Source organism: Phodopus roborovskii, unplaced genomic scaffold, assembly GCF_943737965.1.
Source record: "Phodopus roborovskii unplaced genomic scaffold, PHOROB, whole genome shotgun sequence".
NCBI lineage: Eukaryota > Metazoa > Chordata > Mammalia > Rodentia > Cricetidae > Phodopus > Phodopus roborovskii.
Window position 1 is genome coordinate 12435383 of NW_026126515.1, and position 72089 is coordinate 12507471.

Here is a 72089-nt window from a genome sequence, read left to right on the forward strand (position 1 = left end):
ATGCAGCCAGTGTCTATCTTCAGATGCAATGGCTTGGTTTGTGCACTGTAAAATATAAAGATAACGATTTCTTTCAACTCCAAAGATAGGTATGCCTGTCTTGTATTGTCACATATTACCTTTTCATGAGATGATTAGTGTTCTCCTGAAATTTAATTTGTTGAGAAAGGAGATATAAACAGGACCCCTGAAAATCCTTGGTGGAGTGTGGATATGGTCAAAGTGACCCTCCCTTCCTACCATAATCACTATGGAAAATAAGGGTCCTATTTTCCAGCCTTAGAGGTCTCCTGATTTCTTTAGCATCAAGCAGATGAGGCTAACTTGTTAGTTATGACTCTCTGCAGACACTTACAACTATTGTTATTCTTTGATAATATTCTTCGGGTAAGTTCTGTAGCTTCATAATATCCAAGTACTCCCTCCAATTCTCTTACCCCACATCCATGTCTCATCTCAAATCCATGTCATCCATTTTTGTTATTTTGATCTTTCTTTTGCTTTTCAATTTTCTTATTTTGTTCCAAAGTTCTTTTTGATCAGGTGTCACTCAGAAGCATAAAAATGGTTAGGTTGATTATTAAAAGACATGCCTGCAGTAGCTAATTTTAAATTTGTTATTTGTAACAAAAGGGTGTAAAGGGAATTAAGTACCACTGGGAAGGAGATGAGAATTATTTTAAAAGTATCTTGGAAGAAACTGGAATTAATTTCAGTATGCCATGGACAAAGAGAAGAGCTGAATTTGGGGTGACATGATGGGGAGAAGTATTTGAGGGGCAGAGAGAGGGTGATGAGGGGTAGAGGGGGAGAAAATAACCAAACACCATATTATAAATGTATACTACTGTTGAACAATGAAAATAAACAAGTGTTTTCTGTTTGAATAAATGGAAACAAAATGAAACAAGAACCCTCTGGTTTTGAATTTTTCTCCATTAGGTTCATCTTTTCTTGTAAAGTTTCATCATTATTATTCATTTTTGTATATATTTACACAAATACTTTATTCTTGTTCCTTGTTGATATGAGTACTTGATGGTTTCAAACCAGTTTATGTGGCTATTCTAGTTTACCCAGACTATCCCGAAGTATACAGGTTTTGACGTTTTATAACTCATCTCCTCTTTCTTACATTCACCAAGTCTTTCACACTATCTCTCATAGTCTCCAGCTATAGCTGAACACATTATCACATAACAATCCAATGCTGAAGGGGCTGGAGAGATGGCTCAGTTGTTAAGATCACATATTGATGTTGCAGAGGATCTGAGTTCAATTCCCAGCACCCACATCAGGCAGCTCACAACTCCAGGGAATCTGACACCTCTATGACCTTATACACAGAAACATAGAAGTGCTCACGCATAAATAACAATACATTGCTGAATTTAGGTTTGATCTGTCCAAGAATTCCATATATCTTATGTAATAGCCTCAAACATCAGAGAAATATTCTGTTCTTTCTCTTTGGTAGTATTTGGGTTAAGAAAGGTTTATAACTTCTTACTCTGGCAGGAGAAACAGTGAATCTATAAATTTGTGGTGTGAAAGCAGTGTATCTTGGCTTTTTCTTACCAGGCAATGTAGTGTTGTTTTTATTTATCAAATGCTACATCTCTTAGCCTTATGATTTTTGAATTTCTATCTTCAGAGTACAAAATTTATAGTGACTATTCTTCAGTATCCACCTAGAAAGAACAAATAAGACTTCCTATTTATATTTCTACTAGGTCAACTCTAGGTGTATATGATGTATAAGGTTCCTATATCCTTTCATTTTTAATATTTAAGTAATTAAAAGTTAGATATACTTAAATATTTAATTTTATGATTCATTTTATAGTTAATAGATTACAATGATTTTGATGATATTAAGGTAGTAGAAATTAATTTTATTTATATTTGTAATATATGTTTAATTATAAGATTTTGAAAGCATGGGAATCTTTTACCTTTTGTTTTACTCTACACAGTTTAACTTGTATATAAATATAAAGATTATTTTATGTGATTTTGCTTATCATTGCTGTTATCAAATTCCATATAAATCAGGAAATATAAACACTTTACTATTCACAGAGGGACTCATTGAGTAGATGGGCTCTATGTATGCTGTCAAGGCTATATAGGGTTTGAAATAATAACTACAGAGAAGATAAACATTGATGAACAATGGCAGGCTTAAAAATTTTACAGCTTAAAAAATTCAATAATGAAAAATTGTGTATTTTATAATCAGTGTACTTGAGTATTTGTTTACTTAATTATTTATTTTTAGAGCTTGTATATAGGGGAATCATGTATCAAGAAGGGGATAAATAATAAGCAAGCTAAAATACAAGTGTTGTGTTTTTATAGGAACAACCTTCATATGCACTCCTTAAAGTATATTTTTAGCTTTATTAAAATATGATTAACAAGTTTAAAGTGTATACATTTAAGGTGTACTTCTTGATGATTTTTACTCTGTGAAATTATCATCATCATCAAGGTAGTTCATATTTCTATCATTCCAAATCTTTGCTAATTACCATTTTATTTGTAATAAGAACACAATGTTTATCCTTATGAAAAATGTCAAGTATTGGTTATAGTTTTCATGTTGTACATTTAGCCATGATAACTTTCACCTTTTATAAAAAGAAGCTTGCACAGTTTGATTGAGGTCTCTCCATCTCTCTCACTTTCTATCGCCTAGAAGCTATCTATGAGTTCTGCTACATAATCACACTTTTGTTTTTCTTATCTGAATTGTTTCATTTAGCATCCTAAGTTTTGGTTAATATGTTCCTCCTCTACTCTCTTCTTCCTTTCCTCTATCACTTTCTTCCTGACTAGAATCTTTTACCCACAAGTCTCTCTTCATCTACTTTCATATCTAATGTGTTCTACTCTTTCTAATCCATTAACTCCCACTCCATTTATGGTCTGTCTTTCTATCCTTTACTGGTACACAGAGTTAAACATACTACTCTAAAAATTCATAGTCAGGATCTACATATAAGGAAGAACACTTGGCATTTGTCTTTCTAATCCTGGATTACCCTACTGAGCATAATATTTTCTAGTTCTATTTATTTCTATGAACATTTGTTAATTTCATTTTTACAGCTAAATACAACTCCATGGTATATTCCACATTTTCACTATTCATTCATCTGTTGATGGGCATGTATCTGGTTCTACTTCCTCACTAATGCAAATAGAGCCAAAATGTACATAGATGTGCTGGTGTCTCAGATTACACATCTGTTTGTTACTAGTTAATTAATTAATTAACTAGATACACTGTCACTAAAACTTAAATTGGTTTATTTATTTAGATGGGATGGATAGCATACCCCAGGTATTTTATTGTTGTGGCTTCCATATTGCAAGGACTACAGGTATGCACTGTGGCAGTGTCTGACACTTTTGTATGTGGATGTAGGTGACTGAGGTGAGGTATTCATTTTTATGCATCAATAATTTTACTGACAACCCTCTTAATAACTCTCTACATGCTTTTACATGACTAATTGTCTTGTTCACATTAATAATCTGTAGATGGACTTCTATATATTCAGTTGGCATTTATGCCTTTTTATTTTATAATAATCATATGTAGTTTTACTAATTCTAAACACTCATAATAGTAACTTGGAAGATTAAGCACTTCAAAGGAGGCTCTTAAAAATTCTAGCTCCAGATCTATAGAGATAACTCAGTGATTAAATGCACTTGCTGCTATTTCATATGATCTTAGTTTGTTTCCTACCACTCATGTTTGGTAATTCACAAGTGCCTGTAACTCTAGTTTCAGGGCATTTCATTTTTAAGGTATCAATACACACTCTGCAAACATGTGTCCCCTCCCCCCCAAATACATAAACACCTTAAAAATTATAGTTACAACCTTAGTTTTTAAAAGACCCTTGGAGCTACGTCTCCAAGGTCACACACATGTCAAAACAGTAGAGCAGAATCTCACTGTGTGTCCCTTCACTCACCCTTCAAAAGCCCATGTTCTCCCTCTGAGGCAAAACTGCCTTTGCAACCAGATGAAATATGAAATATAATGAGTGGGTTAGGCACTTGGAAACACATAATGCTCTAAACACAGTATGACAACAATGTTGTCCTCAAGAAATTAGAAGGCAATTTAGAAAAATGAAATGGGTCAAAAGAGCTGTCACTGGAAACAAAGCCTGTGGATCAGCCTGTAAATCAGTAACTGCTTCTTGTGCTGGAGAGTTTCAACCCCTTAGGGTGGGCAGTAAACCACCAAATAAATTTAAAAGGATTACTACTGAGTGTTTCTTGTGAAATGCTGAAGACATTTATATTGCACTCCCTGTACCTTTAATTTCCTGTGCAAAAACAGAATGACTTTCACTGTTCTCATGTCTTAAGAGGATTCTTTTCCATCATTTTTTTTTTTTTGAAATCCCATAAAGCTGTTTTTAGAAAGAGGAGTTGATCACTTTTTTTTTTGCAGAATTCAGTCTCAGATATGTTTTGAATGAACACTAAATTCTCCTGTTCTGTCTCATTTTATTGATGACTGACATCTCTTTCCTGCCTCTCAGGAATCTAGGGCAGAAAATTAGCCAAGGAGATACAGTAGCTGCATTCTAACCTATACTTCATATGCAATTTTAATGACAGTTCTACATATACTACTCAGCCCTTGGTACACTCAGAGGTCAATTCAGCATTTAAACACATTCTAAATGGAAATGAGTGTCCAGTCATTTATTCATGATCAGTGTGATAGAATAGCAATTCTCCAAATCATCTTGATGTAGCAGAAGGCTGGAAAATCAACAGCAGCCATTGATTTCTTCGCCCACTTGATTTTAACAATTGCACTTCAATTGCATGGAAACTCAGGAAAGAGAGACCTTTCATGCTATTTTAGTTGGTCTTGTCTGTACTGATCAATGTGAATTGTGCACTGGCTATGAATATTATTTTGACTTTGGTTGACTACATCTCCAATTAACTTGTGGGTTTAAAAAAGTCATTTTGAATTTTCACCAAGCCTAGTTAAGTGCTTTGAACCTTGTATTTAAAGACAGCAAGCCTTGAATTCCTAACAGCTGACAGACATAACCATTGACTGAGTACTCCAGTTTCTAGAGTTCTTTTGTGTAATAGCTAAATTAATGAACATTTCACAAATAACCACTGCTTTGTTGCCACTTAATTTCATGAAACAAATCAGAGTGGCACCAGACATCTATTGAACTTCCATTGTATTAAGACTGATAATGTGATCCCTTGAAAAATATTATGGCAATATGTGAGTGGTACTAATGTAATATTAATGATTCTTGAAAGGTAAAATTGGCAGAAAGGTTTCCAGAGAGTTGTAAGATCGGAAAGATTTGACCAGGAAAGGTAGAATTTAAAGTAGGAAGGGACCTAAGTCAAAGAACATAGGTGGTGCAGCAGCCACAAAAGGCAAGACAACTATTACTTGAAATTTCCAGAGAGCCTTGCCACATTGCCACTACCTGTATTTTTGCATCTATCTGTCTGTCTGTCTGTCTGTCTGTCTATCTGGAAACTTATGGTATCATGTAATTTCTTATGTTTCATTTTTACCATAATTTCAATTTTCTTTTGCATGTTATTGAGCAAAGTCAAGGCTTCACATATACTAAGCAAGTGCTCTGTCACTTAGATACACTCACATTTCTGTATAGTACTTCAAAATATACTATGAGGAATTTTTTATTTCTCCCTCTCTTTATAAAGAAGTCACTGCTTCTAAAAGCCTGCTATGGGAACATTCTGCACACACTCCTTGAGATTCCATGTGGGTGGTTGCCCTTAGCCTTGAAATGGAATTATTATGGTATATTAAATGATCAGTCTTCAAACAGATATTGAAAAATTGCTACTTAAAGTAATGTGTTCAATGTATATTCCTACCAGCATTACAGTCTTGTGCTTTCTTAAGATCTGTGCATGATTTAGATGCCATAAAACTTTCACTTTCTAAAGTTGATATCTGGGGTTTTGTATTTTGAATTACTGCATTACATTGATGGTGTGCAAATTTTAGATAACTTCTTGCATGCATTAATTCTTTTGAATGTTCACTTAGAACTCAAAAGTAACCTTATTGGTGTAGCAGGGCCTAAGATGGCACAAACGGGTCCATGTTTTTAGTCTCATCTCTCTCTCTCCATACAGTCTGATTTTTAGTGATGTAGTTATTTTGACTTGTGCTTTTGTGCAGTAGAATACTGTTTTATAATTTTACCATCACCTTTCATCTCTATAATCTATTTGGAACTCTAAGGCTTATTTTGGACTCATGCCTTCTCTTTCAGTAAAACTTAATACAAGGCCAATTCATAAAAAATCAATCAACCAACCAACCACCCAGCCAGCCACTAACCAACCACCAATCAAAGAAGCAATAAAAATGAACGGCAAAGTCATTAGCAATATAACAGAGACCCACTTCTCTTTCTTTGGGGATTTACTCATGGTGTTATAGATCATTATGTTAAAACATTTTTTAAATCCATAGTACACATATATGGTTTAAATATCTGAAGTTTAAAAGGCTGTAAACAGTATGGTTCTATTCCTGTTATCATGTCTCCTGTGCTTACATTCATTTCTCTGTAAAGGTAACATTCCTAAACATTCCAAAATTTTATGTACATGCACATACTTTTATTCAGTTCTCAAACATTCAGTGCTAGTTTTCTGAATTATTTGTAGTGTAAGATGATTTGATGTCTATAATCTTTTTTTAGTTAAATTTAGATGTTGTTAGATATTTGTCATTACCCTCCCTTCATCGTTTTTTTGCCAACACCTTTTTCAAGTTTCACTATATATACATACATACATATATATATATATACATATATGTATACATTTATATGTATGTATATATGTATGTATGTATATATAGTTTCCTATATGGATATGGAGGATAAGATGCAATATTTGTCTTTCTGAGTCTGGCTTATATCACTTAATACAATAATATCTAGATCCACCTATTTTTCTGTATATAACATGACTTATTTGTTTTCATGGCTCAATAAAACCCCTTTGTATATATGTATGTATACCACAGCTTTGTCATCTATTTATGTTAGTTGGTTGGTACTTTATCTTAACTATTGTGAATAGTGCCATAACAAATATAGACTGTACATAAGTCTGTAATGTATGGCATAATCTTTATGATTTGATTTTAGTCTCTAGATTTATAGGAATGTTCATGAATACAAAATGTAGATTATTTGGAATATGTGTATAGGCAGAATTCTGATACTCTCAAGACACTAGCTTGCACTTACATCTATCCACAATTTTATATCCATTCATGCTTAATTTTTCTGTATATTGTCATGCTCTTTAACTGAATTTTAGAATTTACCACAGGTTCTTTACCTCCCCCAACAGTAATTCTTATTCTTTTGATAGTTCAATTCAATCATTTAATAGAAAAGTCCCGTATATATAGTTAATTATTACTACAATTGACTATAAAATTGGTTTTATTAGATATATGATAGTTCACACTGGTTCTCATCTTGATGATTACACATTTTATTATTCCCCTCTTCTTCATTCTTCTCAATAATGATTTTTATTTACCAGTTGCTTACCATTCGTCTTTTAGCCATACCAAACACTTTGAGTGAAACGCCATGCTTAAATGTTGAAATAGCAATGTAGCAGAAAATATGGCCCATGGTTATATTATGAAAATTGAGAAACAGAAAGTGTACTAGTTATTTCGCTTCATAGTTATTATTTGGGCTAGCATTTACTCGATGCAGTCTGCTGATAGGTTTCCATAGGAAACAATACTCCATCTTCTTTTATTTATTAATTTTATTACCCTGGCCTTAGTTCCTAATGTCCATGGGAATTCATTCCTGTTTTCTGACATCAGGAGATTGAAATAGATTATTACCTTCAAGTCCAAACACTCCTAATATTTTAGGATTCTGGAAATGATGGCTATTTACTTTTTCTTTGCCTTATTTTAAAAATGTATCTGGTTTTTGTAACGCCTGGAATTGATTTTCAGTGCAATGTTTGGAAAGATGTCACATCTCCCACTTCTCAAGGGACTATCTGAGGTGGCCATTGATACAGTAATAGGGAAGAATCCAATTTGTGATAAATAGACCCTCCCCCAACAAAAGTTTCCATCTCAAGTGGATTAACATATCAAAAATATCCTTCAGAACATATGCCATTGGGACAGCCTCATGGGAGAGAGAATTTATCTCAGTAGAGAATTTGCTATCCTTCTCATCAGTTTTCCTTCAAATCTTCATGCTTGTCTGTGCTAACTTAAGGGGTAAATCCATCCAGCTGAAATCAGGTTCAGGGACATTTGTAATCCAAGTCAGTCTTCCTACAACAAATAGCCTACGAGTCATAAATAACAATCTGAAATGAGTCCTATTGAGGCTGGCTCTCTGTTGCAAATTCCTATGCCTCTAGCCTCTTGCTCAGCCGTAGCAGGTTGCTAACAAGGCAGACACCTCCTTGGTGTGTCATTGTCAGATCTGCTTCAAATCAAACATGCAAAGCAGTTGGTCTCATTTAACCCAGCTATTTTCCCCAAAGAGCAACTCAAAGATTTCTTTTTTCTCTTCTGTGGAGGGAAAGTCTTTGCCTGGTCTCTCTGCTTTGTGGTAGCTACAATTCTTAGAAATTTACAAGAAGGTAGGAAATCACTGAAACCAAATTTATATTATTTTTAGTATTTTAAGTTCTTAGATGGTGCTCTGTAGCCTACATTTTCTGCCTTTTTTCTTTATGCCATCTTTACACCTGTCAGTTTCTTCAGGGTAATGAATGGCATGGTAACATTTATAGATTCAACAATGTGTTCTAGAGACCTGGCAGGTTCTCTGTACACATAAGAATCAGGAGCGTCTCCTCATTACATAGCCTAAGACACTTAAAGAATCTCATTCCTTAACTTTATTTTTTTGCTGCCAAAATGTATTAGTTTTATCTTAAGTTTTTCAAGAAAAGGCAAAATCACAGAACCAGTTCTGTGTAGTAAGACAATAGTGCATATGAAAAAAATTAGAAAATAAAAGAAGGGGAAAAGAGATAAAGTGTCAGTATATGCAAAATAATATCTGTCAAAGACCATCAGGAGCTGCTTATCAGATATTGTATCTGTGATCTTAAGTTGTCATCATTTATAATGTACTGATTCTGATCCTCTGGATAAAGTATAGTTCTCTTTTTTGTTACTGAAAGCATACCCAAGTATCTTATTTTCAGTTTCAATTGAGAAGAGCCTTTCTGAGAGTCCCTTTCAAGTATCATCCTAGCTGAAACCATAGAAGCATAGAGCAGAGAAGGTAACTGCTCCTAGTGACAGTTTTAAAACTACTTCTAAACCATACTCACTCCATCTTGCCCCACCCATTTCACATCTTTCCCAGTGTTGAGGGACCATACACGACACTTCCCTGGTCCTTCCATTTGGAGGCATATTAAATCAGCCATTTCCCACTTTCTTGATGAAGCTCCTTTTAGGTTCCTCATGATAAATACCTAAGCAGAGGTACACAAATCCTAGAGACAGCTCAGTCTTCATCACCATGCTCCATCAGGGACATTTAAAATATTAAAGAACAGAAAATACCAACCAGCTTTCCCATCTGCTATGTTTGTATTATTTAATTACCAGCCTGTTCACTTGATTTGTAACTTTAAAACATTAGTTATGAGGTATATGGGTCACCACTTATTCTCTTGATCTGAATCTCACAAACATTAATGTCAGGACTATCTTTCAATGCTGTTTTTGCCATGTAATGTGAGAAAGGCTAAAAGAGAAGCTACTTACAAGATCATTCAAAGTCTATCAGAGTTAAGCCTACTTGGGAGAAATGATCAAGCTCCCATTTCATATCCGGCCTTGAATTAAGGTCATTTGAGATGGAATTGGTCCAGTCCTGGAGAATTGTGAACCCTAGAGCTTCAGGGGCTACAAAATCTCTCTCAGCATTTTTAGTTAACTACAGTTTACTCATTTAATATGATAAGGAGTAGTTGAATATGTTTAACTTTTATCAGAGCATAATAAACAAATTGTTTCCTAGATATATTATATACTTAATCTCACTTCCCCAGCCGCTTCAACTCTACAAGGTAGACATTATCTCTTTTGGACAGAGGGGGGAAGTAAAACCAAGAGAGAGAGAGATGAAGAAGAAATGGGAGAAGGATCATGACAATTGAAGTCATAGAAGTGATTCTACTAAGACTGTAATTTTTTAGGTGTTTTTCAGCCTAAAATTCTATACCTCCTTTTACATTTCAAAAACAGCTCCACCACTGGTTATGTTGCTCTGGAAGGTAACATTACTGTATGGTGGCTTATACCTGGTAGCAGTGACTGTAAGTACTTCACCATGGTTGGAGTAGGCATGCATAAATAATAGGAGGACAATAAACCTTGGCATGGAAACAATTTCATTTTAGATTTCAGCAAAGGTGGTATTGGCAACTGCTGAGTCTAATCGCAAGCTTTGCCAGATATACTCAGCAATGTTATAAAGCCTTTCCTAATGCCATGCAAGAAGAGTAAGATACTCTGGGGACATAAGGCAGCAGAGGATTTGTAAGTAACTTTCATGAAGATTCAGTGTACAAATGAGCCTCCTTTTTGGAAAGCACTCTGATGTTATGAGTGATGCTAATCAGAGTCTGTCCACTCACTTCAGGGAATGGCTTTGTAAGAACCCTGTTTCTGGATGAGGAGGGCAATATATTAAAATAGTTTACTTTCTGTTAGAAAGGGGTTGGTGGATCATAAAAGACAAATTGTTGCTATGTATTAGAAAGACATTATGATTTATTTAATATCTACTATGGTAGTATCCTTTTCTCAAAATATCTCTTGCCTTCCAAGACACCGAGCTTTGATCAGACCTTGAGGGCAAGATAATAACAATATGTCTTAAGATCATTTAGGATCTGACATCTTACTTTGTACACTGACCTTTTAAATTTAACATGCCTTTAAGAAAAAAAAAACAATTTTATATACTTTTGTCTTAGTTACTGTTCTGTGGCAATGAAGAAGTGCTACAACCAAGACAAGTTTTATAAAAGAAAGCTTTTAATTGCTGGAGTGCTTACAGTTTTAGAGGGTTAGTCTATGCTCATCATCATGGAAGTATATAGGCATAGTGTTTGAGCAGTAGCTGATCTATAGGCAGCAGGCATAATGAGACTGGGCCTGGTGTGGGTTTTGAAACCTCAAAGTCCATGGACAATGATACTTTTCTTTCATCTAAGCCACAAATTCCAATACTTTCCAAAGATTTCCACCAACTGGGGTCCATAGATTCAATATATGAGCCTATGGGGGGCATTCTTATTTAAGCCATACACTTTGGATTTCATATATATATAATTTTTTCTTATTTTACATATTGATCTCAGTTCCCTCTCCCTCCCTCCCATGTCCCCTGGCCCCGGCCCATCCCATTCTCCCCTACTCACTCCACAGGAAGGGTGATGCGTTCTAGGAGGAATCATCAAGTCATTTGAAATAGGGACTAGGCCATGCCTCCGGCCTCTAGGCTAAGGGAGTATCCTTACATGGGCAATGTGCTCCCAAAATCCTGGTTCCACTGTCAAAGGTCCCTTAGACTGTCCAGGCCTTCTAACTGAGAACCATGTTCAGGTGATCTGAGTTGGTACAATGCTGGTTTCCAAGCTATCAGTCTGGGGGTCCATGAGATCCCCCCTAGTTCATGTCAACAGTGTCTATGGGTTTCTGTAGCCTGGTCTTGACCACTTTTCCTATCACTACTCCCTTTGGCTCAGTGTTTAGCTGTGGTGTTGCTTCTGTTTACATCATCTACTAGATAAGGGCTCTATGATAGCATATAAGTTAGTTGTCAATCTCACTATCAGGGAAGGGTATTTAAGATAGTCTTTCCACTGTTGCTCAGATTGTTAGTTGGAGTCATCCTTGTGAGTCAGTTTTCTCTTCAAACCAATAATGACTCCCTCTATTATGATATCTATTATGGTATCTCTCTCTTCTCTCTCTCTCTCTCTCTCTCTCTGTCTGTCTCTCTCTCTCTCTCTCTCTTGCTCTCTCTTTCTCTGTCTTTCTCTCTACTCTATTTGTTCCCCAACTCAATCTTCCTAGTCATACATGTTCTCCTCTTCTTCCCTTTCTCCTAACTCCCTCCTTCTACTCCTCTCAATTCCTTTCCATATACCCTCCCCTTGGATCCACTACCTTACTGCCTCACATTGGGAAAGAACAGGCTTGGAGCAATAAAAATTTCATAAATTAAAATATAATAAGATGAGGAAAAACTATTATATAGAAGTTGAACTTGGCAACCCAACAGAAAGAAAAGGATCCCAAGAGCAGGCACAAGATTCAGAGATTCACTTGGTCTCACAGTCAGGAGTTCCATAAAAATACTAAGGTAATGGGTATAAAATATATGCAGAGGACCTGGTATAGACCCATATAGGCTCTGTGCTTAGTGTCTCAGTCTCAGTGAGCTCACATATACTTTTCTTAGTTGATTAAGAAGTTGTTGTAATCCTGCTATTCTCCATCCCCTCCAGCTCTTCTACTTCCTCTATTGCAGGATTCCCTAAATTCTAAGATGAGGGATTTGATAGAGATCTATTAGACACTCTGCAAGTAATGTCTGGCTGAGGTTCTCTGAATCTGTTACCATTTGCTGATGGAAGAAACCTCTCTGATGATGACAGGATAAGGCACTTATCTGTAAAATGGGTATAGATCTAAACAGAGAATTCTCAAATGGCTCAGAAACACTTAAAGAGATGTCAACATCCTAAGCCATCAGGGAAATGCAAACCACAACTACTTTAGGATTACCTCTTATACCTGGATTTCTTGGGTTTGTTTTTGTTTTTGTTTTTTTTTTTCTTCTGTTTTTCAAGACAGGGTTTCTCTGTGTAGCTTTGGAGCCTGTCCTGGCACTCACTGTGTAGACCAGGCTGGCCTAGAACTCACATAGATCCACCAGCTTCTGCCTCCCGAGTGAAGGGATTAAAGGAGTATGCCACCACCACCCAGCCTGGATTTCTTATGGTACTGGCTCTTACAACCAAAGATAATTGCATAGATTTAATATTAAGATATATACCCTTCCATACACCTGACCATGAGTGTCATTGTATGTGTTTGTGGTAATCTTTCAGTTTTGAGTTCCATTCTAGGTTGCTAGGGTCAGTAAGATAACTTATTCCCTTGTAAAATTGTGTTAAATATTTCTGTTAAAAACTATTCCTCATTCCTTTCTCATACCATGTTTTCTATGCTATTTGATCAACATAGAGCAGAGCCATTTGTTAGAGACAACAACAAAGACAGATGTCAGAAGCAAGCAAACCAAACAGACAGGCAACACAAAAATAACCAAAAGTTCTTCCTAAGCAATAAAGAAAAAAGACCATAGTGGAGAATTCAAAATTTGGCTTGTTTTGGTCTAACCTATTCCAAGAGGAAGTCTCTATCTTTTTCATTCTTGTTTTAAATTAATTAATTAATTAATTTTTTTATTTTTCATGTTGATCCCAGTTCCCTCTCCCGCTTACCCTCCCTCCCTCTTACTCACTCTGCCCCTTCACATGCACCCTGACCACCATCCTCTCCCATCCCCCAACCCAATTTCCACATGTAGGGTAATGTCATCCAGGTGGGGTCATGTAGATTTGTCAAGTCATTTGAAGTAGGGACCAGGACTTCTCTCCAGTCTCTAGGTTAAGGCAGTATCCCTCCATGGGGGATGTGTCCACAAGGTCTTTTTGTGCACCAGGAATACATCCTGGCTCCACTGTCTGAGGTCCCTTAGACTGCTCAGTCCTTCTGGCTGAGACCCATATTCAGGGGGGCCTGAGTCAGTCCCATGCTGGATTCCCAGATAGTTCCTCCTTGTTAGTTCCTCCTTGTTCAGGTCAGCTGTCTCTATGTGTTTCTGCCACATTGTCTTGTCTTCTCCCTCTGCATCTGGATTCTAGTTCCACTCAGTGTTTATGGGTGTTTGCTTCTGTTTCCAACAGGTACTAGATGAGGGCTCCATGATGGTGAATAAGTTAGTTGTTGATCTCACTATCCAGGAAGGACATTTATGGTAGCCTTTCCATGGTTGCTCAAATTGTTAGTTGGCGGCAGTCTTGTAGGTCTCTAGACCTGTCTTTAGGTTCAGTTTTATCTTCAAACCAATAATGGCTCCCTCTTTTATGTTCTCTCTCTCTCTCTCTCTCTCTCTCTCTCTCTCTTTCTCTCTCTCTCTCCAGTCTTCTATTCTGACCCTGACTCAATCTCCCTAGTCACATGTGCTTTCCTTTCCTCTCCTTCTCTTTCTCCTACTTCTCTCTCCATTCACTGCCCCCCCCACACACACTTACCATGTGCTCTGGGGGACTTGTCTGGTGTAATTGTGATAGGCTGCCTTTATATGTTACCTGTCCTTTTTCCTTCGCTGCTCTTAATATTCTTTCTTTATTCTGTATGTTAGGTGTTTTGATTATTATAGGTCGAGGGGTCTTTTTTCTTTGGTCCAGCCTATTTGGTGTCCGGTATGCTTCTTGTACTTTCATGGGCATGTCTTTCTTCAGATTGGGAAAGTTTTCCTTGATGATTTTGTTGAATATGTTTTCAGCACCTTTGAGCTGGGCTTCCTCACCTTCCTCTAAGCCTATTATTCCTAGGTTTGGCCTTTTCACAGTGTTCCACATTTCCTTCTTTAATGGGACATAAACACAATCTACTTCCTGTTCCATTGTCATGAAGGACAATGTTAAATAAGGTATAATGGAAAGCTTTCTAGGCAATCAATACTTTTAAACAAATGAGTGATGCACAGATGTAACTTGTAGAAATTATCATGGTATGACAAGTGCTGCAATTGATGTACGTACTGCAGTTACAGAAAATGGAGGGAGGGAAGGATGAAGAGTACTACTAGGTTTGTTACTAATTTGTTAATCTCACTCATGCACATACTGTGTGTTTTCTCTTTGGGGATTACACCTACTGAACTGTATAGAAGGAGCATATTAATTATGTATCCAATCTTTATATACAGAGAAGTAACCAATTATAGCTTAATTTTTCCTTGTGTAAATCAATCTAACATCCCCCTCATGAGGGCAAAAGAACCAATTTGTACTTCTCTTTCTTCCTCTTTATTTTTTGACAGGTAATTTTAACTATGAGTTGATGGTTTCCTAGCCTAAGGAGTCCTACTCTAACATTATAAACCCAATTATGAATTCTATTAACCTTCGTAATTTTATTTTCTAATTCCAGGATGAGACAGACAGACTCGCAGACAATGAGATACCTTGTAAATTGTTACATTGACATAGATAAAATTTTTGGATCAGAGAATATACTTTAAAGTAAATTAACAGAAATGTAAAGTGACACGTGGAAAATTATGTATTTTTTTTTCTGCAACATCAACTTTCTGAAGTTTCTACAGTAAACTGTCTTGAAAGCAGTTTATTAAGAAATGATATGGTGACTGTCATTTGTAAGCTCCTTACATCGATCAGGTAAAATGATTAAACCTGCATTCATCATCAGCATAATTAATCAGAAGTCACAGCAGCTCATGCTCAGAGGCTGATTAATCTGTACCTCAGGTACATGCATCTCAGGCTTCAAGTCATATGACACATGCATCTATCAGTGTTGCCATGGGTATCTTTATGCCTTACTGCAATTATGGAGTATGTAGGCATGTAGGCATTCTTTAAAAAACAGTGATAAACAGGATTGGGGTGACTAGGCAGCAAAAAAAATTGTAATAAGAGTAGATTTTTTTTAGTTTTTGCAATTTTGTTCCTTTAAATCATGAGGAAAGATTTTCCATTTTATAAAAATTACTTCTGATATTAAATGACTTAGGTTTTCTTAGTCCTTTAAAGAAATACTCACTGAGTACTTAACGTGCTTTTAGAGACATAACAATTATTCAGCAAGTCCTTTGTTCCAAACAATTAATACAACCTCTGTTGAAAAAGGAGACACATTTAATCTAGAACCACATAAGCAAAAGGCAAATTAATTTTAAATATGAAGACCAAGTTGATTATTACATTAACTTAGTGGTTTCAAAACTTGAAACAACCTTAAATGTCCATGAAAAACATTTATTTTCATTTATATAAACTCAGTGTATTCCCTCTTTTAGAGCATGACTTAAATACAATCAGAGTAGCTGGTTACCACCACAACAGTCATGACAGTATTGCATTGGTGTGTTGGCATTGTAGTTTATGGGGTTCACAGCTACATACTGCCATTTATGAATTTACTTCCCCAGCAACATCAGGGGAAAATTTCCTCTCTGGTTCAGCTTGAGTTTTCTGTATTTCAGAATTGAGGTGATTGGTGTCTTTAACAACAGTGACTTAGACAACCAAGAGAAATGTCGGGACCTTGTATAATTTTAGGGTCATCCCTGAATAAAGCTCATAAGAAAATTTTGTTTTAGGAGTAGCATTATCCATACAAATATTTCCTTTCTGTCTCCTTTTATTTCTGCTAGGTTTATTATAATTGGCTTACAAAATTGTAAGCTTCCACATGATTTTTCTATACACTCTTTGTTTTGGTTATGAGGCTGTAGTCCACAGATGAAAGAAAACATGGAGTATTTACCTTTCTGGGCCTGGGCTACATTGCTTCTTTTCTTTGTCACTAACTAAAGTTTTAGAGTTCAAGTGAATCACACTTTCTTTATCTTTTAATCCATTGATGAAATTTCATTAAAATATTTGATTATTTATATAACTATTTTTCCTTGTTAGTATTTATATCTGACACTTTTTGAATGGAATTGATTTTATTATTTCTCTTACACTTGTTTAATTTTTGAGTAAGATGTGCTTCTAAATTTTGCATGTTGTTTTTATTTCCTAAAAATTTATTTGTCTTTCAATAAATCACTTGGCCATACATTTTATCTTTTTCCATAAATAGAATTAGTAATTAATGAATAAAGATGAACTTATACCTTCCCTTTCTATTTATGTGGTTTTTTTTTTCTTTCTTTGGCCTAACTGTTAGGCTAGAACTTGCAGTCCAGTATTGAACAGAAAGGTCTACAATGAAACAGAACTGTTCCTACTTTTTTCCTTACTCAATACAGTACAGTACCATTTGTAATTGTAAGCCAGTGACATGTCTCTCTGCATAAAGGTGTTTGCTACCAACACTGATGATTTGAATTCCTGAAACCCTGATGGTAGCTTTAGGAATAGAATTGTTATGTATCTATAGACCAATTTAGGGATAATTAATATATCAGTGTCTTACTAATATTTATTCATTTTGTCCAAAAACAAGTTAGTTTTCTGTCAATTAGATTTTCTTTTCCTTTCTTTGGCAATGCTTTATCATTGTTACAGTTCAATACTTGCACATGTTATATTAGTCCTGAAGTGTTTTAGTTTTCAATCTATTGCAAATTTTATATTATTTTTAAATATAATTTTTATTCAATAAATATTTGCCACCTGTGCATAAATACACAGTTAATTTTGGGTGCCCATAACTTTCAATCATTTTAATTTCCTGATTATTTCTGATAACTTCTTTGTAAATTGTACACTTCATACAAAAGTATGAAATATAATCACCTACATTTTTGTAATCATAAATATTTTTACTTTTTTGTATTACTGTGCTGGTCATAGTCATTCATGAAGCTGAAGAAGAGAAAGTGTAAATGTTAAGCCTATTCTCCATCTTCTTTCAAATGGACATATATTTAAGTATGATTTTAGTAATATTTATATACATCAGAAACTTTAGTGTGGTAAGAGTCATCTTAAGCCTTTATTTATCTGTATGTGAGTGCATGTTTGTGCATTTGCAAATGCTCACATAGGCCACAGAGAGTATGGATTCTCTGGTTGTGGAGTTACAGGTGATTGTGAGACACCTGAAGTGGATGCTGGAGGACTAAATTCTGGTCCTATTTAAAAAGAGTATGTGTCCTTAAAAACTGATCTATAGGATGCCATTATAAGTGGAAAGGCCCAATAGTGTTTATGGCTGTGATTTATTTTCACCTATATTTGACTGAAAAAAATACATACTATATATGATAATCTATTCATCAGGTTTTATATGTTCATAGTTGTAGGTTTTTATGGTTGAGCTTAATTTGATTGTTATAAATTTACCACTGTATTGTATACATTTGGCTGTGCCATTTAATTAATATATATGTGACTCTTGTTGTTCCAGTACATATAAATATACTTCTTCATAGGTATGTTGACTTTATTTTTTCCCTAAGGAACTAGCCTGTATGGATGGACATTGGTAAGGTAGCCATTCAGCTACAGATAACTTTGTAATAGTTTCTATTACTAGTTCCAAAATAATTTCAAATCTATAGCATCAGAATCCTCATTTTCTCTCTTCAGATTCCAAGAAACTAGTTGCATATGACTCACACAAGGAGATATGGATGTTTTGGTTTTGTTTTATGACCTCAGAAATGATTATAGTCTAAAGGCCAGTCACACTAAACGTATTTGCAATACACAAGCAAATAAATACATTCTTCACTGTCTGAGAGAAGCCACTTTAATATATTTTCATAGAATAGTTATTAAATTACTAACATAGATCTAAAATTACATGTGGCTTAAAGGAGTGAAAACCATCTATTAATCTTTAAATAGATGGGAAATATTATAGTTGAGAAATTATTAGAGGACTACATAAATGCTAAACTGAAGGGATAATCATAGTAATAAATCACTTTACCTTAGAGGAAGGTACAGGATACAGGAGAAAGTAATGGCGGTCTTGGGGAAAGGTTTTGAGAAGTTCATGCTCATGCAATTACTAGACAGCATGCTTTAATAGAACAAAGTGACTTTATTTCTCATTTCATGTCATGGTTTATACTATGTAGTGATTGTGGATGCCCATGCAGTGTACATAATTTTGATCTTGAAATCTGTCCTGGTTTATTGACTTTGAACTGAGTGAATCCTGAAAAGGTTCTTAAGTATCTACAAACTCAAGTCCCTAGTAAACTAGTCTCCAAAACAAACTTGTGTCTTAATGTAGAAACACACTGTGTTGGTTGTACTAAGGTTTCTTTTTTGTAATTTTATTTTATTATTTCTTTTATGTGTTTATTCATAGTAATTACACAACCCCACTTTAGCTTACAGTTCAATTGTTTAAAACGTTAGAATAAACAGTTTTTGAAACATTGAATGTAGAGAGAAAATTTGAAAGAGTAACTTGGATATAGGTGATGAGATGAGAATATTTTCTTAAGGTTTCTGTTGTTGTGATAAAACACCATGGCTAAAATCAACTTAGGGAAGAAAGGGTTTATTTCATCTTACAACTTGGAAGTTCATCACTCAGGGAAATCAATGCCAGAAGTCAAAACAGTAATTGATGCTGAGGCCATGCAAGAACACTATTTATTCTCTTTCTCTAAATGGCATGCCCAGGCTGTTTATATTAGTGCTATCAAGCAGGCAGAACCACCATTCCAGGGATGCTACTACCCACAGTGAGATGAGTTCTTCTGCACCAATCATCAATTAGGAAGATGCATAATGGGCTTCCCCTAGGCCAGTCTGGTGAGAGTACTTTCTGAACTGAGGTTCCCTCTTCCAAAATGACTCTAGTTTGTATCTGGTTGACATAATTCTATCCAGCACAGAGATACAATAATTTACTCTATCATATAAAGGATAAGGAAAAAAAGTAAAGTCATGGTACTGCAAAATTAAAAATTAATCACCTTTCCAAATAGTGTAAACAGAAAAGTTTAAGTGAACTGCTATTAGTTTTTAATAGTAAGTAATTCTTTTGGAATTTTATTAATTTGGAATCTAAGCTTAATGTTAGAAACAAAGAAGATCATGTCTAGTACTAGAAATAGGAAGTTCAGAATTCTTCAAAGATATGTTCCATGATTCCAAGGAATTCTTAAGGTGAGAAAGGCAGGAATCACACATCTTAGTGAGGGTATACTCTGTGTGGGCTTTCAATAGGAATTAAGTTCATATGCTTAGGAAATTCTGTTACTAAGCAGGTTGCATGTCTATGTTTCTTGTGGGGACATATTACTGTATTTTCTATAAAAACACATTTAATTTTTTTGGTATTGTATATATTGCATTTCAACTGCGGTTATTAGTGTTATTTCATAAGATAAAGATTTTCCCCACATTTAAAGAACTGTTTTTGGGGAAGAGGAACATAATAATTTCAAGTCATGCATAAATGTATTGATGTTGATCAATTCTTAAAAGACCAAATTGATTGTGACATTTCTTTACCAACAGAATTTCTATCTGAAAAGCAAAGAGCCAAAGAAGAGAAGGTTTGGAAATGGGAGATCAGAGACAAGTACTGTCTTACTCGCAGTCAAAGTGATGGTGATAAGATACTGTATTTGAATTCTGAATCTCTTCTGTAAAACTATCATAGTGGGGCCACCATAGAAACACTGGAGAGAGTCTATTACAGGATTGAACTTTGAGAGGTGGGCTCCTCCTATGAGTGACTGGTCCCAGAGTTCTAGAACATTAAAATAAAAAGTGTCACCTCTAAAAACACATTCATGGTGACTAGAACACTGATGTGAAAGAGGCAGAAGCTGAGTTTAGTGATAATGGAGCTATTGATTGAAAGGTACTTAATGTTGAGGATTAAATTTTTTAAGTATTAATATTTTTTAGTATTATTGCTATTATTATTATTATGTCACACACAGAAGAAGGGGAGAGAGAGAGATACACTCAAGAATAGAAGGAGAGTGATAGGGATAAAAAGAGTAAAACACACAGAGATGGGGAAAGAAAGAGAAACAGCGAATCACACACACAGGGATAGAAAGAGTTAAACACACAGAGAGAGAGAGAGAGAGAGAGAGAAAGAGAGAGAGAGAGAGAGAGAGGGAGAGATGAGAGAAGGAGAGAGGGAGAGGGAGAAGGAGAGAGAGAGAGAGGGAGGGAGAGAGGGAGAAAGAGAGTTATATGTGGGAAGGCCCAAGAACAACTTTTGAGAGTGAGTTCCCTCGCTTGACCATGGGTTTCAGGTTAAGTTTTATAGCTTGTACAGCAAAGGCCTCTTATGCACTGAGACATTTTGCCCATCCATAGTGTTAAATTGTTGATTGGTCTGTACTTTATATCTGAATTACAGTAAATTGGAGCAGGGCTAGAAGTTCTAGCTACAGAATTATAGACAGAAGCAAAGTAAAAAAAATAGAGTTGTCAGGTAGATTTGAGAAAAAAAAGATGACTTATGTAGTATCTATGAATGTAATTTAATGATTCTACGGTAGACAAAATACTAAAGATAGCAGAAATATCTTTAGCCATTTTTAAGGTTCATATTTCCTTTCCTCTATGAGCAGGACTTCCTATAGTGATGGCACTCATTTGATTATGTTGCATTCCTTATTTGACAAAAAGAAAAGAAGTAAATATAATCTTCCTTAAAATTGTAAGACATTTTATCTTCTTGGGTCACTGGAAGAGAGGGAACACAGGGAGAATCAATCACAGGAAAGATTTGAGGGACAACAGTTGACTTGGGGCTAAAAAGTTCCATATGATACAAAACATGCCTCTCACAGGGGGCTCAACATAACTCCTGAATGACCAACAAAGATGGGTTACTCCTACAAATGCAAAAGTCTAAATGTTAACACCAACCTGAATGAATATAGAAGTAGATTTATTCACAATTCCTGAGTATACAAGGTTGAAATCATTTTTTTAAATTTATTTTTCTTATTTTACATATTGATTCCAGTTTCCTCATCTTCCCTCTTTCCCACCCTCCCATGCCCCCACGACTACCCTCCCATCCTATTACCCCAACTCCACAAATAGGGTGATACCTTCCAGGAGGGGTCATCTAAATCTGTCAAGTCATTTGGAGTAGGGTCTAGGCCCTCCCTCCTGCCTCTAGATTAAGGGAATACCTTAATCTAATCCATTTGTGTTCCCAGTCTTTTGTGCACCAGAGATACATTCTAGTCCCACTGTCAGAGGCACCTTAGACAGCCCAGGCCTTCTGAGACCCATGATCAGGGGGTCTTATTCGGCTCAATGCTGGATTCCCAGCTGTCAGAACAAGGAGGGCCTATTATCTCCTCCTTGTTCAGGTTAGCTGTCTCTGTGGTTTCTGTAGCCTATTCTTGTCCTCCCTCTCTGAATATGGATTCCAGTTCAGCTCAGTGTTTAGTTGTGGGTGTCTGCTTCTGTTTCCATCAGGTACTAGATAAGGGCTCTATGATGGTGGATAAGTTAGTCATCAATCTCATGATCAGGGAAGGCCATTTATGGTAGCCTTTCCACTGTTGCTCAAATTGTTAGTTGGGGTCAGTCTTGTAGGTCTCTGGACATTTCTCTAGAGTCAGTTTTCTCTTGAAATCTATAATGGCTCCCCTTTATGCTCTCTCTCTCTCTCTCTCTCTCTCTCTCTCTCTCTCTCACACACACACACACACACACACACACACACACATTTTTTTTTCTCCCACCTATTCTTCCCTTGACTCAATCTTCCTAGTCTCATGTGTTTTCCTCTCCCCCCCCCTTCTCTTTTTCCTAGCTGGCTTTCCACTCACTGCCCCCTCACTCCCAATATGCTCAAGAGATCTTAACTCTTTCCCCTTCTATGAGGGACCTTGTATACTACTAAAACTTAACTTGTAGTAATTCTAACTATAGTGCTAATTTAGGATGCTAACAGTAATTACCAAGCACACTACTGGAAAAAAAATTCAAAAATATAATGGGAAAAATAATGAAAATCATATGATAGAAAATATCTACTAAACTCAAAAGAAAGCAATGATGAAAAATAAAGTTTAAAAAGTCATTCCAGGTAATAAAAAATAGTTTACAGCAGATTTATGTCCTACAGCATATGTAATATTGGATGCAGATGGATTGAATACTCATAGCAAAGAATAACAAATGGGTTAAAATAAACATAACTTAAAAATGAGCTCTCTATAAAAGAAATCCATTGTGGTCAGTGATAATGAGATAGGAAGTAAAAGAGGGGAAGATATGCTATACAGTATTAAATAAAGAGAAACAGAAGCAACTTTTATACTTGTATCAGTCAGGATTCTCTAAAACAAAAGAACTTACAAAATGAAAAATGAGCCCCTTTCTCTCTTCCTCTCTGTCTGTCTGTCTGTCTGTCTCTCTCTCTCTCTCTCTCTCACACACACACACACACACACACACACACACACACGCACACACACACACTTGTCTCTTGACATACACACATGCATGGATGCATGCACATATAAAGGAAATTTATTAGAATGACTTACAGGCTGTTGTCCAGCAAATCCAACAATGAATCAGGTAGCTGTTCAGTCCATGAGGCTATGTGTCTCTGCTTGTTTTCAGTACTTTCTGGAATCCTAAAGAAGTAGGCTCTATTTCCCTTGAAGGAATGGATTTATTAATGAGAGCAAGTCCAAGTAGTCAAAGAGCAAGGTTTCCTTTTTCCATGCCCTGTATATAGACTTCCAGCAGAAGGTGTGGCCAAGATTAGAGATGGGCATTCCCACCTCAAAATATCTGTATGAAAGTTGTGTCTTCCTGCCTCAAAGATCTGGATTAGAAATGTATTGTCCCATTTTTAAATAATTTAATTAAGCAAAAATCCCTTACAGGTATGGCCAGATATTTTGGGTTTTAGATAGTTCCAGATGTAGCCAAAATAGCCACCATGGAAATATTAAGTAAAGCGAAAACAAACATTTGAGATAAAAATATCCTAAATAAAAATGAATGTACTTTGTTTACAGTTTTACAAGCTCCGCTTTCTCTGTTGTTGCTGTGCCTGTGGTTAGCTGCACAATTTGGCAGTGGTATGCAGCAAAGCACTGTTAGCCTGCTTTCCTCATAGCTAGGGTGGAAAAAAGTGGATGAGGTTGCACCATTCTCCCGGAGGGTGCCCCCACCAACCTCACCTCTTAGAGATTCTATCATATTCCATGTGCCAGCCTGGGTGCCATATCATCAACATAACTCTTGCAGGACATTTCAGATCCAAGTACAGCAATAATCACATGCAAAAATTACTTTATTCTCACTATATTAGTTATAAACATCTTGAAAATGAAAATCTGAGATAATTTATAATTGAGTCTAGTACAATAAACTGTATGATTGAATTGAACAGAAGGCATAAAGATTTTACATTAGAATTTATAAATACATCGGTGATAACCTATGAAGAACATTACATCTTTGTATCTTCACTCAAGTAAAAAGAAGGTAGACATGCTGGCTGCTGTCATTCCAGAACTCTAGATGCAGCAACTGGATCCCCTGGGCTAGCTGGTTAGCTAGAATATCCAGGATTAAGGAGCTATAGGTTCACCAAGGGGTCTTGAATTTATAAAATATAATGGAGAGTGATTGAGGGAGGCATGCTATGTTAACCACTGGATTCCACACACATGTTCACACATGCATACTTGAACACATGTATGTCCATCCACATGTTAACATGCATATGCATATGTATATTCATGCTATGCACATACACACATATACAAAATGTTTCTGAATGAAACTGAAACTTAAATGAAGACATTCCATGCTGATAAATATATAACATCTATAGCATCTATATTAGGGGTTCTTATCCTGTTGGTTACAAATCCTTTGGGGATCAAATGAACCTTTCACAGGGGTTGCATATCAGATATCCTACATATCAGCTATTTACATTAAGATTCACAACAGTAGCAAAATTAAAGTTCTGAGGTAGCAATGAAAAAAATTATCACTGGAGTCACCACAACATAAAGAACTGTAATAAAGGGTCATAGCATTAGGAAGGTTGAGAATCACTGATCTATATAATGGTATTTCAACTCAAATTGAGTTTCCAGATTCAATATTTTATACGTGTTCCTCAATTGGGGCAGACATTGAAAAGCTGAATCTGAAACTCATATAGAAATGTAAGGAATTCAAATTATCTTGCTGAATGGCATAACAATAATTGGTAAAACAATCATATTTTAGATATGTCATTTCTGCTCTGACCCTGTTCCAACCTTTGGCAATTTTAGTATTGAGACTGATTACAATTCAGGAAAAAATAAATGAAAAGTGGTCATATTTTCCCCATATCCATATGAAATATGAATTTTTTTCAAAGACAAAAATAAAGTACCTGTTACAAAACAGAACAGGGATGTTTTAGATTGGGAAACAGGGAACACTGGGTTGTGTTTACAAGACCTCTACCCCATGAGGTCTCCCTGAGATGAATTGGCATGCCCTTCTCAATATGGTCAAATTGACTACAGTATTTTGACTTTTAAAATCTCTCCTAAGCCTCTTTCTGTAGTTCCTTTCAGCCCTGAGAAAGGGTGCAGGCTGCTGCTTCATAATTTACCCACCAGAAATGAGTAATGCTCCTTCAGAGAAAGGCTTTGTATTTTGTCAGATGCCATGCTCCGCACAGGCTTTTCTCAATGGGATAGTCAGGGAGCATGCAGAGCCATGGTACACACACACAGTTATCAGATGGCAATGAAACCATGTTAAGCTATGTGTTTCCAACTAGTGAGAAGTGGATATGAGGACTCACAATCCTACGGAATAAAATGCTCCAATAGACACAGAGTAGGTCCTGTCCTTTATGGCTCAGATTCTGATAAGTGTGTGCCATTATCCCTGTTCACCTTGCTGTTATATGAGGGGACAAATACCTTTGTGGCTGACATAACATATTTTGAAGCGGAAACACCGGGACTTTGGTCTGTCTCTGGAACTAAAAGTCACAAAGTTATTTGGCAAGCATCCCATGGCTAATGTAATTAATATTGATTATCCACTTGGAATGATACATAGTCACCAAGGAAACAAGCATGAGGGCATGGTAAGTGAGGGGTTATCTAATAAAGTTGATAAGTTGTGAAGACTCACTATAAATGTGGGCTACAACATTCTATGGACTGATGTCCTAGAATATATATATATATATATATATATATATATATATATATATATATATATATATTCTTATTCTTATTCATTCTAGCAGTCAACAGTCAGCTTTTTCGGCTTCCCAACTGTGGGAGCTGACCCATGCTTCTGCCTCCATTCCTTCCTCATTGTGATGGACCACATCCTGGAAATGTGAGCCAAAGCGAATAATTTTCTTGAACTGTTTTGGTCCTGTATTTTATTGGATTTGGCACAAAAGATACCTAAGATGTAGTTTAGTTTGTTAACTTCAAAATGCAATTTTCTAATAGAGCTGCTAGAAAGATTAGGTTATCTAAAGTATGTGAGGTATTTTCTTGCCATAGTGACATTTCTTAACATTACTCTTTATTAAGTGAGAAGCTGATGTTGGATTTCTATCAGTACTCTAACCAGCCCTTAGAGGGCTTCAGACTCTTGAGCCCTATTCTCTTAATTAGATAAAAGACTTATTTGCCAGAACTATAAAAACTTATCCCCAGAAGTTATCCCAGACTTCACTTGGGAATAGTACTCTGAGCTTACTACTTTCACAAAATAAGAATAGATGGTAATGTATTTGATGGGAGGCAATAGCTGCCAAATTTGATTCATAAACTCTCTTTGAACTACAAAGGAACTTGACAATGATATTTGAAACTAGAGCAGAGTAACTATCAATCTTGTAAAAAGTCAGAACACTTTCTGTGTGTTGGGGTGACTAGGAACTCTCAAACATTTTGCAAGGGGTTATTTCATAGTGTTACTTTTTTGTTACAGACAATGGAAGTAATGACAAGAAGATTAAGCTATGTTCCAAACAGCAAATACTGTTTAACGGTCTACCCTGAAGCAAAGTCTGCTGATTCTCAGGTTATTGCATTTTACCACAGAAGCATGATAGTCAGACTTAAACATTGACTGTGTGAGCTTCCAAAAGGAAGTGGAGTCTTAAATATCACTGCAATAATTGGGGAAGAATCTGCAGGTTCTGCAGGTTTTCATCTACACTACACAGGCCAGTTTTTTTTCTTTGATTTTTTTTTTTTTTTTTTATTTTGTCAGTCATTGCTCAAGTCACATAGCTGGACAAAGTTATCCTGGAAGAAAAGAAAAAATAAATTCTCTTAATTTATTTCAATGAAAATTGCATATTGAGACACTCCTAAGGAAATGCAGCTATGAGATTTTCTATACTAAGCTAGCAGGTTACCGTGCTGAGTCAAACCTGAGAAGTGAACAATCAATTGGAAGAGGGGCAGAGCAGGAGCTTGGTGCTGGCAGCAGGTCAGCAGACAATGTGGAAGGAGGTAAATTATGCATCTTATTTATTAAAAGAACATTTCCCGGCAAATATCCCAATACAAATGCCACTATCAGTTAAGCACCCCACTGCTCTGAGCAGCTTTAGAACATCAAATTTTTCTCATAATGTTTTTTCTTGGTGTTTGCTGACTTTACAGCCTTTTATGAATTGTCATTCCAGGAGATTTTAAATAGGATGAAGTTGTACTTCATTGTGGCTGTTCAGCAAAGTCACCAGTGGGTTATTGTAAAACTGCACAGGGAAGCAGAAGAACATGTTTGTTCAAATGACATCTTGCTTTTTTTTAGTTGGCATTTATCAAGATATCAAATCATGGCTCGTCTCTGTTGTTCACTAATTTATTGAGCAACTCTTTTATTCTATAGTTTGAACTTTAGATCCTGTGACTTAGAGATACATAAAAAATGCTCCTGACACCAGTAAGTACAGTATTAAAAAGTAATTAGTAGCATGTCAAAGAGGAAGGCTGACCTAGACACACACACAAGTCCAAGTAATGCAGGGTAGACAGATAACTCTTTTTATTCTACCCATAGATACAAGACAATAGAAAAAAAGTCATCATTGATAGAAGGATAGAGTGAGCAGGGCTCCAAATTATCCTGACTGAAAAAGAATGTTGTATAGCCCACCATTTGGGAAGAATAAAGTTCAAGATCATCCATTGGTCCAGGCCAGGCTAAGGTAAGAGTCTCATGACAATAGATTCACTGTGGAAAGACATGAGAGAGAAAATGATCATTATCTTAAGTTTGAAAGGGGTCAAGATTTCTGGGGTCATGATTACTCATTTGGAAACAACTTTCTCTTGTGCGAGCTTACCAGGGTCTTGAGAAAACTGCCTTGATGCCTTCTACAGTTGGCATCCCTAACTACTGAACCACAGTCAGGGTTGTGGTTGCTATGATGGAACACCATGACCAAACATGAATTGGGGAAGAAAGGATTCATTTTGCTTATACTTCCACATCATAGTCCATCACTGAAGAAAGTCAGGGTAGGAACTCAAGCAGGACTGTAACCTGAAGAAAGAAATAGATGCAGAGTCCAGAGAGGAGTACTGTTTACTCGCTAATTTATCATGGCTTGCTCAACCTGCTTTCTTATGGACCCTAGGACAACTCCTGGGGTGGCAACACAGTCACAATGGGATGGGCCATCACCTGTCAATCTCTAATTAAGAAACAGCCTTACAGCTAGAGAAATTGAGAAAATGGAGGCATTTTTTCTTCATCTCAGATAGCTCTAGCTTGTGTCAAATTGACACCAAACTAGTCAGCACACCATCTATCCCCTTCTAAAGGTTCCATCACTTCTTAACATTGCCACAGGAAGACTAAGTTGTCACACCACAAACTGTTATAAAGGGTCACACTCAAATCTTATCAAAACTATGGCATGTTGCTAACTACACAAAACATAGGTACATCACAAGGTAGACAATGTTCAACAGCCAGTGCTCTAGAGATAATGACGATATGAACAATGGTGAGAAGCTACATTTAGCACAGGGACATGCAGAATGCGTTGAATCTGGAACTTCAATTGGCTGAAATGCCATCATGTAGACAGTACACGTTATTAACATGGAACATTGACCTTGAGAGCTTGTTTGGAGGTTCAGGAAGGGGAGCACAGCTTCTCATGTACCCTTAACCAAAGACCAGTTGTTCCCCTTCTATTCCAGGAAGGTCATCCTCTTTGACCAATGGAGCATGTAGCTTTTTGGAGGGAGCAGTGAGGGAGGAAGGGGACAACTGCCTAGACAGCCAGATAAGGTGAATCAACCCTGGCAACCAATGGGGTGTCAGATGTCACAGCCAGATCACCCTAAGCAGACACCTACAGGTAAACACTGAGCTGAACTCCTGGAATCCAGTTGCAGAAAGGGAGGAGTAATGAGCAAAGGGGTCAAGATCAGTCTGGAGAAACCCACACAGACAGCTGACCCAAATAAAGGGGAGGTCATGGACCCCAGTCTGATAGCTGGAAAATCAGCATAGGACTGACCCAGATTCCCTGAATGTGGGAGTTAGTTAGGAGGATTGGGCAGTCTATGGTGCTTCTGGTAGTGGATCATTATTTGTCCCTAGTATATGAATGGACTTTGGGAGCCCATTCCACATAGATGAATACTCTCTCAGCCTAAACACATGACAGAAGGCATAGGCCCTGCTCCAAATGATATGATAGACTTTGAAGACTCTACATGGAAGGCATCACTCTCCCTGGGAAGAAGAAAAGGAATGGGTTGTGGGGGAGGGAAAGGGGAGGTGGGAAGGGTGAAGAAACTGGGATTGATATATAAAACAAGCTTGTTTCAAATTTAAATAAATAAAAAATCATGGAATATGGAATGTTTTCATAATTGTTAATAACTCAGTACACCCTCACAGTAGAATCTAGTTGTACCCACTCCAGTCATGTGGATTCAGAACATGGAAATTCAAATTTCTCTTTGAATTTGCTGAGGAAGGACTAGCTGGAACAGCAAATGCAAAACCTCAGCAGAAGTAAAACTAGCTTCCTAGGGTTCCATTGTGTATAATGATTAATATTTCATTGTTTCTAGTGTTTGTACATGTTGTTCCAGTAAACTATAGTTAGAAAGAAAATAGCATAATAGGGAAAAAAACCCTGAAATTTACTATATTCAAAAGTCTAAAATGAGAAATCAATTCTCTCAGGAACTTGGGGAAGGAAGTATCTCTGTTGGGCTCAGAGGGAAGCACTCTCACCAGGGAGACACCACCCACTGCCTTCATTCAGCATGAACAAGTGAAACCCCAACAAGCCACAAACTGGAAGGCCTATAAGCCTTCTTGCTTTCTTCGTGCAGATGCACTGACTTATTGGTTAACTTCAGAGTTCTCCAAAAAGTGCTCTAAGAGATAGAAGGCCATGTCTGCAAAGGAGAAGTTAACATTTGAAGATTTGGCCAAGAGAGACAAAGCTCGTTATGACAGGGAGATGAAGAATTTTGTTCCTTCCAAAGGTGATAACAAAGGAAAGATCAAAGATTCCAATGCTCCCAAAAGATCACCGTCTGCCTTCTTCCTGTTTTGCTCTGAACATTGCCCAAAGATCAACAGTGGACACCCAGGCCTGTCTATTGGATATATTACAAAAAATTGGGTGAGATGTGATATGAACAGTCTGCCAAAGATGAACAAGCCTATGAGCAGGAAGCAGCTACACTAAAGGAGAAGTATGAAAAAGATATTGCTGCATACCATGCCAACTGCCAAAGTGAATCAGAAATGGGCCTGGTAGGCCAAAAGGGTCAAAGAAGAATGAACTGGAAGTTGAGGAAGAGGATGAGGAAGAAGAAGATGGGGAGGAAGAAGATGAGGAGGAAGAATAAATGGCTGTCCTAAAATGTGTGGAGTGTATGTTCTCAGACTATTTTGCAAAGAATGTGAAATTCAAATGCAGATCAACATTAGCTTCAGTATAAAAAATATACAGATTTTTGTATAGCTGATAAAATTCTTTGTAGAGAAAATACATTTTTCAAAAAAGAGTTTGTAGTTTTTTCAGGGGCTACCACATACAGTTAGATTTAAAGCTTTTGTTATTGAATATTCCTAAATATTTAATGGTTTCTTTAATTTCTTATGGTAGCTCAGCAAACGTCATAGGAATTTATATTACCAGTAAATTTTTTAGGATGTTGCATTTCTCTTGTTTTTGTTTTTTGGTTTTGTTTTTGTAACTGTAATAATATTTATATATTTTTAAAGTTTATAATGAGGGACTCTATAGTAGTGAAAGACTTTGCTAATTTTTGTTTATTTTCTCAAATAATGAGAACAATTGAAAAACTTTGGCACTAGAGACTGTAGAGCATTTAACATGCTAAAAGGAACCATTAGACAATAATGAAAAACAACAAATGACTTTAATGTGCTTTGTTTCAAAGGATCTATTAGACTATTCTTACTGCTGTGTATACATAAGGCTGTACTTTCAGCATATAGTTTCAACATTTGGTTAGAAATTGACCTTACATTTCTGCTTTTCTATTGTCTAAAGAAATGCTGGGTCTCAGTTGGAAGGCATTGACAGTCTAAGGAACTTCTGACAGTGGAACCAGGATGTATCCCTGGTGCACAAAAGGAATTTGGGAGCACATTTCCCATGGAGGGATACTCCCTTAACATAGGAGCAGGAGGGAGGGCCAAGTTCCTACTCCAAATGACTTGGCAGATTTTCTTGACCCTTCCTGGAAGGCATCACCATCCCTGTGGAATGGGGGATGGGATGGGATGGGAGGGTGGTGGTGGGGTATGGGTGGGAGGGAGAAAGGGAGGAGTGGAGGAAGGGAGGGAAGGAGAGCGAACGGGGATCGATACGTAAAATAAGAAAAAAATAGACAATTTTAAAAAGCACAGCAAAAAAAAAAAAAAAAAAAAGAATTTGGATTTATCCACAAATAAAATATTTTATTCTTGTGAGACTGTTACAAGTTCAAAATACTGAAAGTTTGAAACTAGACCTGGACTTAGACAATGGTGAATATATTATCCTCCATATTTATGTTTTTGTATGCTTAATGTTGGTAAATATCCTTAATTGCTAAAAGAATAAACTATCCTTGGACTTTTATTATTTCTAGAATGAAGTGGAAAGAAAACTGATGTACATAAACTCTAACTGGAGTGAGGAAGGCTTTATATTCTAGGCATGGTTCCATATGCTTGCAATCTCAGTGTCTAGAAGGAAAAGCAAGATTGTTTCAAGTTCCAGCCCCCCCCCACCAGTTCATCTTTACAGTGAGTTTAATGCTAGACAATAACTACATAGCAACATTCTGCTGCAAAAGAAAAAAAAATCAAAGAATTCCTACACTGATGTCTATATTCCTACACTAGTTTCTACTGTCAACAATGAATAAGGTTTCCTTTTTCCTTATACCCTCAACAGCCTTTTTATCATTTTATTTCTTTTCTTTATTTTTAAGATTTATTTTTATGTGTGTGTGTGTGTTTGTGTGTGTGTGTGTGTGTGCACATGAGTGTGGCTATATGATTTCTTTGCAATATACTCCTTACTCTCTTTTCTATGAGCTTCAGAGTTTGGGATTTTACTTCTGCAATGTGTGAAATGAGGATTTAATTTTTTTTCTTCTGTATGTAGACATCCAGTTTTTCTAATACCATTTTTAAAGATCCTGACTTTTATTCAATATATATTTTGGGTATCTTTTTAAAAACTTTATTGGTTTTGATTGCATGGATTTAAAATTCTGATTCATATTTTCTTTCAATTAATTTGTATGCGTATTTTTTGTGCTATTACCATGCTGCTTTTAGTTTTGTTACTTTAAAGTATAACTTGAGACTCTGTATGATAATGCCTCCATCTTGCTTCTTTCAGCTAAAAATATCTTTGTCTAGTTGAAGTCTTTTGTATTTCCAGATGAATTTTAAGGTTTTTTTCCTATTCCTGTGAAGAATGCTAGAGAGGTTGTTCACATCCTTGATTAGATACATACCAAGCAATTTTCTGAGGCTACTGTGAGTGGAAATTTTGCTCTGATTTCCTTCTTGGTGTTTGTGATTGGTATATGGAAAGCCTACCTATTTTGTATGCTAATAGTGTGTCCTTCCACTTTGTTGAAAGTCTTAAGAAGTTCCAGGAGTTTTCTAGTGGATATTCAAAATAATTTTGTATATAACATCATTTCATCTGTGAATAAGGATTCTTTGACTTTTCTTTCTATATCAATTACCCCCCCCCCCTTTTTTTTTCTTATCTCGTCTTATGGTTGTAGTTAATGCTTGGAACACTATATTGAATAGGAATGTGGAGAGTATACAACCCCATATATTATTGATTTCAATGGGTTTGAAATGGGTATTATGGGCATGTCACAACTATTGTAATCATGGTTTCCTAGAAGCTAAAATTGCCTCCACTAGGCCTGTCATCAGTTATAGATTTGAGTAGGGAACACAATGTTCTATCTCTTCTCAAACAACTGTCTTCCAATAGTAGATCCTGGGAAAGCTGTTGTCTTTAGCTTTATACATGTGAATGAGCTCACCAATTTCCAGTGGTTAGTTAAAAAATACCATGGTCATACAGAAAGTCCTGGTTAAATTCTTGCTCTATAAAACAAAAGACATGACTATGAAAAGGGGACATATATGGATATTTATTGACAAAGTTAGGAGAAAGGTAGAAAAATATTGGGGGGGGGTGGGGAATAAGAGTAACAAAAACAGAATTTGTATACAAGTATGAAATTGCCAAAGGACAGATTTAATGATTTTTAAAATAAAAGTTCAATGTAAATAAAATAATTATGTTCCTTGTATCCTAATGGGAACCCTTCTTATCTGTCTTCTCCTTGCAATTAAGTTACTTTTCTGTGGCAGTTTGGTAAAAGTCTCTTATAGTGTTGATATTCCTGGGTTCACCTGAGACTCAGAGATCACAATATACTGTCATACTCTAGTGACCAATGGACAGATAAAACTACCTACTCACACATTTGATGGAAAGAATGAGAAGGGAAGATGCAGTTTAAGAATTAATTTTACACAGAGGAGTCATAATGACAAGTGAAGTTAATAGCAGATGACTAATGGATGAGCCATCTATCTTTGTAGAAGATATTTAAGTTTGGTGAAGTCAGTAGCTAAAAGACCAGTTGAACTTTTGAAACATTGGACAGTGTTCATTTGGCGCTCTTATTTTGTTATATCCCTATATGTCAAAAGTGTAGCATTATAATATTTTATTTCAAAGAACAGATTTAGACTTAGGTGAAAAATATTTATTTTGAGTTTTGAAAATTGATGGAGAGAAAAGATGAAACGGTAGCATTTCACGTCTTACATTTCCCTCTTAAACCACTCATCCTTTTAGTCATTGCAAATTCAGGATGTTCTTTCTTTCCTCTAACTCTGCTGGACTTGTGTCTGCCTTGAAGACTACTGAGATATGAAAATCAGGAAGGTATTCATTTCTGAATAAGGGAAAATAAAGTACATTTAGAAATTAGAGGTCTGAAATGAGCTTTGAATTTTTTTCTCTGCCTTTTTCTGGCTAATGGCCCTAGCAAACTTACTAATCTGAAATGGCATTACATATTAGAGATAAAATAAGGATAGGAGATTTGTAGAATATCAACATTTCTTTTTATCCACTTAGTGGTATAGTTTTTTTCCTTTTTATTATTATTTTTCTTATTTTACATATCAATACCAGTTCCCTATCCCTCCTTCCCTCCCATGCCCCTGACCACACTTCCATCCCATCCCCCCCTACTATATTTCTAAAGGTGTGTTACAGTTGGATTTGTTGTAAATTGAGAATGAAGACATGGTTCAGATAAACTGAATTACCACATTTTTCAACACGGCTGTAATTATAATGCCATTGGAAAACATAATGGTTCTCTCTAACATCAACCAATCTGAGGGTGTGTTTTCAATTTCCTCGATGATAACATGTTTTGATATTTTAAAAGAAGCTTAACTCAACCTTTCCAAACCCTCATGTTTTTACCCCTCTTCCTGTTCTCACCTCCCTACTATCCTGCTACACATCCCATGCTCCCAATTTACTCAGATCTTAGGGTCTTCCTTGTTTCCTGGCTTCTCTGGGGTTGTGGATTGTAGGATAGTGACCCTTTGTTCTATGCCTATTACACACTTATGAGTGAGTACATACCATGTTTGTATTTCTGGACCTGGATTACTTCATTCAGGATGGTTTATTCTAGTTTTCAGGAATTCACAAGGATGACCCCAATGAAGAATCTAAGCGACAGTGAAAAGGGTACTTTAACTGACCTTCCTCTATAAACAGACTGATAACTACCTTAATTGTCATCATAGAACCTTCACCCAGTAACTGGTGGAAGCAGATGCAGAGATCCAGAGCTAAACACTGAGCTGAACTCCTGGAGTCCAGTTGTAGACAGGAAGGAATGAACAAAGGGGTCAAGACCATTTTGAGGAAACCCGTAGAAACAGCTGATCCAAACAAGTGGGAGCTCACTGACTCCAGACTGACAGCTGGGAGCTGGGGAACCTGCATGAAACCAAACTGTGCCCGCTGAATATGGGGAACATTTGGGGAACTTGGGCAATTTATGGGGCCACTGACAGTGGAACCAGTAATTATCCCTGGTGCAAAAACTGGCTTTTTTTTTTTTTTTTTTTTTTTTGCTTTTTGATATAGGGTGTCTCTGTGTAGCTTTGAAACTATTTCTGTAGACGACCAGGGTGATCTTGAACTCACAGAGATCTGATCTGCCTGCCTCAGGCTCCTGAGGGCTACAATTAAAGGTGTGTGCCACCAATGCCAGGATATGAACTGGGAATCCATTCCCTATGGATGAATGACTTGGTCAGCCTATATACATGTGCCATATAAATGAATATTCCTTAAAACTTCTCCATACAGAATTGGTTTTAATTAAGACTTGGAAGCAACAAATTAAAGAATATTCAGCTCTCCTATTGAGCATGGTGGCCAGAGGTGAAAGAACACATGTTTTCTTGCTAACCTGGCTGCATTACACTGAGTCTTGGGAGGAAGGAGGTGGAAAATGGATAGAGAAAACATCTGGTTCAACGTAAACTTTAGGGATTGTGCAATAAAGATATAATTACAAACATGTCAAAGAATCTAGTATGAGCTGCTGAATTTGCAGAGCCAGACATAAAATTGGCACTCTAGGGGACAGTGGACTTAGTCATCATTTTTATAGCATTTCCTTTACTTCTTGGTGATTTACTACGGTGACTCCCTCATTCTTTTCTATTTGGCTCTACTAAACTGCCTTTCTCACACATTCCAACTTGTTCCTCTTTAGGCAGTACTTGGTAAGCCTTCACCTTCTGGCCGCAACCTTTCTAGAGATAACTGCTGTGAGGATTCTTTAAGGGACCTCGCTGTGTAGTGAGTGACATACAATTTCTATTAAGTACTCTTAGAATATTGTGGATTGGTTTATACATAATCCTACATTAATTCATTCAATACACATTTGTAGTGGCATCCCTCTATTACCTTCCCCCACCGTCCCATTTCAAAAATCAACACAGGATATAGACACCATTCCAGCAATAGGAAAAATGAATGACCCAGAATGTTCTTTGTGGGTTACACACAGTACATCTATACTCAGGAAGTCTTATCTGGTATTTAATAGCTATTATGACTTTAGTTCTCAATTTACAACTTCATAAAAGTGGTCTGTCAATCCCCTACAAGTCTTTTATTTATTTTTTTAATTTTCTGGTGGCAGCTATTTATTTTGACTTTTTTTTTCAGTGAAAAATACTTCTTGAGGGTTTGTCAGGCAGTCATGGTCTAGGCTGAAACAGATGCATACAACTCAATTTTTATACTGAAGGGAACACTTATAATTGTGTGGACAGAATATAGAGATGATAACCAAGACAGGGTGATGCTTGTGAGAAAGTCTAAATACTTCCTAATGGGGGAAAGACACTGTCCTATATCACTTATGGGGAATCTAACTGAATGTTGTTGACAGTGGAGCTAAAGGAACAAATTGAGCAGATTCTCCGATAAGGACAGTATATATCACATGGGCCATTGTTATTATATTCTTTTTTTTTTCTTTCTGTTTTTGCATCAAGGTTCCTGAGCAAAGCAACTTAGCAACTCAGGGAAGGGAGGAGTAATTTTTGTTCGCAGTTGTTTAAAAGGAGGCAGCTGCACACAATGCATCTGCAGTCAGGCAGCAGAGAAAGATTAATATTGCTCAGCTTGCTTTCTCCTTTTGATGAAGTCTAGGACCTCAGTCCATGCAGTGGTGCACCCACATTTAAGGAGGGTCTTCTCAACTAAGTTAACCTAACCTAGATAATCTTTCACAGACATGTCTATAGGTGTGTTTCTCTTGTGATACTAATATTATCAAATTCAGTATCAACTATCATAACTACCAATGTGGCAGCATTGTCATTGTCTCTGTTATGGGACTGAGGTGGTCTCTGTTTAAGAGCTCATTACAAACATGTAGAGTTGTCAAAACCTGAAAGCTTGGACAAACTAATCCTTTGAGCCAAAATGTATTCAAATAGAGCCCTTTAGCCATAGACTAGGCACTGTTTTGAGGTGGTATGCTGGTTATTCTTGGATACCCTATCTCTCCAGATACATTATTTAGACATCATTGGCCAACTTGATGTTCTGGGTGATTGACTACATTAGTTATATAACAGGATCCACATGGCCACTAGATTATGGTTAAAGTTTGATAACAGCAAAATTACCAGTGACCAAACATGTAGACTTTTATGTTTCCTTGAAAACAATATTTATATTAAAAAAAATGAGTAAGTACCAAATTATTGATTAGCTGGAGATTCATAAATATATCTATGCTTTCACTAAAACGCAAATTCCAAATTCAATATTGAATGACCTCTCAAAAGATTTAGTTTCCAACATTAATATCCATGGCCATTTCTTGAGGCCAACTGCTTTTGGGAGGGACTGGCAAGATTATAGAATTTTCAAAAGAGTGGTTTTTTATTATAAAATTGATAGAGTGATATCTTACAAAGACTTTTAGAGAATTAAAGGAAATGAGTCAAACGGGTCACTGTGAAAGTGCTTGGTGCGGAACAAGAGGGCGATATATTAACTGCAGTGATTATTACAGAGAGTAGCCTAGATAGAAGATTAAACATGGATGCACGATGAATGATCTCTATAGTGACCTCAGCCTAAAAAGTTTCAAGTATTTGATACCAATATGCAATAGAACTTATACAAATAAAAGGAGCATCCCCCCCCCAAGTAAACCAACCCTCAGCACCTTTATCTGAGGAGCTATTAGCATTTGATGGCTGCTGAGAGAAGAAGCCATTTTCCTTTGGGGGATATGGCATTTAGGAAGTTGTCAGTAACCCATTGTATGGCCCCACACCTATTTGCATATGGCCAACACTAACTGAAATCAGTGGGCTGTTAATAAATATAAAATTATCTTAAAAAGAAATTCAGTTTTAAGGTATTGGGTAATATTGAGTTTGTCAAGGAATGCATGATTTTCCAGTAATGGCTTTTGTAGTCCAATAATAATGAAAGGTAATTTTGAGATTAAAATAACTCTTTATATTTATTACCTAGAATGGTGGCACACCACTTTAATTCCAGAAGTCAGGAGGAAGAGGCAGGCAGATCTCTATGAGTTCAAGGACAGCCTGGTCTACAAAGCAAGTTCTTGGATGGACAGAGTTACACATAGAAACCCTGTCCTGAAAAACAATTAAAAATTATTTACAGTATTAATGGTAGGTAGTGATTCATAGTGCATAGTGACATTGGTTTCTGGCAGTGGAGTACCATTATGAAGTATTCTTTTTCTTTACATTCTACTATCATTTTTCTCTTACTGTAGGATAACATGGAGTTAACACCTGCTAGGGTTTCAATTTTTTCATCACTTTTGAAACTCATGTTGAAAATTTAACACTCATTATGAGACATTAAGAGTAAATAGCTCATAAGAGTTAATATTAAGAAACCGTGTCATGATTAAGGTACCCCTGCCATAAACAAACCTATCTATTTATGTAACTAATGAAGTAATGCATTGATGGGGATTGTGTAAAAACTTCTTTCCCTATTACTGTTCCAAAACATTCTTCATAAATGTTATGATTGGCCTATTAATTGATTAAACCAATGACTTATACTGCTCGTCAATTGTTGTCATCTATCTGGGCTCATTTTTTTTTTTTTTTCTTTTGGGATACTTGAAGGACATTTTCTATTCACAACTTCTCATTTTTATAATTAATTCATCCTATTGTTTTTCTTTTTATTGCATTATAGATCAGAACTGTGCAGTGATACACTGATACATTTCGATTTAGGTATTGTTGTGAAATGCTGGTGTTTCCTAAACTAGTATATATGTCCTTTATAACAAACTGTTCAATATATTGCCATACCACATTTTCTCTCAACCCTGTTTTCTTCCATAATCACATAGCTATCTTTGCTTTTCTTTTAGTGTTAGATGTTCAATTAGTATTTGTTATAAAATAAAAATATAAAGCTCTTGATTTTCTATATTTTCCAATGTGCTCAAATTTTTGGTTTATTTTGAGTGTAGAGCAACCTAGGAATCTTTGAGTTTTTTGCTCTAAAGTTCCAAAAAAGGTTCAGTAGTAACTATACAATATATTTCAACTATTATTTCCTTATTGCTATTGTCCAAATTTGGAAATTTCATTATATTTGGCAGTTCCTGAAAGTAATTATCTTTTAATACAGACACATAACCCTCTTTCAGAAAGCATTATGAACTCTTCATTACATTCAGATTAATATCTTAACTTTTTATGTAATAATATTTAGGATTTCCCACCAAATTTTCAACACAATTCTTCTCAACTTCCTGTGTAGAAACAAAAATCCCAGGATAATTAAAACAATCCTGAATAGTAAAAGAATTGCTGGACTTATTACCATCCCTGATTTCAAGCAGTACTACAAAGCAATAGTAATGAAAACCGTAAGACATAAAAATAGACATGTTGATCAATGGAAGCAGAATTAACAAACAGACATAAATCCACGCACATATGGACACATGAATTTTGATAAAGGAGTCAGAAATACACACTGGAAAAAAAGTTCTTCTACAAATAGTGCTGATAAAACTGTACTGCTGAATGTTGAAGATTGCAAGCAGATTCATACTTTTCAACCTGCACAAAACTCAAGTCCAAGTGGATCAAAGACATTAACATGAATACATTTACACTGACTCTGATAGAAGAGAAAGTGGGCAATAGCTTTTAACACATTGGCACAGGAGACAACATTCTGAACAGAATATCAATCAAGCTGTCACTAGATCAACAAGTAATAAACAGGACCTCATGAAACAGAAAAGCTTCTTTTGTAAGGCAAAGGGCACCATCAATTGGACAAAGTAGCAGGGTAGAGAAAGCAAAACAAGTTTAACCAACTTCACATCCAATAGAGAACAAATATCCAAAACATATAACTCCAGAAGCTAGGTTAAAAAAAAATCCAATTAAATATATGGAACAGTGTTCTCCTTGTTTTCTGGTTTCTCTGACAGTGTGGATTATAGGATGGTGATCCTTTGCTTCATGTTTAGAATCCATATATGAGTGAGTAGATACCTTGTTTGTCTTTTTGTGACTGGGTTACCTCACTCAGGATGGTTTCTTCCAGTTCTATCCATTTGGCTGTGAATATCAAGATTCTGCACTTATTTTTTCCTGCTGAGCAGTTTTCCATTGTGAAAATATACCACATTTTCTTTATCAGTTCTTCAGTTGAAGGACATCTAGGCTGCTTCCAGGTTTTGGATGTTACAAATAATACTGCTATGAACATAGTTGAACAGATTCCGTTGTTGCATGGATATGGATTATTTTAGCTATTGTGAAAGGTGTTAAGATGGCATCTTAGTGTTGTTTTGATTAGTATTTCCCTGAGGGCTAAGGATGTTGAGCCCTTTAAGAGAGATCTACATGGTCCCCCACAGAAGAAAGGGACAAGATTTCCTGAGCAAATTGGGAGCAGAGCAGGGTGGGGGGAGTTAAGGGGGGGAGGAAGTTAGGAGAAACAGAAAAGGAAAAGAGGAGGAGACAGGAGAACATGAGGGACCAGGAAGATTGAGTCTTGGAAAGAATAGAGGAGCCAGTATAGGTTTAAAGAGAAATCTGGCACTAGGGAAATGTTCAGAGATCTACAAGGATGACCCTTAATAACAACTGAAGCAATAGTGGAGAGGTGGCCTTAAATACCCTTCCCCAATAATGACATTGAGGACTACCTTTTATGCCATCCTAGAGCCTTCATGCAGTAGCCAAGGGAAGCAGAGGAAGATACCCACAGCTGAACACTGAGCCAAATTTCTGGAATCCAGGTGCAGAGAGGGAGGAGTGATGAGCAAGAGCAGTCTGGAGAAACCCACAAAAACTGCTGATCTGAACGAAGGGAGCTCATGGACCCCAAACTGATAGCTGGGAAATCAGAATATGACTGACTCAGCCACCCTGAATGTGGGTCTCAGTTAGGAGGCCTGGGCAGTCTATGGGATCTCTGGCTTTGGAACCAGGATATATCCCTAATACACGGACAGACTTCAGTAGCCCATTCCCCATGGATGGATACAGCATTAGCCTAAGACACACAGGGTAGGGCCTAGGTCCTACCCCAAATTACTTGACAGATTTTTTGATCACTCATGAATGGCCTCATCTTCCCTGGGGAGTAGATGGGAGGGATGAGGGAATCTGATGGGGCACATGGGAGGATGTGAGGGAGAGGGAACTGGAATTAGTATGTAAATACAGATAGATATATTAATTTTTATATTTTTAAAAAGTACAAAAAGCAAAAAATAATATGGAACAGAACTAAACAAAGAATTCTCAACAAAGGACACTCAAATGGTTGAGAATTGCTTAAAGAAATTTTCAACATCTTTAGCCATCAGGAAAATGCAAGTGAAAACCACTTTGCGGTCCCAACTTACTGTAGTCAAAATGTCACACAATTGACACCTCATGCTGATGAGGATGTGGAGCAATTGCAATACTGTTCCATTTCTGGTTGGAGTGCAAGCTTGTATAGCCACTATGAAAATCAATATGGTAGTCCTTCAGAAAAGTGGAAGTCCATCTAACTCAGGATCCAGTTATATCACTCTTTGGCATATACCCAAATGATGCTTCATCCCACCACAGAGATACTTGCTCAGCCATGTTCATTGTGGCTTTATTCACAATAGTCAGAAACTGAAAGTAACCTAGATGTCCCTCATCCAAAGACTGAATAAAGAAATCATGGTACATTTACACAATGGAGTATTACTCAGCTGTTTAAAAAAATGCCATCATGAAATTTTTAGTAAATGTAGTAAAGATCATCTGGAATGAGGTAACCCTGAACCATAAAGATAAATATGGTTGGTATTCACTTGTAAGTAGATATTGTCTATTAAGTAAATTATAACCCAGCTGCAATCCATAGATCTAGAGAGGTTCAGTAAAGAGGAGGGGTTAGGGGGGATATATTGATCACCCTGGGAGGGTAAATTAGAAAGATTTTATGAACAGACTGGGGCCAGGTGGGAAAAGGAGCAGTGGATTGGTTGGCAGAGAGACTGGGGTAGAGAGAGTGTGTGTAGAGGGAGATGGCTAGAATTGAGGGGACCCTTGGTGTGTGTGTGGAAACCGAGTGCATTGGAAACTTCCTGGCATGTATCAAGGTGATCTTACAGAGAACTCCCAGTAGTGGGAGATACTGACTCTCAACTAGCCATCTCTTGTTGCCAGGAAGGCCTTCCAATGTCAGTATCAGGTTGCATCCAATTGAGTTGTTGGCCAAGGGGGTACCATGGAAATCTCCAAACAACCCAGGCTATTGATAAGACAATGGGTTACCCTCTGCAAACTGACAGCAGAGCCCCATTGCCAAAGATAATATCCACACAACTCATTGAATTTGGAGAAGTTGAGCTGGTGCCTATGTGGAGAATTTACCCCAATTCTACTTTTTTTCATGGGGAAGGTAAGATGCAGGCTATCAAAAGAGAAACATGGACACAAACCTAGCCACAAAACCTTTGTCCTACAGTCTGTTCTGCCTCTAAAATAGGTTAGGACAAGTAAAGAACAGAGTTTGTGGGAGTAATCAACTGATATCTGATTTGAATTAAGGCTCACTCCACAAGAAACCCATATTCAGCACTGCTTGTCTAACCAAGAATCAGATACTAGATAACCCAAAGAACTAGGTTCAAACCAACACTACTGCATAAAGAAAAATAATAAAGGATCAAGACATAATCTGCTCTATTCATGGATCAGTGCCTTATCCAGTCATCATTAGAGAAGCTTCCTCTGGCACCAGATGGGAACAGATGCAGAGACCCACAGCCAGAAATTATTGGAGAGAGTCTAAATGGGAGATTTCCATCAAATCCCTCCCTTAGAGCTCAGGCAATTTTGCTGTAGAAAAGAGTGTAAGAGCCAGAGGGGATGGAGGACACCAAGAACATAAGACCATCTGAGTCAACTAAATAAGGGTAAATGTGAGCTCAAAGATGGGAAGCAGCAAGGACATGGGCCTATCTTGGTCTGCAACACATTCTCTCTGTATATTTTATAGCTTTCAGCTTAGTATTTTTATGGGACTCCTGACTGTGAGAATAAGTAGGTCTCTGACTCATCTTGAGACTCTTATAGGGTTGATGTGTCCAACTTCTATGTGATAGTTTTTACTTCATCTTATATTTTCTTTTGTCATGTTTGGTTGTTATCTCTCAGAAGTCTGTTCAATTCTAGTGGGTGACATAGAGTGGATCTGGAGGGGTGAGAAGGTGAGGAGGAGCTGGGAGGGGTACAGGGAGGGAAATATGATCAGTATATAATGCATGAGATAAGAATCTATTTTCAATACAATAAAAAATTAAAAAAAATTCCCAAACAAGAATATTTGGGCATCTTTGGGTTATTTCCCTTAAGTATTGCATACTTATAACTTTCTGTAAATAATAGTTTGCTTATTGGTCAACAGATAAATCAATAAGCAAGTTGTAATATCTTGAAAGCATTTCCAACTACCCTGAGAATTATTATGTTTCTTTTTCCTCACTCTCTCAGATATTTCTCTTAAAAACATAACCTTAAAATTCTGGTAAGTATCCTTTAGGTATGTGCCTAAGAGTATGACAAGACACCAGGACACTTGCTCAACTATGTTCATAGCAGTGTTTTTTAAATAATAGCCATAAACTAGAAATGATCTAGATGTTCCTCAATGGAAGATTGGATACAAAAATGTGGTATGTTTACACAATGGAGGACTACTCAATTGTTAAAAACAGTGTCATCTGAAATTTGCTGTCAAATGAATGGAACCAGAAAAGGTCATCTGAGTGAGATAACCCAGATGCAGAAAGGCAAACATGGTGCACTCCACTTATAGATGAATATTAGTCATACAGTAAAGGCTAACCATGGTACAATTCACAGACCAAAAGAAGCAAAATAACAAGGATGTTAATAGTGCGGGGCAACAGTGAATCTCAATGTAAATGGGAAATGGAACAGACATCATGGGTGTACTGGGAGAAAGGTCTAGATGAGGCATGGCCATTGGACAGAAAGTGTGAGGTAGGGGGAAAACAAAAGGAAAAATACTGGGAAAGACAAATTGAATTGATACATTACTGGAATGAGCTAAAAACTTAGTACAATGAAATTTATGAGGGGTGACCCTAACTAAGACTCCTAGAAATGGGCAATAAGGAGTCTGGCCTTCCCTTATAACCAGGTAAGACTTTCAGTGGAGTGATTGGGATTCAACCCTGCCACTTAACTGCTGGTCTACAAATGCCCTGACTACAAAATATGGTGGGACTAATGTGGCACCGATATTATGCCAGTGACTAAATAATGGCTAAACCAGATTGAGATTCATACTACAAGATGGAGCCCACCACTGCCCCTGCCATGAGGGACAGGACCCAGAGTCATGGAAGCCCAGAGACCTAGGATAGAACCAAACATGACTTGCAAAAAAGAAAAAGAAAAAGACAATGAAATGATTCCTAATGGTAATCTGCTACATTCATAAATCCTTGCCTAGCCAGTTGTCATCAGAGACAGGTACAAAGACCCACAGAAAAATACTAAGGGGACCTTGGAAGATCCTGTGGAATTTGGGGAAGAAGGATTATAGGAGTCAGAGGGGCTGAAGACAAAATGAGATAACACACAGAGTCAATTGAACTGGGCTCATGGATAAGAGAACCAAAAAAAAAAAAAATGCCATGACAAATGCCTAATAGCATTGTCAGAGACAAGGCCTCAGTTTCAGTTTACCAGAACTGAACAAGCAGTTCTTTGAAGAAATAAAACAAAACAAATATACAAACAAAAACAAAAACACCACCGCTCAGGGGCAACAAATCAGCAAGCACCTCAAAGTTTTATGAAAGCTTAAGGTAGCTAAAGATAGCTTTCCTGTTGCTGCTGGAAAGTCCCTAAACACTAGGGCCACCAACCAATCCTACAGCAACTTATAAACTTTTTGTTTAAACCCACCAATGAGTCCCCAAACTAACCTCCCCTTCCCTGAAATTCCCCCAATCTTGCTTTCCCATTATTCCACTTTGTCAGATACTTTGAACCCTGCATGCTGGCATTTTTGTTCTCTAGAATTAAACACTCTTGTTGATTATGTAATTATCTGGTGGTTTTTGTTTTTGGTTTTGGTGACTCATAAATCCTTACAATGGGGACTCATGGAGCCTGAACCTCCAGCCCAAAAACTTGCATGGGACTGACTGTGGGCTTCTGTGCACAGGTTGCAGTTTTATGGCTCGGTCTTCTTGTAGAACTCCTGCCAGAGAGAGAGCAAGAGTTGTTTCTGACTCTGTTGCCTGTTCTTGGGACCCTTTCCTCCTGCTGTCTTGTATAGTCCAGCCTTAAATAGTAGAGGATGTGCCTAATCGTGCTGCAACTTGATATGCTATGGCTGGGTAATATACATGGGAGGCCTGCAGTTTTCTGAAGAGATGTGAAGGGAATGATAGTGGATAGGGGAGGGGAAGATTGGGGCGAGGAACTGGGAGGAGAAAAGAAATTGTGATTGAGCTGAGGATAATCGATTATTATTTAAAAATAAAGTTTATTCCCTAAGTTAAAAATTCCAGAGCACAGTTTGTTATAACTTTCTTCATTTTTGTTATCCCTTGTATCCTTGAACCTAGTGCCATGCCTGTTACATTAAAGTGGCATTGAGAGCAGACAAATAAGTAGTAGGATGAGTGAATGGAATAGTAAAAATGTGACACTAATATTTTGTTTTCCCCATGCCAATTTTATGGTAAAATTAGCTCTGTGTGAAACATCCATAACTTCAGGTTCCATTGACAGAAAATGCTGGAAATAAGGATTTATAAGGAAACACAACTCTTGTTTGCAGTGACAAGGGATAGATGAAGGTAAAGAATGTATCTGTGAATCAGATTGGTGTAAAAAAATTCATGTAACAAGGGTCATGTGCCCAGGCAGTTAGTCAATAATGGCTTAGTCACTCACCTCAGAATCAAGGGTCAGATCTTTAATCAGAAGGATCCTTCTACTTTACATGTCATTTCTGATTTGATTAAATTATAAAAAATATTAATTTGTGTAATTCCTTTATAAGCCTCTTATATAACAAACTAACTCATCTCTTCATTTTCTACTTTGTTTTCCAAAGAAAATACACAGCTAAAACAAAAGCATTCCTGTGTACATACAGGCTTTCTAGCCCTAATGTGCTTTTGTAGATGGATGGCAAATAGTTGTAAACAAGGACAGGTTATCCCATTGTAAACTTGACCCAATAAGGCCAAGGCATGTATTGTTCATTAAATGAAATTCATTTTGCTGTCTTATTAGTTATGCTTGCAAGTTTTATATCCAGCAGAGTTTTTCAGGGACATACTTTTCCTGGAACACTGAGCATACTAATACAGATGGATATTAGGGCTGTAGAACAAATTTCAGTCAGCATAGAAAACAGCAATAAAGAGAAAGGAGGAAATTAAAGGGAGAAGGAATGAGAGAAAGAGGGTGTCATAGTGAAAGAGATGGATAGGTGGGTGAAGAGGGGTAAGAAGGATATATATATATATATATATATATATATATATACATATATATATATATATATAGAGAGAGAGAGAGAGACAGAGAGAGAGACAGAGAGAGACAGAGAGATGGGGAGGGAGACAGAGAGAGAAGATTTCCTCATTAATTTTTATTTCATTTTTTATAGTGCTAGGATTGAATGCACGACCTTGCACATTTGAAGTAAATAGTATATACCCTAATAACACAAACAACTTTGATTACTATTATTTTTGCATTAAAATAGCTTTGAAAAGTCAACTATTTTGACAATTTATATTGTTTTCACAATTTTGGTCAGATGTCAACTGTTCCTTTTGCATATACATTATGTCATGGTCTGGGAATATTCTAAGCTATTTAAACAATTACAAGCTAACAAGTTAATTTATCAACATGTACTAAATGATAGAAGAAGACATAATGTTTTCAGTACACAGAGGACTTGATCACCCGGTACTTCAGACAATGGAAACTTCATGTTTATATTATCTTGGATTCTACTCTACCTTAGTTTTATAGATATAACATAGATTTTGACCTCAGTCATTATTGCACACATGGAGGTTTAATATCTAGGCCAATGTACATGCAGTTTAGTAAAGCCTCAATGGTACAAGGAAATATTGGCAGATCTTCCAAGACTATTCTCTGAATGAAACCATTATTTCTATTAACCTCAGAAAAATCTGTTGTCCATTCCAGAAAAAGATACTATGTTCATGTTCATGTACATTTACCATGTAGTTATCCTTAAAATGGTATTACCTATAGGAGAGTTTTTATAATTGTTCTTTAAAGCTTGATATTTTACAATTGCAAAATTGTAAATTTGCTCAAGGTATAAAGAACATTAGTTAATGATAATAGTAATGTTCCAGTTCACACAATACTCTTTATATATAAATGTTCTCAATTATGTGTAAGGTCAGTTGGAATAAATCCATTGATTTTAGACAATGGATGATGTCAATAGGAAGGGGAATGTCTGTAGTTACTACAACTAGCACATATTTGGAAATGGAGGTTGTAAGAGTTGTGTGTCAGTGCATAAATGTACTAGTTATTCTTTATCAGACTTTTGTAAAGAAAGTATTATATCTAGCCACATATTGTCTTCATTAGATGTTCCTTAATCAGCATTACTGAAATTGTAGTGCAACATGCTGAGGATATGAACATTAGTTTGACATTAAAAGTTGTGGAACTTTATTTAGAAGTAATACTCTCCAAGATGTAAAAGACTGAATAGAAATTACTAAAATCCTTTCTGCAGACTAAATACCAGACAGTTCTGTTGCAGAATGAAGGTATTTCACATGGGGACTCTGAGCATTGTTATCTTTGTGAGTTTTCTTTCCAGGTCTTGCAATTCACAAAAATCAATCACGAATCAAACATGGGTAGAGTGTTCATGATATAAGGACCCAAGAGAACCTTGAAGTGCACTGAATTTCATGTTATCATATTCTCATTGAAATGCATCACAGATCATTAGAATTCATGAAAATTGAAGGACATGGCTGCTTTCTTTAGGTAGAGTAGGTAAGTACTAACAATTTTATAGGTGAAGAAAAGCATTGATCATCCAATTTTTTAAAATATTCCCTCACATTTTGATTACTACCACTCAAGAATGAAACACTTAGTGCTATAGTATTTAGCCCCATGCATTATAGTATGCATAGACTGAAAACATTAAAATTAAATATTATTACTGGTTTACTTTTTGAATCAAATTCTGATAGCCAGCCTTTTTATTACCAACCTTTGCTTTTCTGCTGATTAACCCTGCTTAAAAAGAAGAACAATATTGAATAAGGAGGATTATTAACCTGTTTGTTTAACATATGAGAAAGCTGAACAAACATTTACTTCTCAGAATATGGTAAAAGAGATGATGGGTGAATCTAAGAAAGACAACAATAATATAGACATATTTATGGAACTTTGTAAAATTTAGATATCACAATTATTTTATATTAAGGGAAATATGGCAAGGAATAAATGGGAAAAAAAGAGGTAATGAAGGAGCAGAAATACTGGTTTAACATGTGGAGGCTAGTGATAGACTCATGAGTCCAAGCTATAGATGACTTCTTAGATGTATAACTTTTATATATTTCTTAAAATGACCCTCAAATTATCACATTTTTCTTATCATTAAAATAAGGGTGATTTTCTTTTGGAATTGTTATTATGGTAATGCAAAGATTAAGTATAAAATCCTGTAGGTCACTTGGCAAATAATAAAGCCAATAACTTATACTTGCTGTTAACTGTAATTTTATCACCATCATTGACATGAGGATAATTATAGTAAATCATCAGGCCAGCATCTATCAAGCTTAGTGTCAAAAGTATGATACTACTGTTGGATAAATAAGAGTAGAAGCTATCATTGGGGATTTTAAATTAATCCATGTAAAGGAAAATGAGTAGTAGTCTGGTATGTAAGAAAAAAAATAGGAACAAGTTCAAGTTATCTGATGTAAATTATAGGATTCCTATGTTTGACTGTCTTTCATAAATCCATGCATTTCAATGTGTTCATTTTAACTGTATGTAATTATAATCCTTTGTATATACAGATTATGAGAGTATTTTATTTGGAAATGAGAATACATCTTCTTTCATGTGACCCCAACTGCATTCTCTATGGTATAGAATTGAAGACAGTGAAGAAAGTGTTGTGTTAATAAGAACTTTATTGGTTTTTACCTTGTGATGACTTGAATATTTCCATTTGTCACTGAGAACCATTCATTTGACAAAATTAACAAGTTTGGAAATATTAGAAGAACTGTTTTTTTTCCTTTCTCTCTCTTTTTTTTGTACACTTGTTTCATAGGGTAGTAAATAGGTTTTGTCACTGTATATTTTGTATACACAAATGTAGAGTAGCCTTACCTCACCAGCTATGAGTAGGCCGATATATTTTTCACCCTCATTAAAAAGTTTTCACTTTTTTAAAAAAGATATCAGTTATTTTAAGAGTTTAGAATGATGAGTGATAAGTTGTGTACTAGGAGGTCTTTATATATTAGTCAGAATTCTACCCAATTCAACTTGAAGCAATGTAGAGTAAACCATAAGTTTCCTTATGTCTCTTTATATGATTGTCCATTGAGGTGATTATGAATATATTATTGATTTTAGCTTTTGGAATCACTGCTGAGGAGAAAGATTCTAGTTCCTTAAATCTAGGAGTATTATGCATTTAGTACTATAGTTATGCAATCATAACATTGGGCTTTGTCATATAAAGACCAGTGAGCCCATTTTCTTCAGGAATTTATATATATATATATATATATATACATATATATATATATATATATATATCTGTGTTTTTAAATGTAGTGTAGATTACTATGTTGTTAAGTGCAGTCGACAGTCTAGATTCTAAGGTTTAAAAGTCATTAATCTTAGATGATGTCACCGCACGAGTGAAACTAGTCAACTGACATGAACAGATGATTCCCAACTTGAGACAAAGTTAAAATTCCTGTCCCACGTCTCCACTGGAAATGAAGCAATTGAAATTAAGTCATAGAACTGTATAAAAATGACAAATTAAAGGAAGAATAACTTATGAATGTTACATAGCACAAGAAAATTCAAGGCAGCTGTTTAAATCAAAAGGATCCACATTGAGGAATAGCAAGCAGTCTTCCTAAATTAGTAAGATTGTTTTTTCACCCACTGCAGTACTGAACTATTGAGACAGATTTTATGAGTTTCTTCTTCTTGGGAAATTTGTCTTCCTTTTAAAAAGTAGCTATGGAGAGAGTTTTCCCTTGCCTGAAACTCATCTCATTGCTTTCTTTTCATTATAACTTTTTTCTTTTTCTGTGTTGTGCCAGAATGTAGACAGTTGAGTGTATCGCTCTGCTTAGTAGAGCTAATTTTTCAATTTACATAAATAAATAACCTGCCAAAACTAATTACTTCTCTTCAAATTCTAAATACATTATTTCTCCTCTTTTTCCAGCCTGTCTTAGTTTAATTATTTTCACATCAGTTGTCATTTTATGAGCTGGTTTAGACTAAAAAGGCATAATCGGATGTGTCTTACTGTTTTAATTTGACTAATTAAGATTGTTGCTTTTGTCTGGTTGTCTGGAGATATCTATTTATAGTTGGGGGTAGGAGGGAATATAAACACTAAAAGAATTAAAGGGAAGCATATGCATTTACTTACAATTACATGTTAAATGACCATTATCTCCATTTTTCTCGCCTTTGCAAAATATTGTTTTACTTTTGCATCAAAACCTAGAAGCAGGTCTAGGAAAGCAGGTCACATCTTCTTCAATCTTATGGTGCATTTTAAAGATAAAGAACATCTAAAATCTGAGTTTTCTGCATCATCTTCATGGCTTGAATTGAGAAAATTGTGAACACAGAACATGATTGCTCTTAGAAAACAGATGGTTAGTTGAATAACCATGCATTTCACAGGGTGTAATTGCCTGGATGTGAGAAAGATTATACAACAGCACCTGGGAAATATAGAGGAAGAAAGAGCAGGTGGGAGAGCTCAGTAATCTCTGCATAAATACTGTGTTTTTTTTCCAGATGAAGTACTTAATCTTGTGTCCTCCTAAATGGCTCCTGCTTACATTTACTAACATGGTGACTTCCAAACTGGTCTCAGAAATTATATATGTATATAATTTCATTTATCTTTACTACATGATTGTGTAAAACAAATAAGACCTCAGATTCATATTACCAATGGGAAACTAAAATAAAGTGGATTCGTTATTAATCCCAAACAAGTCAGGTTAGGTGCCATCTGCTCATAACATTAACCTATGTATTTCTTGTACTTTGTAATCATCCAAAAATTGTAGTCATTCTGTTTTCAAATGTGACACTGTATATCACACACACACACACACATACACACACAATGCTAGACATTTCATTACAAGCAGAAAATACATTCAATCTAATTTCTAAAGTCAGTAGAATAATGTTATTGTTTAGGTGATATCTTTAAAATTATAATAATAGTTAATATAGAAGTCCATCAGAATGAACAATTACATGGTTATCTTAAATTCAATTTGTGAAACAATATCTTAATTAATCATATGTATGTGTATTACATGCATCTTGAATTGTACATTTTCAAATTAAGTCTTCCTTCTACTCTTGTGGGTATATCAGAGAACATTCATTATGTTAATTCTTTTAGAATAAAGCATAGAGTATACCTTTCGAGATATAGAAATAGGAAAGCACTTCTTCAATATAATCATAACCATCGATAAGTAACCCAAGTATTAATAGATGGGGCTACATGAAAACAAAAAGTGTAGTTGCGTATTTTTCTCTTTGCTCTTTTGGGTCTGCATCCAAGCTTCCAAATAAATACACAGAGACTTATTTTTACTTCCGAATGCCTGACCTTAACTAGTTTTCTTCTACCCAGATTTTTAAAATTATACTGTTTTACGTTTGCCTCTTGATTTTTTCTTTTCTCTATTCCATGTACCTATCTTTCCTTCTTACTACATTTCTGGCATTGTGACTGGGTGGCTGGCTCCTTGCATCCTCCTCTCCTCCTTTCCTGGCTTGTCCTTCTTCTTCTCTTCTTCATTGTCTGCCTTGAAGCTCCATCTATTTCTCTTTCCTGCCTAGCTATTGGATGTCTAGTTCTTTATTAAAACAATGAAGTGTTTAGTTTTATAGAGATAAACAAATGCAACACTTCTATGCATCATTAAACAAATATTTCACAGCATAAAATAATACAACACATTTTTAACTAATTTCTGTTCAGCAAAGGAAAAGCATCAGCAGTGTTTACTGACAGCCCATAGAATGAGAGAAAAACCTTCAGCTGATACATTTTAGAAAGTGTTCTACTATCCAGAATTTACAAATAATTGCAGACTAAATATCAAGAAACATATTGTCAATTAATATATGGAAAAATGAGTTGAAAATAGTGTTCAATAAATGGTAAGGTGTTAAATCTCTGTAAGTATCAGAGGAATACAAATTCAAACTATTGTGAGCTACTACCTCATCCCAGTCACAATGGCTATCATCAACTAATCTGACAGTAAAAGTTAGGAAGGATGTGGAGAAAAGGGAGGCCTTATTTAGCACTGTAGAAGATCAATATAACTACTATGGAAATCAGTGTGGAGAATACTTCAAATATTAAAAAATAGAACTATCATGTAGCCTAGCTATTTCACTCCTAGGATGATACTCCAGGAACTCCATACCCTATTATAATTATGGAGATAATTGAATTGCACAGTGTATTGCTGCTTTATTCAGTACAGGAAAAAAAATAGTAGACAACTTAGATGTCCATCAATAGATTAATACATAATAAACCTTTAGAATATGTACATACATAAAATAGGGTTTTGCAGAAAAATGCACTTGAAATGTATAATGTTCAATAGGGTCACACAATCTTCAAAAGAAAGAAAGAAAGAAATGAAGGAAGGAAGAAAGGAAGAAAAAAGAAAAAAAACCCCAGGGAATTCCTTACACATATTGTTCTGAAGACCTAAGAAAGAAAACATGTTTTCTCATATATTTGGAATCAAGACAGAAATGTATGTACAAATTTATACATGTACATCTAGATAAAGTGTTGCATGGAAAAGAAGAACAATCAAACATGAGAGAATGAAATAAGGAAGAATTATCTGACTTAGAGTAATGGACAACAGTTATTAATAGGATACAATTGTTTATTTATTTATTTAGTTCTAATTCTGACATGGAATTTCCATGTTTTGATTTGGGAGATAGATAAATACATAATATGTTTGATAATAAAAGCATAAAATTTAATATGAAATCCCACAGCATTTGTTCAAAATGCCTATTATATCTATAAAAGTTTATAAAGGTGTATAGACTTTAGGCCTTTCATTTTAGTATGAATTATTTTCATTTACTTGCAATATTTTAATTCTAAAGTTTATACAATTAATAAAACTGAGTCCAGCAGATAATGTAAGCATCCTGTTACACATTGATGCTACTTGCGGCAGTTCATAAAATAATAAAATATAATAGTGCCTAAAGGGTCGCTACCACATGACATGCTTTCTTGGTATACATTCATAAAGACCTGAGAGAAATATAAAATGTAATAATATTATTATAATCATAGATTCATAGTGAGCTTCCTGAAACTCAATGAGGTATACAATTTGATAAAATCAACAAATTTAGTGAAGAGCCAGGACCTGAATTGGCTTGATCTCACACTTTCCAAGGCTGAGATACTTTCTTTATCTACAGCCTTTTTTCCAAATGCCACGGTGCTCAGTTCCTGGGGAGAAACTGTTTCCATGCTATTTGAGAGTTTTTGAATGACCAAACACAATCCTTGTGTCACTGAAGTTGCAATGACATCTCTGCCATCTGTGATTACTGTCTAGGTTTGGGCAGTGGAGATTATTATTTTTTCAGTTTTTCTCCCTTATTAATTATTAGATGTCAAGGACTATGAAAAGAAGAAATAAAAGGAGACAGGATTAGATTGTGTTTATTGTCTTGACATTTCAACCTTTTTCACTTTAATTTACAGAATTTTCAGTTATTGTTATTTTGTGAATTTTTGTTTGTTGCACACAGCATTTAGAACAGTCTTTCATTTTCACACTTGTTGATTAATGCATTTTCAGCATGCATACCACTTGCTTCATTTCAGGTGGCTAAAAGTTACGTAGAGTCATACTAACTATGATGCCTGGTGTCATGGTGTAGTTAAAATAACAGAAAGGTATGATTATCGATCTCATACCAATAAAGTCCCTATTAAACAGGAAACCAGGAAGACACAGTCAGTTTAAAAAGTCAAAGAAGTACATGCCTATATGAAGGGAAGAAATATGAAAATAAATTTATAGGCAGAAGAGATCTGTGATTTCCAAAGTGAGCAGAGTAAGTGAAAGGAAGTAGAGATTTTACCAGTAAAATTCATGGTTACATCTACATGGAAAGCTGGATATGCCTGGCTCCACTTTCAATGAGCTGAGTGATCCAATCTCAAGACAGCACCAGGAGAAGTTGCAGAACAAGCATTAACACCCTCCTCTGATCTCAACATGTATCACATTCCACACATTTACATGCAAGTGCATACACATGTGTTATACATGTATTCACATACACACTTGAAAATACATAAATAAAAACTAAAGAAACAAAGGAAACATTAATATTTAGATGTTTATAATGGATACTTTCTTGGGATAGACTATCCAAATCAAAAGAAGTTGCTGAGGATTATCAAGTTCAACTTCATGTTTCTTGGCGCATTTATTTGTTGGTTTCTAACTTGACAGAATCTAGAATCACCTGAGTTACATATTCTGTGAATATGGCATTGGGGCATATCACAACTGTGTTGAGTGATGTGAGGAATTGCAGCTCAATTACATGTTGGACTAATCATTAGACTCAGTATCCCAGACTGTATCAGATGGAAAAGGTGAGCTTAGCACTAGAGTTTTTCCATTTATCTCTGCTTCTTGGGGGGTGACATGAATGATGCTATGACATCACCACTGTGATGGCTGGCCTGTCTGATAGGTGGCCTGTATCTTGAGCTGGGAGACAAAATAAGCCAGTTGTTTTTCCCTTCAAATGCTTTTGTGATGGTACTTTTTTTTTCAGTGACACAATGGAAATCAAAATACACAGGGTTATCCAGCATGTAAGTAGGTGAAATATTACTTGAGACTGTCTATTGAGTATCAAGGATCCAAGGATAACAAGGGGCAGAATGTGCACCTGACTTTGGGGATGACTAGGAAATGAGAAATTTTTAGATGACAATCTGCTATGACATACTACATGCACAGAGTAAGTACAAAAAAAGTGACTGATTCCCCACTGTTGATAATTTTCCAATGCATACATATGATTTGTTGTCATAAAATATTTCTTAGCAAATCTACATCTCAGAGCTACTTAGTAATAAATACACTAAGTGCATAGGTTGATTCACATTCTATCGTCATCTTCATTGTGACTTTTGCTATGTGATTTGAGCCTGACTTAATCAATTCACTTTCTATTAGTGGAGCATAGCTTATTGGCTATATATAGGATACTGAACACTGATATCATAGATGTAAGTGCAAAAATGAAGATAATGTCCTGTCTCTGAGACCCCAGAAAGTTCTTTTTAAAATATATTTCAAAGAAGTCATACATTTGACTGTCTCATTCCACCTCACTCTTTCTCCAGAGTTAAATTCATAGGGATATTTTTAAAATCAAATCAGCTGTAATAGCATTCTTGTAGCATATTTCCTTCTCTAGGGACAGTGGTCAAAGGGGAGAATCCTCCACATACACTTAAAGATGTAAATATTTTAAAAAGTAGATGTTCTTGGATAATTCTATTCCTCTCTGTTGTTTCCAGTGCAGTCCAGTATTATTTTTTAATTGCTTTCACCACCAGATTGCCTCTTTCCAATACAATCTTCCACTTCAGAGTGTCCCTCGGTGTATAAAAAATGTCTCATGGACAGATCCCAACCATTCTACTCTGAACCACACATTGCATCTGTCCCACCAGAGATGGGATTGAACTTAAAAGGGGTTACAGGATGAAAAATTATAGATAGACCACTGCAAAATAGGGTAAGGGCAAGGGCTCTAAATGGAGCAACCTCTGATGCAAGTTGTTGGCTATGCACTTTGTCTCACACTTTTGCATCTAATCAGCGATTTCATTTTTTTTTTTTTACAAGCTACACAGGTTGCTTTTGAATAACATGTGGAATGAGTTAGTTATTTATTCTTGCTTTTTAAAGAGGGGTTGTATTGAACCTGTCATTTTTGAAGATGTATTGTTATTGTTCATCTGGTTTGAGACAATAAGCAAGAAGTGTTTGCAAAATGAAGTTGTAGCTGTTTTGGAGGTAGTCAATCTTCAGAATTTCATACTGGCTTTTAGAAATCTGGCTATTGACTTTATTTCTCAGATGAAATACTCACCTTACTCATAATACACAATTCTTACAACATCAGCAGGGCTGCTAAGTCTGGGGAACTCTGTTTAAACTTTTAGAAACTAGCAATGTCAAAAATTCTCAAGGACTTTATAATCGTCAGGAATTTCCTATCTATTAATTTGTACTAATATTAGCCTTATTGACCTCAATAATTACAAGTACTATCATTATAATTTTACTGGTTTTCTCTGTACAGTTAACATTAGGTAAAATGACATTTATAAATGAATACAAAGTGAGAAATATTAAGTGGGAACTTATTCGTGAAAAGGCTACATGTGCAATCACAACTGTAAAGGGATATGGTATTGACTCTAAGTAGATGTTTATGGCTCTATCATATACATTGTAATAAGGATGTCCATAAAGGCTTCAAGGAATCATCATATTAACCATTTACTTAAAAAAAAACCTGTGATGTTCTTAATTCCAAATACAGGCATACATATATATAGTTTAAAAAACTTTTCTCTTTTAAGCTGATGATGCTTTCTCCAAGAGCCAAAGACTACCTAATAAATCCTCCAACCAGAAATAAGAAGCCCTCTTTTGATGGTTAGGGCTAACCAAGAGATTCTCCAAACATATAGACTGTTGTTACCACTGGTTTTCCCCAAAAGTGGGAAGTAACTCCCTTTTGCTGAAGGTATCTAAGAAACCTACTACTCATGTCAGAAATAAGGCTCAGAAAACCCTGAGCTGGAACTGATTGATCTTAATGTATCCTCTCTGAGGACTACTTTTCATGGTACCAAAAGACACCATTCAACATTCCAAAAAGGGGAAGCAACCAAAAGTCCCACCCAGCAAGGATATCTATGAACCACAATGATGACCAGCCTGACATGATAACCCTAAGGGTACACTAGTGGAATGAACACCTTGGTAGTAACAAAGAACTCTGTAATTGGACTTAAGACTCACTCAACAAGAGAGATATCATGCCTGGTAATGGAAGCCTAGAAAACTACTCAATGCTAGTATAGTCGTGGTTACTGGAGCAAGATCTATAAGCACTAATTTACTAAACCAGGATTCCATAAGGACAATCTACAACCATTTGCCCTTGTATCCACCTATAAGTGTAGTTGTCACCCATAATTGTCACCCATAACAAAGAAATTTCTCTTTGTAATGGCTGGAGACCACTAGAAAGAAATCACAACCACAGAACTGTAGAGTCCTGTATACCCTTAGGTTTCCAATGAGTATTTTATCTTTGCAAACAGGAAAACATTTTTAGTCTCTTTGGTACTGTAGATCTATTACTGACAAATTTCTTGTGCTTTTTATTTGGCTTATTTGACTTTTGTAGTTGATGCTTATTTTCTCTGACTGTATTTTGGATTGATGGATTTTTTTTTATAGTTATTGCATTTGATTGCTCACATTTGACTGTATTTTAGCATTTCAACATTTTGCTACATTGTCTATACTCTTGCTTCTGATGAAACTTGCAATTATTTACCAGTATTTTCTGCACATAATGTTACTTTTTGTTTTGGTTTGTTTCACATTTTCTCTTCATTTTCAGCAGTTTGATAAAGTTGGTTTGAAGTTATATTAGTCATCATCAGTGTATTTTTCTTTAAAAATTTGACATATGTTAAAATAGATAATTATGCAGACTATATGTATATATAATGTATATATTGTACAGTAATATTCACTTAATATGATTATCTTCACTTATATGTCTTTATCTTTCCCAGAAATGGCATGGTTTTGTTCTTTATCACTGCAAAACATTTCAGTGTGAGAAATACATTTTTCTTTGTCCATCCCTAAGTTGTTTGATACCTAGTTTGGATCCATAATTTAGTTATTGTGAGTAGTGTTGCAAAATAAATTGATGTGCCAGTATCTCTGGCTTGGGTTTTTTGGGTAAACTACCCTCAGCTTCAGTTCTTTAAAAGAGATACCATAGGAATTCTAATGCTTTTTAGAAGGCTATATCCTTGTAGAAATATATCCAAGGGAATAAAGGTGAATATGAAATAAAAGTAAATGAAAAGGAAAGAAAGAAAATTTGAAATGGTATATTACATAATTTTGCTATTCACCAAAAAAGCAAGACAAATCAGCTAACTGATGTGTAGCAGTTGCCTTCAATAGTGAAATATTCCATCTACTAGTGAAGCTAGTAAGCCAATAGGCCAATAACCCAAATAGATTTAGAAAGTCCCTGAAACTGACCAGATTCACTAGGCTTCTCTCTCCACGAGAAAGTAATAAAGTCTGCTGAGAGTTACTCTCAGAAGAGCCAGACTGCAAAGAAATCTTTCTGAGTAGCCAACCTGAAAAGAAGACTCTAAGACTGAACCAGCTGCATGGAAGATTTATAGATCAATTGAGTCACTTTGGAAGGACACTCTCTAACCTGTTGATCTGCCCACAGACTCTTCAGGGTGTTCTATGTTCCTACCTTTTGTGTTCAGACATCTGTGCTGGGGTCATTTCTTCTTTGGAAAGTAACCCTTGGCCTATATTTCTTTAAGTAACCCCAATAACACTCATTGGTTCACCAGGTTGGACTTTGGTGGTATAAATAGTTTTATCTGTCAATAGACATGCATCATATTCATAAACAGGCAGGTTATCTGAAAACAAGCCCTCTAAACTAATGTTTATGTTTGTAGTGGATGGTACGGTTGGAAGAGTTGGAGGTACATGAATGATATATAAACTTTTATATTACATTTTTTTTTTGCTTCAATGAGCATACATTGAAATATTTTATGTGATTTAATTTAAGCAATCCAAACAAACAAACAAACAAACAATGTATTCTAAACACAGGGATTGGTGGGTTCAATAAAGTTTGTAACACAGTCCCTGGTTTGAACCACCAGCACTTTCTCACTGTCCCACAGTTAAGGACTCTAATTAGGGATAGATGAATATCTCCTTACCTAACTTTTAAGGTTTGAAATGTGAGTACACTTTTATTATTATACCAAAGTACATTTTCAGAAAAAAAAGGCATATAGAAATCCCTTCAATGTTGTAGAGAACAAAACCATGTATTTTTGGTATTATTACACATTCCCCTGCTGCTCATGGGCTTTTTAATGAGACCAATTTTTTTGTTGTTGTTTTATGTCATGCAATGTTTCTATTATCTTACTTTTTTACTCTGTCTTTGTTCTCTCTATTCCAGCCCATTTAGATTCTAGAATAATCTACAATGAGTGTTTTAACTAGGCATGCTTCAAAACCAAAAGCCTCCATGTGAGATCTGAGCCCTTGGTATCAGGTGTTCCCTTTAAGCATTGACTTCCCAGCTTTAAATACATTTTATGATATCATTAACCACTACATGCTTTTCATGTTGTAATTGTGTTTCTTTTGTGCTCTTTCTTTTCTTGGAGGTCCAAGATTAGCAAAATGGATGTTGCCTTTGTTGCTGGGTTTCTTTCCACCCTTTTACTCAATTTCCTTTCATTATGCATCCTTCTTTTATTAGCACATCTCAACTTTTTCACTTGTCTGCTGCTTGATACACTATGCCAGTGAAAGCCTGGATGTTTGTACTGATCCAAAGGCTTGTTGAATTCACTGACTATGACGTCTTTTTATTTAACAAGTGCTGAATGTCTAGGACTGTACTTTGTGTTTTATTATAAGTCACCTGGCCAGAATTACCCCTCCCATGCTTCATATACACCCATCTTCTTACTGTCTGTAGTGTGCTTACTCTATTTCTTATTGGATACATGTGCTCTATATTTATGCCACCTGTGAAGTCTAATTACTATGAAGAGATGTTCTCTCCATGTTGATCATATGTCAGTTAAACAGACAAATTTCTATTTCCCTCCAGTGAAGAAAATCTATCTTGTCTCCCTTTTTCTTAGAGTTCTGAATCTCTAAGCTTTGCTTTGTTTTGTGCCACAGAGATAGATGTCAGAGAAATAAAAAACACCAGAGTAGGTAAAAAATTACTCTTTGTATAACATACCTTCTTGCACATCTTTATGATGAAATATGCCTCATAGAAATGATATGGTCTTAATCTTGCTGACATTTCATTAGACATGAGATCTATAAAAGAACTGAAATGGTTTCTTTTCTGCCCTTTGAGTATGTAAAAATATCATCACAGAAATGGTGATGGTCACCTTTGTTACTGCTGATGCAACACAAAACAGAAAGTGCACAGAGAGGCATTAAAATAATCATCACACCTACAAGGTCTCACAATGCTTACTTCTGTACGCCTCTGCTGATGTGAAGCACATGTGTTCAAATTAGAATCCAAGAGCCCTTCTGTCTTCTGGGATAGGGATGATAAATGTAGAAATGCCCATGTGTTAATCAACAGAAGCTGTGAACATTCCTTGTCTGGCCAAGAAGATTTTGTAGGTGCAGTTAAGTTCATGGATTTGAGATGTGTATGCAATCCTGTACTATTTATGTTGTCTTAGGGTACCCACAGAGGTCTTTATGAGATGAAGAGAGAACTACAGGATATTGTGAGGGAGCTAAGCCTTCACTGACAAGGCAGAAAAACACCTGCCACTGTAGAAGGCATGGATATGGACTCCTGACCAAAAGTCCCAGAAGGAGAGCAGTCTGAACAGCAGACTTGTTTGGGGATCAGAAAAACTCATTTTATATGCTAATGACCAGTGCTATTATCCACTTGCATTGCTTTGAAACAGAAAAATGCTTGGTGATTTGTCTCAGCAGCATCAAAAACTAATACATTGTACAAAGAGGTGGGTTCAATATGTGATTTCCTAGAGAGTGAAATAGGCTTGAATTACTTCATGATTGTACCTTCTCAAATTAGGTTCATTTTTATTTCAACAACCTAAGTGTCTGTCCCATACTTTTCCTCTTAGGGTGAACTTACTTTAATATCTTTAGCTATTCACCACAACCACCATCTACCTTTGTTAAAATGACCTTGTCATATAAGACAGAAAAATCCCTAGACATTCCTTTCTCTGTTTCCAGCAGAGGGGAATCGGTGATCCTTGGGAGACCTTAACTTTTATTGGAGAAATAAATCCTTCCATTGAGATGAAGACTTATTTTTACAACTGATTCTCTTTGCAATGATACTACAAAGGATCACAAGGCAAGGAAGCTGAGTTGTTAGAAGAACTACATTTGCATTTTCAAGTGAAAGAGAAGCCCACTAGACATATGTCTTCATTGCCCATTATAGCAAGTGGATACACAGGAATTAAAGTGCTACACACTATACTCTTCATGTGACATCATGTATCCAGCTTGGCCACTTCATAATACTCCCATTTTCAGGCTTGATATCTATTCCAATATCCTTTCCCATTTATTGTTAAACCATTTGAGTTTACTTCGTGAAACACTAAATTAAAAATGTAACATCAATCACAGAAAACCCCTTGCTGCAATGTTTGTGTCTTGAGCCCAGCACTACAGTATCTTTTGCTATTGGGTTAGGCTCCTTTTCATTCCAATCTATATATTTGTTATATAGACAACTTCCTTTCTTATCTAATTCCAAACTAATAATCCATTAGTCATTCTATTTAGAAGGATTAATTGAAAATTAATTGAGTGGCTCCGGATGGGAGATGTCATTCTGTAAATATGTTTCTCATACTGGTTAATGAATAAAGCATTGCTGGCCAATAGGAAAGCAAGATAGGTGGGACTAGGAGACAAGGAGGAAAGAGAAAGTAGTAAGGAGGAGTCAACATGGAGAGTCTGGAGAGAACAGAACCGCCGGCCCCTGCTCTCTGGTAAGATAAGTCCACATGGAAATACTTAGATTAACAGAAATGGGTTAATACTTAAGACAGAGCTAGCTGATAAGAAACTAGTACCTGCCAACAGAATTATATCAAATACAGAGTCTATGTGCGTTATTTGGGGTGGCAGGAAAAGACCAGCGATGGGCGGAACCTCCTTACAGGCTCCTCTGTATATATTAATATGCTAGAATTATTGTTATTACATTGTAACAGAGCTGCTGTCTACAGTCCAAGGTTTTCAAAACTTGCCAGTGCACACACAAATAGCAACAAGTATTTGGTAATACAATGTTCACACATATTTTTTTAAATGATGTTTAATTAAGAAGTACATCTGTTTTATTCATTGTCTTGGTCATCTGTATCTTCTCCCCAAAATAGATATGACCTTAAAATTTTAGGCTTTGGACAATTTTTCCTTTAATACATGCTTTTTTAAATTATTGAATTTACACAAATATTTATACTTATCTTTTTCATTTAGAGACTATGTGACATCTTTACCTGCATTTCCCAGGACTACTTTAATCACCATTGTGTACAATATGCTCACAACTTCCCACAAATTCATCTTTCTGGTAATGTTCTCCCTTCTGTTAATTGATAATGTCATTTCCCCAAAAATTTAAACTTAAAAACTCCATTTCAACAGAATTACATTTTATTCCTTACTACATACTTGCCAAAGTACAAGATGCGCAGTAAAATGTGAATTGCATGCAAATAGGCACAGAAGTATAATTAACATTGCATGTACCCCATTTGACTCACCATAGTTTTGTTTACTACATCTAACAATGCTAGGCCAGTGTGCCTCAAACTTCAGTACATCAGAATCAATAGGAAGCCTGGTGAAGAAACAGGTGGATGGTTCCCACTTTTCAAGTTCAATATGTCTGGATGGGTTTTAGCTCAAACAAATTAAAATGAATTGGTTAGTAATGATTACATTCTCATTTCAGGCCTAAGAGACCCAGCAATTGGAAAATGATCAATCCAAACTACTGATCAATAGCTATAGCTCCCAACTTCATCTTCACATGATAATAAACAGGGAAACTTAGAAAACTATCATGCCCTTATTCATCTCAGATATTGTGCAGGCTTGGGGTTGTTCAAAAAGCTGCTCAAGGTGGCAGTGAGTTGCAGGCAGGGATACTTTTGTTTAATTGTATGTACTGGAAATTGCTGACTCTTAGTGGAAAATATTAACTTTATAGATAATTCAAATCTTATGAGTTATTCTAGCCTCAGTTTCCCAACACTTAAACTGATTTTCATAGCTTTTCTATCTTATTTATATCTCATGTGAATACTTAATAAGTTCAACTATTTGAATTTTAAAAATATACTCAATATTAACATTTGACTACTGAGTAAACATGCAGTCCATATTTTGATGCTTAAGGTATTGTGTATCCTCTTTCTAGCACATTTAACAACTTTTAGGTATGCTTCTTCATACACATTTGCTGCCTCCCAAAGAAGTCAAGCTACACACTCCTCCCCTTCCCTTTCACTCTTGGTTTCCAAGCATTAGCTCCTGCTTCAAGTAACCTTGAAGCTATCTCATTGCTCCCTTAGATGTAAATGGCATTACCTGCAGTTCTGGCCCCAGCTTTTCTTTTCATTGCAAATCAAAAAATATCCTCTATCTTCACATGAGAAACAAAGATCTTCTTTTCACAATATCAGCAAGGGAGACAGAGATGCGGAGTTGTGAAAGCAAGAATGTAAGGCAATTTCTTTACAGCTTTGAATGTTTTGATTGAGTGCAGAGAATAGTATTGAAACCCCAACATGAGTAAATCCTTTCTTCTACCACTTCTCTGGTTGAGTAATCAGGAGGGTATGAATCTATGGCTCATCTTTCCCCAGTCACTTATGTTTGTCATGTAAACAGATCTGATGGGTGCCTTCATGGCTACCATATACAACCTACTTATTTTAAAGCTTATACAGTACACGACCTTGCAGGTAAGCATAGTTGTTGGTAACTTATAGTTTCTGTAAACTTATAGTTTGGGTCACGGAAGCAGGAGAATTTAGGTGAGGAAAAGAACTAGATTAATAGGCATGAGAAGGGTCTAGAGCTTTCGGTTCACTTGTAGCTGGACTTAAGCTGGCTTGAGGCACCTTTGAAAATCAACCTTCAGATTTTATTTCCTACTTAAGATTTAATAACCGTAGAAGAGTCCAACTTAAGTATTTATTCATTCACTCAATTGGTTCTTGTTGAACCAGTTTTTATAAAGTTCCCTTTATGTTCAGGCTACAGCAATGAACAAGCAGTCCTTATTTGCCTGTATTTTACATCCTTTTAAAGAGGCAGGTATGTTACCAAAGAATAAGTTACAAGGTGATTGAGCAGAGGAAGGGAGTGGTGTGAAGTCTTTTTTTTTTTTTTTAAGTTTTTGTAGATATTTCTCTTGGGTAGTATAATTTTCTGGGGACTTCTTGTGACTATACATTTTCAAAACATTCAGTTTTCTTTCTAAGTGAAAAACAAAGCTGTTGGAAGCCTGAGAACAAGAGACATAATGTGATCCATTCTAGGAGATCACCTGGTCTGCACAGTATGGAACAGAAGTTGAATGCAGGAAGAAAAAGAGTTGGGGAAAAAGATCACACAATCAAAAAGAGTAACTTCCATAAAGGAGACAATACATGGGAGGAGTCAGCTATGATGCAAAGACTTAGTAGCGATAAAACTGCTACTTCTTAAGTGTCAGGTCTGAAATGAGGGACAACTGTGATTTAGCTGCCTTCTTTAATGGAGTGTTGACGCCTGTATACATTTTGAAGAATAAAAGTGTTACAGATACTGTAGATCCCATGCATCTATGCTTTTATACCATATGCTGGTAAAGCGATGGATTTTTTTGAAGTGTCTAAAACAAAGCATCCATTCCATTTTCTTTACAAAAGCTTAAAGAAAATTTAAGGAATTTTAAGAGAACATACATAAGAAACATTAGCTAGTTACTGCTTTTTGTTCTTTGTTTTTTTATTGCTGTGACAAAATGCCTAATGAGAAACAGTTTGCTGTAGAAGAGTACCTTATATAAACAGTTCCATGGGATATGGTCCTTGGGAGCAGGAGGATGACTTAGCTGAACACAGAGGGAAGTAGGGATGAACATTAGTGCTCTACTCATTGTCTCCTGCTCATTTTGTCCAGGACCTCATTCCAGGGGATAGTGATGCCCGTATTCAACATGACTCTTTCCTATAACACCTTCATAGATATGCCAAGAGGTATGTTTCTATGGTGATTCTAAACCCAGGCAATTGACAATGGACATTAACCATTGCCTCAACATGGAGATTAACCATTGCCTCAACATGGAGATTAACCATTGCCTCTGCATTTGGGATTGATTAGCTTACAGATACATAAGAAAAATGACTTTAGCAAATAACTTTGAATTTTTGAAATCTAAATTTCAATTCATCTGTATACCCCTTTTCAGTTTTCTCTTGTAGTTTTATTTTTATTTATGTCTATAGGAGGTAAGCACATTGAATAACAACAACAAAATATATATGTTGTTTCTATTAATACACATGTAAGCATTTAAAAATGTACAGAAATAAAGTTCATTTTCTGAAAGTTTTAGCAATTGATACCATACTTATGACATCGATATGAACATACAATCTGTTTTCTGTGTATTTAAACATTATGTGATATATAATTTTCTATGTGATCCAACTATGACTGGTGAGAGGGTACTGAAGAAAATGACATCAAAATTAACATAAGTTAGTTCAGATCAAGACTAGAAGCCCTTCTTTACTTTGGCATCATCTAACAAACAGAGCATGCTCGAAGAAAAAAAAAAAAAGCCTATGAAACCTGAGCAAGAAAGGAGGCTATAAAATACACACTGACCTCTTTCCTCATGCAACTAGCCCATTTCCATTCCTGAGAGTGTTTTTCTTTTCTTAATGAGTTCTTTCTGTTTCTATTTGTTGCCTAACTTAAAAGCAATGACTTTGGTTCCATCTTTCTTCCTGGCAGCTGCAGGGATTTTCACCTAACATACACTGTTTTCTTTTAAGCTTTAATAACATTGTCCTTTAGCTTACCTCTGAGTCCATTTCTCAACTCTTTTATTAATGAGACTTAGAACCATAAAGGAAATGTCAGATTCCGCAGCATCAAAATGAAGATTTACTCATTGCCTTCTTGTTGGGAAATCATATTCTAAGTCTTTAGCTTGCCCTTTAGCAATCTGTTTGAGTTTCTCTAAGATGCTTTTTCTGTAAAGCTGATTATATCTTAACATTGACCAAACTTAATTCCTTTTCAAGCTAGTTCTACTAGGTTTTATCTAATGAAGGAGAAGTTTTGCTATGAATTATTTTATATTTGTATTAATTCATTTTGGAAGAAGTGATGATTTACTATGATTTAGGATCGAGAGATAGTTTCTGGTGGCAGTGTAGATTGTGTCCTGTTTTGGAGTCAATTATGGTACATTTCTTAACCTCAATATTTTTTTTTCTTTTGTAACTGTGATCATAGATTCCAAACTACACAGATGATTAAAACAGCCAAACATTATGTTTGCTAAGTTACTGTCCCCTGGTAGAGCAACAGTGAGGGTTTCTTTGCTTTTAATTCTTGCCTTGAAAAAGGCAAGCATTGCTCATTCTCAAATCTTTCACTTATTTGGTAATGCTATTCATACATAAGATATGTGATAACTTGACAAATGATTATGGTATGGGAACAAAATAAAAAACATTCCCAACTAAAGATGTAAAGATAGAATAGATGATATGATTGCTTTGTGTTTCTGTAGAATTTTCCCTAATAGTTGCCATTTTGTTTGCAGTAAACCTATTTTAAGACCATTTGGGTGTGAACAGTGTGATGCATACTTTTTTGTGCCAGTTAGTTAATTTATACCTTAGGGTAAATTGTGTGCACAGTATTTTCTTTCAGGAACTAACTCTTCACGGGTGGGCAAGGGGCACATCATAGGAAGCACTGTATTCAGGAATCAACACCTTCAGAGGTGGTAACTTAGCACTCTTAAATGGAAATTTTACACAAGTGAGGTTGTTTATTATTAGCAGAAGAAGTGTTAGAAATAGTTTTCTATTAAAGAAAGAAACGTGTTAAGCGTGGCTTGTCACTTAGAAAGTACGATATCCCCAGGGGCTTAAACAAATTGTAAAATTCAACCAGCTTGACACTGGAAAAACATCAGTGCATGTTTCTTGGTCCTGTGGCTTTAGGCTTCATGGAGGGCCTTTCTCTAGCTTGGCTGTCCTGTAAATGACTAGTATGCCACTAGACACTCATAAGTTTGCCCCCTGAGAGCTTCTTCACAGTCTGCTCATAGCTTGGCTACTGAGGGAACTGGTGGAACAACATGTCATCTTTGTCTCTCCTTGTTAAACTGGTCCTCCTGGCATTTTGGTTTAGAATATTAATTAGCCACGGTCAAGGAAAAAAATATCAATTTGTTCTTATTTATGGTCCTCAGTATCTATATGAAGAGATTTTGTTATGCTGAAAGGTACTTTATGTGTCAAAATAAGAATTAATTTGTTTAAAAATGAATACATTTTAAGTGTTTTGTCAAAGTCCCTAATAAGAAAATACATGTTTCAAAAGGAACAGGATCCAAACAATGTACATACTTAGGAATACTAAATATTAGAAAGATTTCCCAAAACTCTTTACTAAATTCAAAATTACTATTCTTGTGGCTGTAGGTAAACGAAAATTAGTGAAGATGAGAAAATAATTCCTTGAACAAAATTCAGGCAGACTTCCAAGTATCCAGTCATTATAGAGTTGAACAGCATGATGTGTGACCTGTAAATGAAGGAAAGCTCAGGTCTGGAGGCATGACTCTGCAATGAAGACCGGAGTTTGGTTCCCAGCACTCAAATCAGGTAGCTGCTAACTGCATGTAACTCTAGTTCCATGGAATCTGACACCTTCTTCTGGCTTCTGGGGATTCCACACCCATGCACACTTATGTGTACCAAACCTCATATACATAATTAAAAATTAAAATAAATGTTAAAGGGAAGCACACCTATGTGAAGATCCCCTTTGATTTTATTAGAGACCATTCATATTATCCTATAATGCTTATTTGACTGTTTTTAGTCACTTAACTGAATACAAGGCAAAAATCATTTCTTACTGTGGATTGTGTCGTTAGGACTGTTATCTGATAAACTAGTTTAGAAACACCTGTGTATTAAAGAACATACAAACATTATTATTGGCTAGGATATTGTAAGACCCCAGAATTTGGGTAAGAACCAAACCAGAGGTAGAGTTTTTCAAATATGCAGATTTGGGGTTTGAGCAACTCAGGCTTGCTTTGTGAACACTTTTCCTGTCTCAGAACCTAATCTTTAACCACACAAGGAGGAGAGAGAATTTATCTGTTTATTTGAATGAATTCATTTTTAATGAGTAGTTTGCACTGATATTAGTTACCCATAGTTCCCAAGTCTGATAGAAACATAATTGGATAATATGAAAGGGTGAAATAGAGACTTTGTCTAATTGTGTATTGTAACTCAAGTTTCTTCCTGGAACCTTGTTTGTTTAAAACACTTTAAGATACCTACCTTAATGTCTCTTGTACCAATGTATGTGTATATTTGCATATTATTAACCATACCTGTCCACTCAGTATTATTGACTAATATCTGTGTGAACATATCAAAGACCATAGTCTTAGAAAGGCCAATACGCTACTAATATCAAAAAGGGAAACCAGAAGTTATGAACCAGTACTTGCCAACTATGGCTAGCCTCCTGTGGACCTGTTGAAGTGAGTTTGGAAAATAGAGATTTTCAAAAAGCCAAAATAGCTTGAAGACTTTAGTAGCAGTCAAGACTCAAGTTCAATAAGCTTGATTCTCATTTTGCTTAGGCAGTTCCTTGAAGTAAATTCGAAGTGTGAGCCATTGCCCCATCTATCTTCTTGCTGCCTAAGTACTTAGATTATAACTATGGCATATAATGCAGCTCATAGAAGAAAAGCCCCTAATGCTCCACGGGTTTGCATGCTAGCTGAAGATTTCCTAACAATGATAACCCCGGTGAGTTCATGCACATTCATGAACTTGATTACAATTCAGAGAAATATAGACTTCAAGACATTTTTCCTCTTTCAGAAGCATTTATGTAAGAATATCCATAACAATAGCTCTAACCTCACATTTCTTTAAGTGGGAAAACTCTATTTAGTTTTCTCCTTTCAATGTATTCTTCAAGATAATCATAAACTAGGTAGTTCTTTGTACATTAGGAGTTTTCCTGATGTATTTTAAGGCATATCTTCTTACAGCTATCAATTAGAAATATATATATATATATATATATATATATATATATCAGGTATTTCAAATCTGAAAATGTAATTTATGGTTGCTCTTCTGGATTGGAAACTTGGGTTGATTGAGTTATGCCTAGGATGTTACTAAAACATACCTCTGGCAAAGGTGTTTTCACAGCTAATACACCTTGAAGGATAGGACCAAACCAATGGTTTAATATATTGATTGATTCTAGAAGTTCTTTGGAATCCTGGAAAGTGAGGTCTATTTAGAGGAAGTGAGCTGTTTTATCTAGAGGGTATATCTTGCTTCTGGGTCTTTCTTTCTCATGGTCATTTTCCGTGATGTTTCTGTCCTGTCACAGGCTTAATAGGTCTGCAGCTGGCTCTCTCTGATCAATTGAAAGCTCAGAAATTAACAGCTAATGTTTATCTCTCCTCTCTTTTGTTGTTTTCTTCATGAATTTTCAATAGTGATGAAATGTCTAACAAGGTATACATTACTATGATTGTCAGTGTATTTTTGAGAGTAAAGACAGAAATTGTGTGGGTTCCAAGGCAACAGATGATGTATAAACAAGGTAGGGACAGTACTCTATCTGGAAAATTCCATCTGCTTCTGTGGAATTGACTCACATTTAAAACAGATCTTGAACCTGTGTGTAACTCTGTCACTGAGAAATGTGACAAAATGTTTTTCCCATTTTAAAGCAGAGGCCTGGTGTTTTGAAAGATAAATGGATAATTAGTGGTATAAATGGCAAATATTTCCAAATAGAGAAAAAAATATACTGGTTTTAAAAAGGCAGGATATGGTATCAATTATATACTAATTTAATATGTGTGCACAGAGAAGTATCCGGATTCATAGATTGCAGAGTTAATAGATTTTCCTGGTCTGTTGGGATTATGGATGATTATAATTTTCTTTTCTTTGCTCAATAATAATGATTTTTAAATATTCTGTGATGAGAATCTTTTATTTTTAATAAGAAATTGAATGGAATATATCTTTCAGTCTTAACAAATGAAGAGAGAATAATTGAAGGCATGTTCCATCATTTCCCTTGATGGCAAACGTCTTTAACTATAAACAAAAAACAATTAAGTGAGTGCAGCTGAGTTCTCTTTAAATTTCATTCATTGCACTAAAGTCACTTTCCCTGTTTGCTCTGCTTTCTGTCAGTAACTTTTTCCAGACAGAGCTGAAAAAGTATTGCTCCTGTACCTCTGTTGCACTAAAGGAGAAAAAAAGGGGAAGGTTCATCTGATATAGTCAAAACAAAAGCAATGGGAATGTGAAGTGGGTATATTCTCAGAATGACCTGAGCATATTCTTGTATAGGTTGGTCCATCTGTATGAGGGCAGGACTACTCAAAGACAATGTAAGGTTTTTCAGTTTTAGCACTACTAGCATTCTATTTATTTATTTATTTATTTATTTACTTATTTATTTATTTATTTGGCAAACAAAATCTTTGTTTTAAGGGCTATTCTTTGCAGTGTAGCTTGTTCAATGTTATGTATACTCTTGACTCATTGGGTACAACTAACAAATGAAATATGTGCTCAAATATTCAAACACCCCCTGGAATTAGATTAACCCTGATGGGAACAACCATCTTAAAAAATACCTGACATGATGTTGGTACAATGGATTTTAATGTTGGGATTATTTCTTTAATGCATGTGATAGATAAACTCTAAGTCACAGATAGTTGAAAGAATAGTAAACTGTTTCTTCTCTTTGGTATATAAGTCTGGAGGTTTGAAACTCACAGCTTGGATGGTTTTTTATGTCATAATAGACCAGAGTTATCCTACAGCAGCAGTCACACATGCAGGCAAGACATACCTACACATAAAACAATACAATCATTTAAAAAGTAGATGCCTTGTAGCTTAGCTCAGTGTTTCCTTGGTCTATGTGTGAGATCAGAAAAAAAGAAAGGGAAAAAAATGGATA

At 35.8% G+C, this 72089-nt stretch overlaps 1 pseudogene; it reads left to right on the top strand.

Moving 5' to 3' along the window:
- The first annotated feature begins 28839 nt into the window (after positions 1–28839).
- Positions 28840–30725, top strand: LOC127230877 (high mobility group protein B2-like; annotated as a pseudogene).
- Positions 30726–72089: the final 41364 nt, after the last annotated feature.